General features: G+C 43.9%; 2 protein-coding genes and 1 pseudogene across 12 annotated transcripts; 1 reads left to right on the forward strand and 2 right to left on the reverse strand.

Annotated features, from left to right (window-relative positions):
• Positions 1–2,589: 2,589 nt before the first annotated feature.
• LOC138847557 (nucleoporin p54-like) lies at positions 2,590–23,309 on the reverse strand (annotated as a pseudogene). Its single transcript, XR_016227790.1, has 2 exons — positions 23,179–23,309; positions 2,590–3,926 (listed from the first exon to the last, which is right to left on the reverse strand). The product of XR_016227790.1 is annotated as a nucleoporin p54-like (transcript).
• Positions 23,310–23,980: 671 nt separating this feature from the next.
• On the reverse strand, positions 23,981–28,708 carry ARMCX3 (armadillo repeat containing X-linked 3). 3 transcript variants are annotated; one of them, XM_051827453.3, is made up of 5 exons: positions 28,537–28,708; positions 27,913–28,020; positions 27,580–27,640; positions 27,248–27,313; positions 23,981–26,977 (listed from the first exon to the last, which is right to left on the reverse strand). In XM_051827453.3, the coding sequence occupies exon 5, from the start codon at positions 26,829–26,831 to the stop codon at positions 25,692–25,694; it is 1,140 nt and encodes a 379-aa protein (XP_051683413.1). In that variant the 5' UTR covers positions 26,832–26,977; positions 27,248–27,313; positions 27,580–27,640; positions 27,913–28,020; positions 28,537–28,708; the 3' UTR covers positions 23,981–25,691. The 3 variants fall into 3 exon arrangements, with proteins under 3 accessions (XP_051683413.1, XP_051683415.1, XP_069922997.1); XM_051827455.3 differs by having other exon boundaries at positions 27,913–28,142; positions 28,537–28,704; XM_070066896.2 differs by having other exon boundaries at positions 27,913–28,142; positions 28,383–28,652.
• A 5,090-nt stretch (positions 28,709–33,798) lies between these two features.
• On the forward strand, positions 33,799–36,816 carry ARMCX6 (armadillo repeat containing X-linked 6). Of its 8 annotated transcripts, none has more exons than XR_016228500.1 (4): positions 33,799–34,044; positions 34,371–34,440; positions 34,579–34,876; positions 35,171–36,816. XR_016228500.1 is itself a non-coding variant. In XM_089324926.1 (2 exons), exon 2 carries the CDS (start codon positions 35,316–35,318, stop codon positions 36,210–36,212), a length of 897 nt encoding a protein of 298 aa, XP_089181052.1. In that variant the 5' UTR covers positions 34,680–34,876; positions 35,171–35,315; the 3' UTR covers positions 36,213–36,816. The 8 variants fall into 8 exon arrangements, 1 of the variants encoding a protein (XP_089181052.1); XR_016228501.1 differs by having other exon boundaries at positions 33,836–34,044; positions 34,371–34,452; XR_016228503.1 differs by having other exon boundaries at positions 33,836–34,044; positions 34,371–34,452; positions 34,680–34,876.
• Positions 36,817–59,524: the final 22,708 nt, after the last annotated feature.

Here is a 59,524-nt window from a genome sequence, read left to right on the forward strand (position 1 = left end):
ACATGAGGAGTAAGTGCACAGTGACTCCTGTTGTTGACTTAACAAATAACACTGGCATGTTATTTGCTATGTTCACTGGGTTAACATTTACACTGAAGGTACAAAAGCAGAGGATGGGTTAAAGCAATATGCCAAAACTGTACGTGAGGTGACTGTATTTTTTACAGCCACATGCTGCTCAATTGTTTAAAATAAAAATCCAGTTTAATTTAAAAATGTCTGTAATTAAATCTTTATTCATATAAAGTTATAAATTTTATTAAATCTTGTTGCATAAGTGCATGCCATTTTAATCTGTGTGATGAAATAAGAAGTAGCACAAAGCATTTTTCCTGTATAGGCCGGGCGCAATGTCTGACTTGAAGGAAAATGTTTGCACAGTTGTTGAAGTTGTGCACTGAATTAGCTGCTGTTTTCATGGAATACCATTTTTACTTGAGGAGTCATTAGCAAACCATGGTTTTTTAGACCTGGGTATTTGACAGACATATTCTTGAAAATGATAAAGTGAGCCTTTGGGGAAAACAACTAACAGTAATTATCACCAACAATAAATTTGAACACTCCAACACAGTCAGAATTTTGGAAAACTTGCGTCCATAACCATAAGCTTGAAGGCTTGCAATACTTGGAGCTGTTTTTGAAGAAATTAGCAGTGTGAATAATGAAGGCGATGGCCTTTCGTTTTCTCCTTCTAGGTGAGAATTGACAGAGGACCCTAGGACCTAATGTTGATCTTAGTCAGCTTTACTCTGATCATTGTAACTCGCCTAACATTAAATCCATGGTCATTTAATAAAAAATACTATTGCTATGGTAACAGTAGATGAGGTAGACCTAATATTTTCATAGCTTTAATAAGGAGAACGTGAACAGATGTTAGTCCTGGAACAGTAATGTCCAGGCAACATTTGAGCGTGTGTATTGAAGATGACTACATCAGCATCTCTTGGCTTGATCCCAGCTATTAAGGTAATCCAACCAGCTTCATTGCTCTGATTAACAGTGCAAACATCCATCTGCCGCAGATTTCTACAGCCTGACCTTACAAATAGGCTAAGAATCACACGACAGGCAAATATTGCATTTACTCAAGTCTTGGTTTTTGTGTCTTTCACATCACATGTGAAAGATCAACTGCAGAGCTCAGATGGAGCTGAGTGGTTCTTTGAAAGATTTAACTTAGTAAACTAATAATAACAGGTCCCAGGAATTGAGCATCAGCTCCTGGGTATTCTATTATTCCTGAAACATTCTTTAGATTTTCTGTACTGAAGCTCTTACCTTGGGTAAAAGCTTTATATTGGGTATCCAGGGAACAGATGCAGTAGAATAGTTCTCACAACTCTGTTTGCACTGAATAATCCTGTTTCCTTGGCTTAAATGTACAAGTCTGGGCAAACAATTGGATCAGGGAACATTCAAGTCTTTTTTTTTTTTTAAGAAAATTATCTGATTCATGCAAGGACTGAGAATACAGAGATGTCATTTTAGTGGCATAACACAAGGATGAAGTGATACAAACTGTTGCTCTTGAGATCCCTGGAGCTACATTTGTTTCCATCCTTTATCAGACCAAGTTAGTCAACTTCCCCATTCCTTGTAAGACACATCACAATTTCTTTCCTGAAATTCCCTTTGTGTGCCTAAGCAAAAGGCTAGAGACTAAAAGTAAGACCAGAAATGGGGTAATAAAGTAATGGAGTCTCAAGAAAGCATAGAATATTTGGATTGAGGTGGGTAAAGTACAAATTAGACTTCCTTCCACAATCTGGGCTTGAAAAGCAACAGCCTGTAACTAACTGACAACGGCTTTCCCTCTGACAGTAAGTTCTAAATAACAAGGTAGTTGCTGTAATAGAGCATTTCATTGGGAAGAGTGAGATCAGAAACTTGTTTCTAGGGACACTGAGAAACTTCCAATGGAAACAGTGAGTAGTCCTGAAAATGAAATTCAGTGTGAAAAATAAAATAAGGAATCCTACTGCAAGAGTGCCTTTCCACTTAAAGCTGTCAGATAGAAATGTCTCAAAGAATGAGTTTAGAAATTGGCCTTGTCAATTACTTAATTGTAATATCAGTTGAATTTGCTGCCTTATCAGGTTTCCTTTGTGAAACTGAAAACACTGGTAAGTGAAATAGGTGATTTGTGAAATCCTGAGCCTCTTCAGGATTTTTGAAAATAGCTCCCACTATGTCCTGCAGATGAGAAAAATAGCCATTTCCCTCATATGTCCTCACCGAGAATCATATTTGGAAATCCTTAGTTCTAAGGTGATATTACAATATCAGAAGAAAGAGAGCAATACAGATTTTGAGTGCCCCCAAGCACATAAGTTTAGATCAGTCCAAATTAATCATAGTTGAGGCACTCACCTATTCATTACATATTTAAGAAGTAATTGCAAATTACAAATTTATTGAAAGTTTTCATCTTTTGGAATAAAAAAGTTTTAAAAAAACCAAAGAAATGATACTTTTGTTATATCCTAATTGCTTAAGTGTGTTCTTTTGAAGTTTCAAACAAGTAAAATAATATTAAAAACTTTCAAATCTTTACAGAGAAAAAGAAAACCACATTAATCATTAAGCTTCTGCATTTTCTTTATTCTTTCCATAGATGAATTCACAAGTATAGAAACTGATGTACATTTATACTCTGAAGTACAAATCTCTGACAGCCAAGCAATTATTCAGTTTATTTCATTATGTGCAATGAGGTTTCATTTTTACCTGCTGTGGAAAGCAAAGTAGAGGTTCAATGGAGAATAACATTAAATATTGATTATGTTTAAGAAAATTTTGTAAAATATACTTTTGACAACTATGTATTTCTTTTTTAAAGTAAATACAGCTTTAGATATAAACCTTTCAAAAGTCATCTTTGAACAAACAGCTTTGAGATGACTTATGTTTGCAAGGTGTCCTGCGCGTAACAAATCTTCCCAGGCAGACGAATCAATTAATTCACAGGCTTTTATTGGGGTTCTGCTCCCGGGCGAGGTTCCCGGGGAAGTCGCACATCAGAGATTGGGAGGGCTCCTTTTATAGATTCAGGGCATGGGGGTTAAAGGTTGAGGCAGGTCTGATCCTCATTGGTTGACCTTTAGGCACCCGTGGGGACCTTGACAAGGACTTTTCTTCCCCGGAAGTATAGGCCTTCCCTCCTTGCGGTTCCCAAAGCTACCAATGTTATTTCTGATTTGATTAACCTCAAATTGTCAGTAGTCCTCTCAAAAAAAAAAAAAAATGAAGCCAGGAGAAGACTGTTTTCTTCTTTTCCCCCCATATGATCAGCTAAGGAAGACCTGAAGCTGTAGGAGAATGCATTTCACAGATCTCTAACACAAGTTTGTGAACTGTCAACTAAGAACACCACCTCTAAGATGGATGGTTTCATTCAATCCCTGTTCGACCAATTTGAGGTTTTCTAGATCATCTCTTATGATGCTAAACAAGTGGCTAAGGACTTCCTGTTGTTGTTTCAAAAGCTGCTTGATGCCTCATAGCATATCTGCATCTATGTAACATCTTTCTTCAGAGCTGACTACTCCAAAATGATTCTGCATCCTAATGTAGGACATTATTAGTTCATTTAGTTGGCCCTTGAACTGAGTAGCTACATTTAATTCACACTGGGTTGTATCCAGCTAAAGTGGCAATTGTTCTTCATCAGCCTGGATTGCATAACCACTCTTCCTTTGAATCTCCTGTTTGATTAAGACATGTAAGTTTCAATGACAAAGATTAGTGGTTTCATCTTGTATTGGGAAATTTTTGCCAGTTATATTTGATTCATTTATAGTTCACCAGTATCTTCAGATATATCTAATCTGGTCTGATGTTGCTTGATCATCTGATCTTGAAGCTTCAGTCGTCAGAGAAGTTCTTTGAAACCCACCATTGGTACAGAAAGTTGACTTGCTCTACAATTAAGTTACATAGGAATGAAAAATATCAAGAGTGGCTTCTAAAGTAATAAAAATAGAATGTACAATGTCTAAGGCAGTAAAGGAAAATATATACTTAGAAAAATATTTTTAATCCAAAAGAATGTGAGAAACAAGAAAAATGAAGCTTTTCTAAACTACCAAAACAAATCAAAGCACACAGTTCAAACATATTAGTAATCATTACAAGTGAAAATGGATTAAATAATAAGCATGCAGAAATTTTGAAAGCAAAATAAGATAGAAGCTATACTATGCAAACATATGACCAAAAGGAAACTAGTATCGCCAAATGAACGTGAAACAGAAGAAATAAAGAATAGATGAATGGTCAAACTGCATTGCATCCATACCATAGAATACTATTTGGCAATAAAAAGGAATGAACAATTGATACAAGCAATGATGTACATGGATCTCCAGAGCATTATCCTGTATGTGTCCATTTTTGTAACATTCTTAAAGTGGAGCAAATATAGAAATGGAGCACATGATACAGGTTGGCAAGCGTTAGGAATGGTCGGGTAGGGAGCATGCGTGTTTACAAAGGTGTAGCAGAAAAGAGATTTCTGCAGTGATGGGATAGACAAAACAAATGTAGATAGAGCAGACAATTTCAATCCTATGCAAACTCTTCCATGGAATGAAAAGAATTAATACCCTCTAATGAATCTTATAAGACAAGTGCAACCTTTGTATCACAATTGACAAGATCAGAGGCGGGTGTTCAGTGGGACAGTTAAGGCACTGCGTGGGACTCCTGCCTTGCTATTAAAGCACCTGGGTCTGCCAGCTTCCTGCTAATGCACGCCCTGGAAGGCAGTGAGTGATGGCTCAGGTTCTTAAGTCCCAGCCACCTAGATGAAAGGCCTAGAACAAGTGCTCAGCTCCCAGCTTCAGCCTGGTCCAGTCCTAGTTCTTGTGGGTGTATGAGAAGTAAATCAGTGGATGGAACATTTCTCTCTCTTTCTCTGTCCCTCTGCCTTTCAAATACATAAAAATATATAAAACATTTTAAAGAAAAACTTAAGATCAATATGAAAAAGAAAAATTACTAACAAGTCTCTTATAAATATAGATGTGAAAATGTTTTTTAAAAGTGGCAAATAAAATTCAGTAGTGTTTATTTTTAAAAGTTATAGTCAGCCAGCGCCGCGGCTCACTAGGTTAATCCTCTGCCTTGCGGCGCTGACACACCGGGTTCTAGTCCTGGTCGGGGCACCGGATTCTGTCCCGGTTGCCCCTCTTCCACGCCAGCTCTCTGCTGTGGCCCGGGAGCGCAGTGGAGGATGGCCCGAGTACTTGGGCCCTGCACCCCATGGGAGACCAGGATAAGTACCTGTCTCCTGGCTTCGGATCAGCACAGTGCGCCGGCTGCAGCGCGCCAGCCTTGGCGGCCATTGGAGGGTGAACCAACGGCAAAGGAAGACCTTTCTCTCTGTCTCTCTCTCTCACTGTCCACTCTGCCTGTCAAAAAAAAAAAAGTTATGGTCAAAGTTGTAATAGAGTTGGATTAACATTTTAAAAAAATTTACCAAAGCTTGATTGAGGCATTCCAACATGATATTAAAATAAGAAGATCCTAAAAAAATTTTAAAATTAAATTAAAATAAAATAAAATAAGAAGATCTGGGGCCAGCACTGTGGCATAGCTGGTAAAGCCACTGCCTGGCCCAGCCGGCATCCCATAAGGGTGCCGGTTCCAGTCCAGCTGCTCCTCTCCAGATCCAGTTCTCTAATATGGCCTGGGAAAGCAGTAGAGGATGGACCAAGTCCTTGGGCCCCTGCACCCACGTGGGAGACCCAGAAGAAGCTCCTGGTTCCTGGCTTCTGATTGGCGCAGCTCCCTCCAGTCGTTGTGACCATCTGGGGATTGAACCAGTGGATGGAAGATCTCTCTCTCTCTCTGCCTCTCCCTCCCTCCCTCTGCCTCTGCCTGTCTGTAACTCTGCCTTTCAAATAAATAAATAAATCTTAAAAGAAAAGACTACCCCAAACCAGCTATATAAATCTTGAAAAAGAAGGATAAACAGAGGAAATTTACTCTGCTAAATAGTAAGATACATTGTAACACGAGATGTATTGGTCAGGGCAACAGTAGGCTGTACAGAAGTAACAAACCCCCAGACTGCAGTGAAATAAAGGTTTCTCTCTTGTTCACACACATTTTAGTGATTAGGCAGCTCTACCATCTTCTGTACAGGTACTAGGGATCAAGGCTTTTCCTATCCTGTAGCTCTTCCATATCAACACTTGGTCTTTTATTCAGGTTTTTAACTACCTTTGCCCAGAAGTCATTAACATTACTTTTGCTTATACTACCTGGTCCAAATCAAGTAATATGGCCCCAATCTAACTATATGAGGGTGATGGAAGTAGGTAAGCACAAAGATCATTTGGCGAGTATTAGCTCTCCCTGTCATATCACAGTAATCAAAGTACCTTGGAAGAGATAAATAAATGGAAATGTTGAGAATGGCATGTAAATACAGAATTTAGCATAAAATAAAACTGACATCACAAAGCAATGAAAAAGAATGGGTTGTTTGGTTTACAATATTGGGAAGATTGGCACACTATTTGAAGGAAAATAAAATTGTGCCACCTATTAGCAGTGAGTATAAATTTCAACTCTAGAAAACGAAAGATGTAAAATATGAAAACTTTATGAAGTTAATAACAAAAATAGGAAAATACTTTTGGAGCCTGGAATTAGATGACAATTTCTAAACAAAACTTCAAACTAGGTATCACAAGACACAAAAGATTAATAGATTTTATTACATAAAAATAATAATTTCTATTCAATAAAGGACATTATGACAGTTAAAGAAAATTTGCAATATCTTTATGAAAAAATTAATATATAGCATTTAAAAAGTGCTCCTATAAACCCTAAATAAAAAGAGAACGACACTGCCCTAAATTGACAAAAATATATGAAAAGTTGAAAATTAACTGAAATGTGATCCCTGTTAAACATAAGAGTGGGAATAAGAGAGGGAAGAGATGTATAATTTGGGGCATGCTCGGGCTGACTTGCCCCAATTGGTAGAGTTGGAAACATACCAGGGGATTCCAATTCAATCCCATCAAGGTGGCATGTGCCAATGCCATCTCACTATTCCAAGTGATCAATTTCTGTTCACAATTGATCATAATGAAAGGACTAAGAGTCAAAGGGAGCACATAAACAAGTCTAGTATCTGCTAACACTAACCGATAGAATAAATAAAGGGGAGAGTGATCCAACATGGGAAGTGAGATACTCAGCAGACTCATAGAATGGCGGATGTCCTAAATAGCACTCTGGCCTCAGAATCAGCCCTAAAGGCACTCGGATCTGGCTGAAAAGCCCATGAGAGTATTTCAGGCATGGAAAGCCAAGACACTCTGGCAAAAAGATCTCTGTGAGTGAGATCCCAGTGGAAAGAACAGGTCTTCAAAGAGGGAGGTGCCTTTCTCTGAAGGGAGGAGAGAACCTCCACTTTGACTATGACCGTGTCTAAACAAGATAAGAGTCGGAGAACTCAAGGGGCTTCCATAGCCTTGGAAACTCATGACTGGTGCATAGGGAGATTACTGATGCCATAAACAGGAGTGTCAATTTGTAAAGTCAACAACAGGAGTCACTGTGCACTTACTCCTCATGTAGGATCTCTGTCCTTAATGTGCTGTACACTGAGGCTTAATGCTATAACGAGTACTCAAACAGTATATTTCACTTTGTGTTTCTATGGGGGTGCAAACGATTGAAATCTTTACTTAATGTACACTAAACTGATCTTCTGTAAAAAAAAAAAAAAAGAAATTATCAATTCCCAACTTGACTCTCACTGGGATTAAACATGACAATAGGTCTGATCTGATTTCATCATCATTTAAAAAAAATCATCTATTATTTTTCACTTTATGTTTCTGTGTGGGAGCAAACTGTTGAAATCCTTACTTAAGGTATACTAAGCTGATCTTCTGTATATTAAGATAATCGAAAATGAATCTTGATGTGAATGGAAGGGGAGAGGGAGTGGGAAAGGGGAGGGTTGTGGGTGGGAGGGACGGTATGGGGGGGAAGCCATTGTAACCCATGAGTCGTACTTTGGAAATTTATATTCATTAAATAAAAGATAAAAAAAATATATATATGAAAAGTATACTCAGAGAAAAGGAGAACTAAAATGCTTAGAAACATGTAAGGAGGTATTCAAACTCACTACTAATCACATAGTTTTTAATGAAAAATCAATTAATTATATTTATTTGGTTGGGAAATAAAAAGCATAAGGATGCCAATTGTAAGTGGGGGTGCAGGGATAGAGGAACTCTGATGCACATAACTGATTAGAGGTTAGATTGGAGCAGCTATTCCAAAGAGCAATCTGGGAGTACTTAATCAAATTAATTATACATGCACTCTATGGCCCAACAATTCCCTTTGTGTTATATATAATCCAGAACACTTCTTGCACAAGTCCTTAAGGAGACATGCATGAAGACACTCAGCACAGCGTCTGAGGTAATAGGGAATTGGAAGCAGGCCAGTTTCCATTTTTTTGGAAGATGAAGGAAATCAGATTGGATGAACATTGTGGCACATAATGCGGTAGTTAGGAACTGCAGACTAGATGTACACAGAATAACAGGGGTGGCGCTTTACTAAACAACTAAGAAGGCAGTACCTTTCTCTGAAGGGAGGAGAGAACTTCCACTTTGACTATGGCCTTGTCTATAATGTCGGAGTTTGTGAACTCAAGAGGCTTTCATAGCCTTGGCAGCTCATGACAAGAGCCTCGGGTGATTACTGACGTCATAAATAAGAGTGTCAATTGTTAAATCAACAATGGGAGTCACTGTGCACCTGTTCCCCATGTAAGACCTCTGCCCTTAAGGTGTTGTACTATGTGAATTAACAGTAAAACTACTACCCAAATAGTACTCTATACTTTGTGTGTCTTTGTGGGTACGGTCTGTTGAAATCTTTACTTAGTATATACTAAGTTGATCTTCTGTATATAAAGATAATTGAAAATGAATCATGATGAAGAATGGGATGAAAGAGGGAGTGGGAGATGGGATGGTTGCAGGTGGGAGGGAGATTATGGGGTGGGGGGAAGCCGCTATAATTCAAAAGTTGTACTTTGGAAATTTATATTTATTAAATAAAAGTAAAAAAAAACCTAAGGAGTGGAAAAAAGAACAATGAGATCCACCGCATCATACTAGCCTCTAAATACATGCATACAGGCCGGCGCCGCGGCTCACTAGGCTAATCCTCCGCCTAGCGGCGCCGGCACACCGGGCTCTAGTCCCGGTCGGGGCGCCGGATTCTGTCCCGGTTGCCCCTCTTCCAGGCCAGCCCTCTGCTGTGGCCAGGGAGTGCAGTGGAGGATGGCCCAGGTGCTTGGGCCCTGCACCCCATGGGAGACCAGGAAAAGCACCTGGCTCCTGGCTCCTGCCATCGGATCAGCGCGGTGCGCCGGCTGCAGCGCGCCGGCCGCGGCGGCCATTGGAGGGTGAACCAACGGCAAAGGAAGACCTTTCTCTCTGTCTCTCTCTCTCACTGTCCACTCTGCCTGTCAAAAAAAAAAAAAAATTAAAATTAAATACATGCATACAAAATAATGTTTTATTTAAAACCCAAACAAAAATATACACATCAAATATATTGGAACAGATGCCTCTGAAGAGGAGGACAGAAGCAAAAAAAATTGAGATGATGGGTTGGTGCCGTGGCTCACTTGGTTAATCCTCCGCCTGCAGCACCGGCATCCCATATGGGCGCCGGGTTCTCTCCCAGTTGCTCCTCTTCCAGTCCAGCTCTCTGCTGTGGCCCGGGAGGGAAGTGGAGGATGGCCCAAGTCCTTGGGTCCCTGCACCCATGTGGGAGACCAGGAGGAAGCACCTGGCTCCTGCTTCAGATCGGTGCACCGCTGGCCGAAGCGGCCATTTGAGGAGTGAACCAACAGAAGGAAGACCTTTCTCTCTCTCTCTCACTGTCTATAACTCTACCTGTCAAATAAAAAAAATAGAAAAGGAGTGCTCTCCATGCAGCTGGCAGATGATAAAAAAGAGTGCATAGATCAGGCTTGGGGAGGTTTTATGAGGGAAAATCTGAAATACATCACTTCTACCATAATCCATTGGCCATAACACAGTCTCATGGCTGCACACAGTCAGAAGGGACATTGACCACTATAATGTAGCAGACTTCCCAGGAGGAAGCAGAAAACATGGATATTGGGAGTACCAGCAACCTCTTACATAATGTGTAAGAGCTTTATGGAGGGAATTAGAAAAATGTTATTACGAAGCATTGATCATCCAGAATGCTGGTCTAGGTGCCTGCTTTCCTGACTTTGGGCAATGGTATTCAAAGTCATTGGTATCTTTTTCGGGACTAGCCTGGTTTCCAGGTCCCTCCCTGCACCCTCAATGTACATGGTCAATAACATCTTCTGTTTTCCCTGCATCCATATTCATTTACTAAAATATAAGAGGAGAGAGAAAGAGGCAGGTAGGGATTGGGATTAGAGAACGGGCACGGTGTCAGTAATAGAGGCTGGGAATGAATATCCTACTTTTACTTCTTCATATTTTCAAGTAATATTGCAGCCTTAAAAATAAGCATCAGTGTGCAATCATTTGTACAATCAAAAAGAAAATCATTGAAGTGATTGTCACTTAAATTAGCAAGGAATCAATTTTGGGGAAAATCTCATAAAAATATTTCCAACTTAAAAGGGAGGTCTCACTCGACTCAAGTGCTTTAGCCCAATTAAGTTTTACAAATGTTTTGTTTCTCTCCACACAAGAAGTGGCTATAAACATGATGAGGCATTTGATAAGATTTTAGGCTAAATCGTTCTAAACAATGAGATTCAACCCTGAGCAAAAGGAAGAACTTTGAGACTGAGACAGCCAAGGGTGTGAAGGATGAAGAAATGGTACCATCCTCCCTGTACTATCAAGACAGAGGGGAAAGATGCTGTTGCCCTGCTCCCTACCAGTATTCCAGAGCCTCTCATGCCCTGTATTCAGGCACCTCACTCTGTTGATCACTCTAAAACCTACATGCACAGGTGACCACGGGCGTGACCTGAGTAAAATGCCTTAGGTTCCTTTCCTGCTCCTTCCCCCACATTCCCAAAGGGGTAAGTCCCCCAACAGAGAGGGGAACAGTATTCCTGCCACTGGAAGTCAGAACAATCCCTCTAGAGCTCTGAGCTGAGGGTTTCCCAGAAGCCTGGAGGTGGTTACGGGGTGGGGGGCAGAGGTAGGGGGAGCCCCGTGGATCTCCCTGCTGTCTTCCCTTATTCACAGTGTCTGAGCAGAAGTCTCCTTGGCCTCTGTCTTCTGTCTACCCTGTAACTGAGGTCTTTCCCAGGAGGCTGGCCATGCTTACACAGTTTCTGCCTGCCACACCGCATGCCCTTTGGTCCCCTCTCTCCACCAGATTTGCCCCCCTGTCTAAGGAATGCTGACATACTAACTATGATTGACCTAGACCAGGTGTTCTCAGCTGGACAAGTCAAATTGGGAATTGTACACGAGGTTGTGTGTTGGGAGTGAGGGAAGGGTATTCATGAGTTTTCCAGGAGAGGGAGGCTATAATTATCAACATGCTCTTAATGGGAAGTGTGACTCCCAAAATAGTAAGAACCACTGACCCAGAAGGTCTTTGCTTATATTTTTTCTAAATAGATGATTTTACTTTTTTAATAATGAAATTAATAGCCATTGTACAAGTTCTAATGCAAAAATGTTTTCATTCATTTAATACTTCTTTGTTAATCACCAATACAAAATATTGACAATACAACGGGAAGAAAAGCAGACTAACTATTAGCATTCATGAAATTCAAAGACCAGTGGTGCATATACATTAATCAAATAATCACACAAGTGTATTTTTTTTAAGATTTATTTATTTATTTGAAAGGCAGAGTTACAGAGAAGCTGAGGCAGAGAGAGAGAGAGAGAGAGAGAGAGAAAGTCTTTCATCTGCTGTTTCACTCTCCAATTGCCCACAATGGCCGCAGCTGTGCCAATCGAAAGCCAGGAGCCAGGAGCTTCTTCCAGGTGTCCCACACCGGTGCAGGGGCCCAAGGCTTTGGGCCATCTTCTACTGCTTTCCCAGGCCACAGCAGAGAGCTGGATCGGAAGTGGAGCAGCTGGGTCTTGAACTGGCGTCCATATGGGATGCCAGCACTGCAGGTGGCAGCTTTACCTGCTATACCACAGCGCTAGCCCCACAGAAGTGTATTAATAATTATAATAATATATATAATGTTGCCATAGTAGGATACAGGAAACTTGGTAAAACCATACAATATCTATCTGGAAGCAGTCACTTTCCAGGTACCTCTTAAAAAGCATGACACATAACCTATACAATCCAATCCCCTGCCCCCAATGCCAAAAAAAATTCTAAGAACCTTCCAGTCAATAGAACACTAAACTGACTTGGAAAGCTTCCCCCTTCCCTCTTGAAGCATACATAAATGATAGAACACACATTTTTTCTAAAAACAGAAATGTATTCATACTCACAGTCACAGAATGGAAATCCCCAAGACACAAAGAAGGAGCTAGCAACAATGAGCTCAATATAAAGACAAAGAGATGATATTGGCTTTAAAGGTTGAGGGCAAGGGTTTAATCTCATATGGTGACAAGAGGCAATGCTTCCGGGCAGTGAAAGGTGGGAAGCTAGTACAGAGCTTCTGTCTAAATCCAGGCTGCACAGAAGCACAATCAAGTATGTGAAATGACTGCGAAGCTTTTTCCCACACACAGCAAAGACACATGACAAGAAAGCTTGCTTTTTATGTAAGGTGATGAGTGAATAAGGAGCCCCTTGGGAGTAATCAGAACCCAGGCCAGCTCCACCCCTAGGTGTGGAGTGAATTTCTAATTCCTGCAGGTTAAAGAACCCAAAAGACAGGAACAACATTAAAATTAATCTGGGGGCCCGTGTTGTGGTATAACAGGTTAAGCTGTCAACTTACAACACCAGCATCCCATATCAGAGTGCCAGTTCAAGTTCCAGCTATTCCCGCCTCCAATCCAGCTCCTGGCTAATGGGACTGGAAAGGTCCAAGTATTTGGGTCTCTGTCACCCATGTGGGAGACTAGGAAGGAGTTCTTGGCTCCTGGCTTTGGCCTGGCCCAGTCCTGACTGTTGCAGTCACTCGGGGAGTGAACCAGAAATGAACCCAGAGGATGGAGGATCTTTCTCTTCCCCCCTCCCCTCTCTGTGTGTCACTCTGTCTTTAAAGTAACTATATAATTTTTTAAAAAACGTAATCTTAAATGATGAACTTTGTATAGCCCTAGCAGAGGCAAGCTCAATAAAAGAAGAGAATTACATCACTCAAATATAGATCTCAGGAATTCACCTGAATGGCAGGCATTTGTTACAAAAGTTAAGAAACTACTTGAAAGTGTCTGGTTTGAGTTTCAGCTCTGCTTCTGATGCACCTTGCACTAAAACACACTCTGGGATGCAGCAGATTATGGCTCAAGTACTCGGGTCCTTGCCACCATGTGAGACCCTGGCTTTGGCCTGAGCTAGCTCTGGCTGTTACAGACATTTGGGCAGTGAACCGGAAAAGGAAAGATTCTCTCTCTCTCTCTCTCTCTCATAAGTAAAATGAAATGAAAATAAATATTAAAAAGAACAATCAATCATCCATAATGTAGTACACAATGATAAAGCAGTATAAAATATGAGTGAGAAGTTTAAAGTCACGTCAGAAAAAGGAAAGTTTTAAAATATGCCTGTAAGGAATGCTTAAAGAGAAGAGCATGAGCAAGAGACAATATTTGAAGAGATCATGGCATGGAATTTTCAACGACTGAAGCAAGATAGAAATCTTCACGTTGAACACGTGAGTCTTGAGCAGTATAAATAAAAATAGAGCCATAAGTAGACATGGCACAGAGCAGCATCTGTACTCAGCATCACATTTTCTGTGTTTAGGCTTTCCATAAATCTTTCCTGAAGCAAGGAATGGGGAAAAAGAAAAAGTAAGAAATACGGTGTGAGGGAAAAGCAGGAATGCAAGTTTATATCTAACACAGAGTATTCTGGAACGAGCATTTGGCTCAGTGGTTAGGACACTGCTTGGGATGGCCACATCCCATATCGAAATGCCTGGTTTCAGCCTCAGATCAACCTCTGATCCAGCTGCCTGCTAATGTGCATCCTGGGAGGCAGGAGATGATGGCTCAATTACTTGGGTCCCTGTCACTTGTATGGGAGACCTGGATTGAGTTTGGGGCTCCCGGCTTTGGCCTGGCCCAGCACTGGCAGATGGAGGTATCTGGGGAGTCAAACAGCAGATGGAAGATCTCTATCTGTTTCTCTCTGCCTTTCAAGTAAAATGAAAATAAAGAAATAAACATTTTAAAATTTAAAAGCACATAGTATTGTGTAATCTGTGTACACTTGTACATATGTATATATGCACATTCTGTGGTGCACTATCAAACTTCTATTTTAAGAATAAATAAGAAAACATCTTCACAGGGAGGAGGAGAAAACTCTCTCCAGGATTTCAGTCACAGAATAAATGACAATGTTTACTAGTTTCCTGTGTCTGTAATCCCACCCCTCAGTAAACCATTGTGTATTCGTTTCTTTCTAGCTATTCAGAGGTTTCCCTTGGGGAAATAAACTAAATGAGCCCATTGGGAATGGCACTAGTTGTTGGTCAAGCCCCACTCTCTACTCAGTTTATTTGCTTATATTCTGCTTTCTCCTAGACGTTAAACTCTGAGCATTGGTCCTTCAAGCTATAAATACCAAGGTGACCAACGTATAACAGTGGTAGCTTGTGTGTGCTAACTGAAACATGAAAGATTTGGAAGGGGTGGGGAAGATAGACTGAGAGAACAGGTAAATTATGGCTAACAGTCTAAAGATACTTTTTGAAAATCTTGAATCTAATTAGGCTGGCCTCTCTGATATGCCTAATACAACAGTGATACAGGGAAGAATAAACACAGAATTAAGAATTTGATATTAATCAAATCCCAGTTCCACGTTTCTCCCAGAATAACTCCCTTGGGGTTTTCTATTCTCCAAATTTTCCTGGTCCCTTGTATTATTTTGATAGGTGACTATTTATATCCATTGTCTGTGGATTTCAAAATTTATCTTATGTTATACTTAAATAGAACTATTGGAGGGTCAGATAAGATCTTTGGCAACAACAAAACATAAATAACAGCACTAAAAGGAATACGTTTACAGCAAGAGAAATAATGGCTGGGATTGGAAAACGTGATTTTCAAATTTAAAAATGTAGTTAAATTAAATGAAAGAGGAAGTGTCACTATTGAGAATTAAGGAAGCGCTCAGGAAGACCAAGTGAAAATTAAAACAATGAATGAAACTGATGAGGGAAAAGAACACCAAAAAACATACAGCTTTTAAAAAAATCGCTTTTAACTCAGCCACTACCATTCTGATAGCACAGATTTAAGAACTGTGTAGGAAATGCTACTTAGACTTTCTGTAAACGTTCCTAAAGGTTTCCTCTTGCTGCAGTCAGGGAGCAGTGAGGAAACAAGATGCCTTGATGGAGGTCTGATGCTCATATTCGGATTCAACAGTAAAGAAATACTGTTTGATTTTGAGTGTCAGCACCCATGGAAGGAAATGTGCAAAAAAGTGTAGTAGGTTTTCCACATGAAAAACATAACAATTGTGGAAGAATAAAAATTAGGAAAAAAACTGACTGGCGCTGTGGCCAGCAGAGCCTGCATCCTATGTGGGTGCCAGTTTGAGTCCTGGCTGCTCCACTTTTGATCCGGCTCCCTGCTAATGTGCATGGGAAAGCAGCAGAGGGTGGTCCAAGTGCTTGGGCCCCTGCCACCTATGAAGGAGACCTGGATGAAGGAGACCTGACTTTGGCCTGGCCCAGCTCTGGCTAATCTGGCCATTTGGGGAGTGAACCAGCAGCTGATGGAAGATCTTTCTCTCTCTCTCTCTCTCTCTCTCTGATTCTCTTTCTCTGTAACTCTTCCTTTCAAATAAATACATCTTTAAAAGAATTTCTAACAGAAAAGTGTAGCTGGGTAGATTTGAAGACTGGGCAAAAAAATTTTTAAAAGAAAGAATTTTCAAAACTATGGGGCTGGCATGATTCAGTGGGTTAAGCCACAGCTTGGAACACAGGCATTCCATATTGGAGCAAAGGTTAGAGTCCCAGCTGCTCTGCTTCCAATCCAGCTCCCTGCTAATGAGCCTGAGAAGGCAGTAGAAAAGGCCTCAAGTACGTGGGTGATCCAGATGAAGCTCCTGGCTCCTAACTTGGCCTGGCCCAGACCTGGCTATTGAGGCCATTTGGGGAGTGAATCAGCTGATGGAAGATCTCTTTGTCACTCTACCTTTGAATAAATAAATCTTTAAAAAAAATTAAATCCAATCATATGTTGTTTGCTAGAAACTCATCTATAATAAAACAGTAAAGAAAGATTGTAAAAAATGAGGGACAAAGGACTATTAGGTATTTGCAAAGAAAAAGAAGAGAAGATTGCAAATGTTAATGTAAGTCAAAGTGGAATTTAAACTTAAGCAGGACAAAAGAGGCTTTAAAAACACAATTTAAATCATTATATGTATGAATGATAAAAGACTTAAAAACAACTTATTGTGATTATTATGCACCAAACAAAATTGCAACTAGACAGATAAAGCAAAAATTATTGAAATTAAAAGGAGAACTTTAATTCACCTCTATCAAAAGTGTATTTTTAAATATTTATTTATTTATTTGAAAGGCAGATATATATATATATATAGAGAGAGAGAGATCCAGTCAGAGAGACAGAGTAAGATCCATCCCCTGGTTCACTCTCTAAATGGCCCCAAGGGCCAGGGCTGGGGCAGGCAGAAACCAGGAGCCAGCAAATTCCTCCAGGGCTTCCACGTGGGTGGCAGGGGCCCAAACACTTGGGCCATACTCTGTTGCTTTCCCAGGTATGTTAACAGGGAGCTGCATTGGGAGTGAAGCAGTCAGGAATCAAACTGGCTTAACCTGCTGCACCACAGCACTGGCCAATCCAGTCCATGAAACAACAGACATGGAGTATCTAAATAATTAATCAAAATTTTTATTTCAATATGCAGAAATTTGCATCATATAAGGAAAAAATGTACATATATTTTCTTACATCTATGGAAATTTAAGAAAAATGGTCTTAACAGGTTCAGAGTTTCTTGTGGCAAAGAAAATTTTTCGCAGTTACATTTTGGTAGTGCTTATAAAATCTGTATAAATATTTTTTTAAATGAACTGTACATTTTGAAGATAAGAATTGCATGTTGTGTGAATTACATCTCAATTAAGCTGTTAAAAACAAAAAAAAAGAAAAATGGTTGTAACCTGGCAACATAAAAATGCATTAATATATTCTAAAAGGGCAAGTATGTATAAGCATATATTCTTATCTTATTCTTATCTTTCTGTGTTTGTCATCCCACCCTTAACAAAATAAAATTAGAAATAAATATGGGGCTGGCTCTGTGGCATAGTGGGTAAAGCTGCTGCCTGCAGTGCCAGCATCCCATATGGGCGCCAGTTCAAGTCCCAGCCTCTCCACTTCCCATCCAGCTCTCTGCTATGGCCTGGGAGCAGTGGAAGATGGCCCAAGCCCTTGGGCCCCTGTACCCGCGTAGGAGACCCGGAAGAAGCTCCTGGCTTCAGATCAGCACAGCTCCGGCCATTGCAGCCAACTGGGGAGTAAGCCAGTGGACGAAAGACCCCTCTCCCTCCCTCCCTCCCTCCCTCTCTTTCTCTCTCTCTGCCTCTGCCTCTCCTCACTCTGTGTAACTCTGACTTTCAAATAAATACTCTTTTTATTTTTTATATTTTATTTTATTTAATGAACATAAATTTCCAAAGTACAGCTTATGGATTACAATAGCTTCCTCCCCTCCATAACTTCCCTCCCACCCACAACACTCCCCTCTCCCACTCCCTCTCCCCTTCCATTCACATCAAGATTCATTTTCAATTCTCTTTATATACAGAAAATCAGTTTAGCATATATTAAGTAAAGATTTCAACAGTTTGCACCCACATAGAAACACAAAGTGTAAAATACTATTTGAGTACTAGTTATAGCATTAATTAAACACCTAAGAGTAACTGTGTATTAAATTACAGAGTTCAACCAATAGTTTTAAGTAGAACATAAAAAATACTAAAAGGGTAAAGTATTAAGTTCTTTTTTTTTCTTTTTCTTTTTCTTGTTTGTTATATAGTTTTTTTTATTTAATAAATGTGAATTTACAAAGTGCAGCTTTTGTACTGTTGTGGCTTCCCCCCCCAACCTCCCTCCCTCCCGTGGCCCTCCCCTCTCCCACTCCCTCTCCCATCCCGCCCTTCATCGAGTTTCATTTTCAATTACCTTCATATACTGAAGATCAAGTTAGTATATACTATGCAAGGATTTCAACAGGCTGCACTCACACAACCGCACAAGGTATAGGGTATTGTTCGACTAGTAGTGTTGTTTTTAAGTTTCATAGTAGAACACATTAAGGACAGAGATCCTACGTGGGGAGCATGTACCCAATGACTCCCGTTGTTGATTTAACAATTGGCACTCTTATTTATGACGTCAGCAATCACCCGAGACTCTTGCTATGAGCTGTCTAGGCTATGGAAGCCCCTTGAGTTCACCGACTCTGAACTTGTTTAGTCAAGGCCATATCACAGTGGAGGTTCCTTCCTCCCTTCAGAGAAAGGCGCCTCCCTCCTTGATGGCCTGTTCCTTCTGCTGGGGTCTTGTTCACCAGGATCTTTCATTTAGATTGTTTTTTTGCCACCGTGTCATGGCTTTCCATGCCTGTGAGACTCTCATGGACCTTTTAGCCAGATCCGAATGTCCCAAGGGTTGATTCTGAGGCAGGAGTGCTGCCATTCTATGAGTCTGCTGTGTGTCCTGTTTCCCCCGCAGGATCATTCTCTCCCTTTTAATTCTATCCTTCATTATTTGCTTACACTGGTCTTATTTGTGAAATCTCATCAACACATACCCTATCTTTTTTGATCGGTTGTTAAATACTCTTTTTAAAAAAAGAAATAAATAATAAAAGATGACCATAAAATGTTAACTGCATGATAATTTCTCAAGGTTCTCCAAAATTACCCCTGGGTCAGAAAGGAAATTAATGATAACATTGAAAGCTGTATGGAGTGCAAAGGAAAGGAGAATACATTGTATTGTAACATATAGGGCATGCTTAAAACTATACTCAGAAAAATACAATCTTAATTACCATTATATTCAATAAGACCATAAGAAAAGGAAATGAGCACTCTTAAAGAATTAGAATAGTACAACAGAAGAAATTAAAAGACAGTAGAAGGAATTAGCAAAATTAAAGTTAAAATTAATGACCAAAAAAAGTCATACAAATGACAAGTAAAAAGTTGGTTCACTGAAAAGACTTAAAATGAATAGAATTTTTGTGACTATGACTAAGTAAAAAGTGAGAAAAAGTAAAACCACACAAATCATACAACTGGCAAGAGGCTAATATCTAAACCATATAAGGAACTCAAACAACTCAACAGAAAACAAATAACTGGATTTAAAAACGAACAAAGGATCTGAACATACTAGTGGGATTATATCAAACTAAAAAGCTTCTGCACGGGAAAGTAAACAATTATCAGAATGAAGAGACAGCTCATGAACTGGGAGAAAATACTTGCAAATCATACATGTGATAGGAGGCTAATACCCCAAATACATAAGGAACTCATCCTACTCAATAGCATGAAAACAAACAACCCAATTTTAAAATGGGCAAAGGATATGAAGAGGCATTTCTCAAAAGACATACAAATGGCAGGCAAATCTATGAAAAAACACTTAACATGCCTAATTAGGAGGCAACTCCAAATTAAAGCCACAATAAAATATTACCTCACTCCAGTTAGTATAGTTATTATCAAAAAGACTGATACTAAGTATTAGTGAGGATGTGGAGAAAAGGCAACCATTGCACACTGTCAGAAGGAATGTAAATTACTACAGCCATTTTGGAAAATAGCATGAGAGGTTCCTTAAAAAACAAAAAATAGAACAACTGTCATGTGATACAGTAATGTCAGTTCTGGGTATATAGTCAAAGGAATTCAAGTCAGTATGTCGAAAGGCATCTGCAGTCCCATGCTCACTGAAGCATTATGCACAATAGCCAAGATATTAAAGTAACATAATTGTTCATCAACAGATAAAGAAAATGTGAGACACACACACACACACACACACACACACACACATAGATATAATAAAATACTATTTGGCCTTTAAAAAGAATTGTGACCACATGCATAAATCTAGAGGATATTATACTAAGTGGAATAAGCTGTGCATAGAAAGACAAATACCACATGAACTCATTCATATGGAAACCTAAAAAGTTGCATACATAGAAGTAGAGAGTTACCAGGTAGTTACCAGGGGTGGGGGGTAGAAGGATGGATGGGGAATGGGAAGATGTTAATCAAAGAATACAAAGGCTTAGTCAGAAAGGAGGAATAAGTTCTAGTGTTCCACTGCACAACATAGAAACCATAATCATAAGTAATGTATGTTTCAAAATCGCTAGAAGAGGGGCCGGTGTTGTGGCGTAGCAGGTAAAGCCGCTGCCTGTACAGCTGGCATCCCATATGGGCGCCAGTTCGAGTCCCAGCTGCTCCACTTCAAATCCAGCTCTCTGCTATGACCTGGGAAAGCAGTAGAAGATGGCCCAAGTGCTTGGGCCCCTGCACCTGTGTGGGAGACCCAGAAGAAGCTCCTGGCTCCTGGCTTCAGATCAGCGCACTCTGGTCATTGCAACCATTTGGGGAGTGAACCAGTGGATGGAAGATCTCTCTCTCTCTCTCTCTCTCTCTCTCTCTCTCTGCCTCTGCCTCTCTGTAATTCTGCCTTTCAAATAAATTAAAAAATCGCTAGAAGAATGTATTTTAAATGTTTTGATGACAAAGAAAAGCCATGTATGTTAGGTGACGTACATAGTAATTATCCTGTTTCAATCATTCCACAACGTATACATGTATCATAACACCACACTGAATCCCATAAATATACACTGCTCTCATTTTCAATTAAAAATAAAAATGTTTAAAAAGACTGAATCATATGGGGCCGGCGCTGTGGCACAGCAGGTTAACGCCCTGGCCTGAAGTGCCAGCATCCCATATGGGTGCCGGTTCAAGACCCCGCTGCTCCTCTTCCAACCCAGCTCTCTACTATGGCCTGGGAAAGCAGTAGAAGATGGCCCAAGTCCTTGGACCCCTGCATCCACGTAGGAGACCCTAAGGAAGCTCCTGGCTCCTGGCTTCGGATCGGCGCAGCTCCGGCCGTTGCGGCCAACTGGGGAATGAACCATCAGATGGAAGACCTCTCTCTCTCCCTCACTCTCTGCCTCTCCTCTCTCTGTGTAACTGACTTTCAAGTAAAATAAATAAATCCTTTTTAAAAAAGAGAGAAAAACAGAGGGAACTTCAGCATAGGATGTGATATAAAAGTACTGTAAAAAGCTAGCACTGAAAATACTTATATCAGTAGTAAAAAATTCTCACAGGAATTTTGAGAAATTAATCAAAGAGAGCCATAAGCATAGCATTTGCGTGAACCACATCAATTTTCCAAACCTATACTTGGAAACTCTTTTGAAACAAGGTCCGTAAAATGTGAATGAAAGAAAGAAAACCTGGAGTGTGCATTTGGCCCAGCAGTTAACTTATCAGTGGGGACCCTGCATCCCATATCAGAGTGCCTCGGTTCCAATCCTAGCTCCACTCAGATTTCAGTTTCCTGCTAGTGCACACCCTGGGAAGCAGCAGGCGAGGACTTAGCACTTGGGTTTCTGCACCCAAGTGGGAGGCCTGGTTTGAGTTCCCAGCTCCCGCTTGAGTCTGACCCAGCCCTGACTTCTGCGGACACTTGAGGAGCCAACCAGTCTATGGAAGCGTCCTATATGTAGCTCTCTCTGTGCTCGCACGTGTGTGTGTGTGTGTGTGTGTGTGTGTGCCTTTCAGATTTGAAAAAGCAAAACCCCTCCCCTGAACCTTAAAATACAACGCTTTGGGTGGCGCTTCTATCAGAATTGAATTCCATCATCATAAAATCACCGTTTGGACTGGGATAAACCATTTATATTTCTTAAACTGTTAGATGAGAACAAAGCCAAATCAGCAGGAAATCTGATTTCCTCAGTTTACCGGCAGCCGCCGCTCTCCCTAAAGAGAGGACACTGCTTCTTCCCTGTCGCCTCCAGTGGGCTCAGTCATGGCCACCATCCTGGAACTCTGCCCTTCGCCAGAGGACTGAGAGTGACAACCTCCTGTGTGACAGCGCCAGGACACCAGCGTGTGGCCTGGCCGTGTCTCACCTGGCACTGTCCCCAAGTCCAAGTTGATTGGTGTAAGCGATGCCCGGTGTGGAGCACCGAAGTCCAGGCCGCACACTGGGCTGCGCCGAGCTGAGCGGAGCCCCTCAGTCCTGGCTCTGTTCAACAGGGGATCTGAAACATCTGCATCCTGTCACATCCCGGGTCTCCTTCTGACCACCAGGGTGACAACCACCATTTTCTATGAAGCGCACAGCATGTGGTCACGGGAATTAAATGCTCACCGGAAAGACACAGAGGGACAGAACACCTATGCTGATCCTCTCCCAGAAGGAGGAGCTAAAGACAGAAGGGGGAGGGAGGGAGAGGAGAACGGGAGGAACAAGGGGCCGGGAAGAGGAGCTGTGCCTGCCTCACCGTGCCAGGTTAACCAGTTAACTTCATTTTTACCCCAGGTATAACAGTCACTTAGCACCTCAAGTTAACAATGCTTTGAAATCTGAATCTTTTTTTTTTTCATGTGTTCAAGCTACATATCTGAGTTAGGGAACAAGCGTGTACTCATTGTCTCTATTTTCCCAAATAGCTTCATTGAAAATTTACTGGTTTTTAAGGAGAAAAATTTTAAATTGGGCTCTGAAAATTTATCTGGGATATGATTGAATTTTATGCAAATAATATATAAATATAAGGATAGTGAAAGTGTCCGGAGGGGTAGACATAGGATTTCCATTTGTGTGCCTCTCCTTGGCTGCTACAGTCTGCAGGTTTTTGTTGCTTGCTTTTTGCAGCTCTCCGCTCTGATTCTGTACCTTCCGTCACATCCACTCCCATGTCCTCAGTTACCTGTCCTGGCTCTCAAACCCTTCTTTAAGGCCTGGTCTTCTCCGGAGGGCCAGAGCAATACATTCAAATGACAATAGGGTCGTCAGCATTTTGGCATAGTGGATTAAGCCACTGGAACATCTGGGTCCCATCCCGTATGGAGGGCCAGTTGAGTCCCAGCTGTTCCATCTACAATCCAGCTCTCTGCTACTGTGCCTGGGACAATACTGGAAAATGGCTCGAGTGCTTGGGCCCCTACCACCCACGTGGAAGTCCTGGATGGATTTCTCTAGGTTCTAGGCCATTTAGGGAAAGAACCAGAAGATGGAAGATTTTCTCTTCTCTCACAGTCTCTCTCTCTCTTCTCCCTCCCTCCCTCTGATTCTGCATTCCAAAAAAAGACATCTCTTTAAAAATAACAATAGGGTACCTCAAACTCAATTTATTTTAAATGGATACATCTCCCCCCTTTTCTCTCACTTCACAATAGAAGCAAACAAAATGTTCATTCTTTTTTCCTTCACCAAACCCAACAACTTTAAACCAACCAATCCCTGTTCCTCCCAAGACAACACTGGAATAGGGGAACAATATGGAAACGTGGGGCTAAAACCAGGTCATAACTGCACAGAGAGTTTTACCCTTTCCTGGCCTCATACACAATCAAGATAACATCCCAAACCAACAAGGAATATACTATGGAGGTGGGTGAGATCATTTCTGAGGAAACAGTGTAAGTCCTCCAAAAAGAAAAAAAACTCCATTCCTTTGAGAAATTATTTTAACAGCTGCCTTGTATAAATGAAAAAACTCTACAAAGCAGTCACTTAATAAATGTTAACCTTTATTGTTATTATTATTTATTAAATGACACCAAAACATGGCAGAATGCCCCCAGCAAAACAAAGTTCAGCCAACAAACTATCAATCCTGCATTCTAGGTACTTAAAACTGCTCACTTTCTTGATTGACTGCTATGTGTCAGCACATGGTCAGTACCTTGTGTATATTATCTCATGTAGTCCTCACAATAACCCTTATAAGAAGCCTCCACCACTCATCTATCATTTCAAGGAGGAAAACTTCAACTCACCTCTTTTTTAATCTAAATATTTTTCCACTCAGTTTATGCTCCAATCAATCTGCTTCATTCTCAATATTTTCATTTTACAAAAATTTCCTTTTAGATAATATATTCATTTCAGATAGTAAGAACACATAGATGAATAAAAAGTAAAAAAAAGTTAAGATCAGTCATTATCTTTTCACCCAGATACCTACTGCTACTATTTTGGTGTTTTTAATTCCAGAGTTTTTGGTGTCTTTTAAACCTGTTTTATTATTTTCAAAACCTGGACTCCTCTATGAACAGTATTAACTAGCCTATCTTTCTCACTTAACATTGCATGATGGATATCTTTCCTGGCAATATAGATTTTCACCGCCATATTTACCATAGCCTACTGTGTGAACATTCCTTAAACTGATTCAACCAATCCAGTGTGCTAGACACTGAAGTAGTTTCCAATTTTTACTACGTGAGACAGGGCCAGGATGAACAGCCTCAGACATGCCATCTTTGGTCAATTATTCAATTACTGCTCAGGACAATGTGTTCACATATTTTAAGGCTTATGATATGTAGTGCCAAATAGCCACCACCAGGGTTTAAGAGGGCACATTTTGCCACACTCTCATTGACACTGTGGAGTATTGAGGGGAAAGTGGGAACTTTTATATGGCTCCCAATTATTTTCTGGCCAAAAACACTTAGCGGCTTTTGGTGTTCAATGGGATGATAGTCAAACAGCCCTCCACAACTAGTTTTCTCCCAGTTTTCCCAATGCATTTACTCTTACACAATCTCCATTCAAAGCTGACTGTCATAGGAAGAAGGTTCCTACCTCAATGCCTTTCTCATACCATTCCTCCCTCACTCCTGTCTTGCGGAATGCCCAGCCACCCTACCCCCTCAGGACTCATCTGCAATGGCTGCCTCCTCCAGGCAGTGTATTACACAACAGCCTGTGCCTGCTCTGTGCTCTGAGGACGCACCTCCGACAGTGAAGATTATGGATCTAGATAGCCTAGGCTATCTTTCGTTTTGCTATGTTTCTTACCTCTCCAACTAGATTATCAACCGAAGGACAAGGCGAGTTTCTTTCTTCTTTCATTCTTTTTGTCATTCCAACATTAACACACAACTTTATTAATGATACACCAATGCAAATGACAGAAGGGAGCTTACTTAATGACGAATTGGTTCACTGTCACTTATGCAGAGGAAATAGTAAAAATATTGCAATCTAGGCTGCGAAGTAAAAAGCAACAAACATGTTTTCAGAACAAGTAGTGATATTCATTCATCCAGCTAAAACCTGAAGTCCAACTAGGTTAGATGTCAGCATTGACAATACAGTATGATATTCGTTATTCCAAATTGACAGCCGAAAGGATTCCTTTACCATATAAACAAGGTGGAGAAAAGGAATAGTTTACAATGTGTGTTGCTTCCAAACTACAAAATCCAGAAGTTATTCCTGACCCTTTGGGAACATATGCTCAGTCAGTTTAGCCATGAATTTTCCAACTTTTACCTTCACCAAAAAATCATGGTGACTTTCTATCCCCAGAACCTTATCAGCACACACCTGAAATTCTTTTAAAAAGACAAAAAGTGAACCATCCCCAAACTGATTCTGAGTAAGCTCATTTTCATCCCATTTAAAATTGTCAATGATATTCTCAAATATGATCAGAAGTTTCAGAATAATCTCTTTGTTCTCCTTCTTATTAAAGAGGGAGCCCAGTGAAGATGGTACTTGGGCCCTGAAAAGGTCTCTAGCCATGGCTGGATTTTCAGCCAAATTCAGAAGGAGTTTCAAAACCTGCAGTTTGGTTTCTTCATTTCCCGCTGAGAACAAACGAACGAAGTCTGAAATGGAATTAGCAAGCATGTGCTGATATTCGTTAGTAACAGTCATATTTGTAAGCAACCTTAGGCCAGCCAGCTGCACAGAGGAGTTCAAGCGAGAAGTGACTGTGTCGTCACACACTTGATTCATGTATATCTTAAGCCTGCGCTGATTTTCAGTATTCACACTCAAGTTGTTCAGGACAATCAAAGCCTTTTCCTTAACTATGGGGTCCCGAGTATTGAGGATCTTGGCAACAATGGGGAGACCACCCAAATCACGAATAATATCTCTGTTAAATGCATAAGCCGCATTGTTACCCAGAGCAATTAAAGCCGCCTCAAGAATGTAAGGCTTTTCAGACATCTCAACCAAGCAAAGAACTTTCTGTAGCTCTTGGGGGGACAGAATGGTATCATCTGAATTAGGGGAGGCCCGTTTCTGGACAGCGCGCCGCGCTCGGGTGGCCCTGGCCCTTGCTCTGGCCCTAGCTCTGGTCCCAGCCTCAGTCCCAATCCGGGCCCAGGGTGGATACCACACTATGCTCTTGCTCTCATTGCTGTCATCATCATCGTCGGACCAGTCATTGTACCTGGCCCCCATACAGTCCCCAGCATCATCGACATCCCCGGGCCCCCCCTCAGCCATCTTCTCCTTGTTCTGTTTTCTTCCCCGGGTCAGTCTATAAATGCAATAGCAGGCACCAGCTCCAATCACTAGGCCTGCAGTCACCCAGCCTACTTTCCTGGCGTAGCCCATGCAATCGTCCCTGGCGATAGCAGGGACCAACAAATAGGGTAGTCACTCAGGGTGGGGGGAGAGGGCTGTGGGCCTGGGTGCAGGCCTGTGGAGGGTGAGGGTCTTCAGCCACTTCAAGGTCACAATGGCCTATTCTGGAGGGAGACCTGGTGGTGAAGGAAGGAAACAGAGTTTGAGTTTCTCTTCTGTTTGCGTTGCCCCATGCAGGGAGGGCTGGGAGAAGAGCAGGTGAATGCTGGGGGAGGAAATGCAGATGGTTGCCAAATCTCTATTCCTTTCATTTCAACCTCTCCCTACCCAGGCCCAGCCCATTCCCACCCTGAGCTGAGATGCAGGCAATGTGGGCCACAGCCTCTGCTGGAGCATCAGTCCCCTCGATCTAAGACATTCCCAGGAAACAGCACCCTCGCACTAACCTCCTCAAGACAGGCACTTGGCTCGCCCTTCCCTGGAGGTGTGCCACACCCAGCAATCTCTCCGATCTGCAGAGAGAACGGAGCCAGTGAGAACAGAGGGCATGATGGATTCTGACTGTAAATCTGTCGCTTGCCTGATTCAGCACCCAGGTTGTCGGATTTTTTTTTTTTTAACATCACTGCGCCATCCAAAACACTGCACATGCTTGCCCCCTCCCTAACCTGAAATGGGAGGGACGTAAGGAAAATCAGTAGGATTGGGTGAACCTGTGCAAAGGGCGGCTGATTGCCAACCCCTCCCCCACCCCAGGCAGCCCCCAGCCTACACCGACCTCTTCTGATCCACAGAAACTTCCTCCCTTGCTTCAAGCGGTGCCACCTGCTACAGCAGACCTGCAGGATGACAGATCGAAAACATAGGGACTAAGTGCTGTTGAGAGAGGAGGATTATGAACAAACTCTCTGATAGGTTTCCCTGCTGTCATCCGACCCCCCCCCACGCACACACAACACACACACACACACACACACACACCGCACGCCATTTCTCCACAGTCTGTGGAGTGCGAGAAACACACTCACACTCAGAGCTCAACCTAGATTATTCCCTTCTCTAGCTTCTCCCACCCCCCACTCCCAGCCCTCCTAGGGTCCCTAGATCTTACCCTCAAATCGACCTTCACCGATCCGGGTTAATTTCCTTCCTCTCCTCTTGCCTGGCGTTGTGCCGCAACCTAAGAAAAGCCTGGTCCCCGGGCAGAGGCTCGGACCCTCTAGACGCAGAACCAGGTCAGGAAGCCGCAGCCACGGGCAGAAAGACGGGACACAGCAGCTACTGCGTGTTTGGTGGACGGACCACTCCCCAGAACACGAAACTCCTTCCTAATCCGGAGGCCTGGTTGCCAAGGGTTTCCCACCCCTGTTACCCCTCTCCGGGTTCTGCTGACACGTCACGTTGTACCCCACCACCCCTGCCGCACCCCCATGTGCAGCCTTTCCCCGCCGGCACCGTCCTGATAGACCGGAGGCAACACCCAGGCCACACAGCTCCCTTTCCCGATTGCGGGCCTCGGCTCCCGGCAGATTCCCCTCTCCGGATTTCTCTGGGCTCCTCCCCAAACAACCCCCTGCTCACCGTTCCGCAGCATCGAAATAAGCTGCGGGCGGGACGTATGCCTTGGAAAGTGGGCAGCGAGCAGGAGAGACGACGGAGGCGCCTCCGGACTCGCGACGGTCTCCGCCCTACGCCCTCGGTCACCCGCTCTGTATGGAATCTCCCAGTCACTGACCTGCAGGGATCCGGGACAATTTCCTTCTCCTCCTCCTTCCCTCTGCCGCAGGCCCGCCCGCCCTCAAGGCAATGGGGAAGCTGGTACTCAGACGGGAACAACGACCAGGACAAGAAGGACTTCTGCACACGTCAGCTCTGGGTCACGTGACAGCTACGTCATCCACCAACTCGGGTCCCCAATTTCTCCTCCCACCAGCAGTGCGGCAGAAGAGGGCCCGCCCCCCTCCCTTCCCTCCCCCACACTAGGCCCTGTTACTCTTTCTTCTTGATAATCCCATCTGCCTGTGGTTGTGTTTCCCTTCCTTGGATTACCAGAAAGGGACAGCATCTTCCCCTGGGGCTGCCGGCCACTTGTACTTTCTTGAAAAATCGCCTCTCCCTTCCCTAAGGCTCCTGGGACAGCAGCGTCTCCCTCCACCTCCCCTCCTGGCAGCTATTAATGTCTACCATTTCCTCTGAAATCTAGTTCCACATCTGAAACGAACAAGCAATCAGAAAAGGAAACCCGGAATGAGAGTGTGTTTTTTTCACTTTCTTACTACTTTTTTGTTATTTTTGTTTGGCGTTTCTCTACCTCCAGCCAGCCTTCTTTTTATGAGAAAAAAAATCCTAAAAAGCTATTTTCATTTTAGGAAAAAAACAGGCGTGGAGGTGGGGGAGTGATGTTGGATGGCGGCCTTCAAAAGTCCCACATAGTCTCACTTGGCAGAGAATGCTAAACACTTCACTCAGAGCAGTCCTCGTGTCTTCTGGGGCCTAGCACATCACAGGACCCTGAAGCAGGCGCTGAGACCTCTGGAGTCGGTGACACAGAAAAGAGCGAGCAGAAATCTATGCGCTAGAAATCTATGCGATAGAAAGGCACGCATACTGACTGAGCGATCTACCAAAGATGTGAACAAATATACTTGGGTACAAATAGAGAATATTCTCTGTAAATGAAATAGGTGTTAGAGGAATAGTTAGGACCAGGATGGACTTAACTGAACTGGGCATGGTTTGACTAATGCCACAATTCACCTGCCATCTAGTATGTAAATTTTCTAAAGTAAGAAAAGGAATAAAATAATTGTATCCCTCACTGTTTAAATTAAGCACATTTGGCTTCAGTTGCTTACAAACGAACAACTTATAACTAATACGCAATGCAAAAACAACACGATAAATAAAAGAGTAAAATAGTTTTTCTGAACCTGAGCTCTTCAGTGAGATATTCCCTAACAGTTCTGAGTATGACTTAAAATCCACGGGCACTATGGGAGTCACCCAAGAGATGGGGGAGTTTGGGAACAGGCAAGCATCCAGGAAAATTCACATTGGTGTCACTTCTGGGAGGCAGTACGAGAACATGATTGAAATTTAGTGAACAGAAACCAAACACACACTACAATTCTGTGTTTGAACAAAAGGCATGTGCAATGAAGGGGCCTATTCAAGCAGAGGAATATACGAAAAGGAGAGTGAGAGGAAAGTGTTCAGACTGCCCACCCAGACACTGTGCAGAGGAGATGGGGCACACGGGCTGAGCTGAGCGAACCTTCTGCCTTCCCTGGTAGAGGCATGCCCGTGATGCATAAGAGCACTTCAGGCTTCCTGCACTGAAAGCCACTTCTCCGGGGGAACAAATGGCTCTGCTCTTGTCCCAAGTTCACCAAGCAACGTCCCGAAGTTGCGGCTCCCTTGTCTGTGGGGGAGAGAATGGACAGGGAAGACTGACAGGAAACCCCAGCCCCGCTGACAGTTGTATTTCTCGGGGTAAATGATTCAGTTGTTGCTCCTGTGGAGACTTAGCTTCCCCCAGTGCCCTACTTAAAGAGAGAGAATGCAGAGACCCACGGGTTTGAGCGTTCAGACCCATGACCAGATTTACGTCTAAGTCTCTATGAACAGGACTCTCTCCTTCAGAGAGCCATCTGCTTTCAGTGTACAAACAAAATCAAGGTTAGATCACGCGAGACTGAGGATGAGACCCCCAATACGGATGCAGCCTTATGGAATCTTGTCAGGGAAGCCAGGTGGCCTTGGCTCCAAGGACTACCTTGAGTATCCCCATTTCATCAGGGTGCCTTTGTAACGCTCAGCGCCTGTGGAAACTACACTGGCATGCTGTGGCGCATAGGCCCCCAGAACCTCGGTTACAGCTGCGTACGGGCTCAGTATCCAAAGTAAAACATCTGAAACAGTTTCCATTACTTCCTGAGAAAAGAAAGAAAGTGCATTTACATTTTCCATAACCTGCGATTTTCCCAGCAATAGGCTGGGCATTGTGCATCCAAGCAGACCAATCAAAAGCTCTCTCAAGAAAATTTGAATTTTGATCAGAAATAAATCCCTGAAAATCAGTGGACTGACAGCCTCCTGAAAAGACCGTCAAGTCTCCCTACCTAGACCCCTTTGAGCTGCTCCTAGTCTTCAACATTCCCTGCCTGCACTAAGCAGGTTTCCTTTCTGCTGTTTGCAACCCAACAGCCTTAACAAGACAATTACACACACACACACACACACACAAAATACAAAAATAATATATCTTTTCATGATAACAATTTTCTATATTTTATTTTTTCACCTGCCACAATCCCATTAGTGTTACCATCTGTCGATGCTTTCTGTTTCTGAATGCTATATAAGTCGCATATCACATGTGACTTAAGCTGGTTTTTTTTTTTTAAAGATTTATTTATTTATTTGAAAGGCAGAGTTACAGAGAGGCAGACACAGAGGTCTTCCATCCGCTGGTTCACTCCCCAAATGGCGGATCTGAAGCCAGGAGCCAGGAGCCAGGAGCCAGGAGCCAGGAGCTTCTTCCAGGTCTCCCACGTGGGTGCAGGGGCCCAAGGACTTGGGCCATCTTCCACTGTTTTCCCAGGCCACAGCAGAGATCTGAATCGGAAGTAGAGCAGCCCAGACTTGAACTGGCGCCTGTATGGGATGCCGGCACTGCAGGCAGTGGCTTTACCCACTACACCACAGAGCTGGCCCCAACTTAAACTGTTTTAAACCAAGAGGTTCCTTTCAGCAGCGGCTTCACATAGTCTTTAGCAGACTCAGGAACTTTTAACAGGCTGCCTGAGACTTGCTTAAACATTTTCCTTTTTCACTTTTGAGAATGGATGTCAGGCATGTAACATGTCCTTAAATAAGTGCCAGACTTCTTCTTCGCTGGTGGATGTATGATGAAGAACTAAGCAGCTTTTAAATTCTCCTCAGGTTCCATGGTAGGAATGGTGGGTCAGAGTGACAAAAAGGCGAAATAACTGAATTGTAACGCCCAGGAGACTTAAAAACCTTTGGAGAGGGAGGATTGGAATCCAGAAAGCCCTGACAAACTGAGAGAATGGTGGTCAGGGGGTATACATGGAAAGAATTGGAGGGTAGATCGAAGGGGGAAGTATTTTACAGCAGTGAAGAGAGATGGGAGCATCCTTGAAGTCTGGCTAAGTGTGCTGCAAACAAATCTGTGTTTTCGAAGCACCCATGTCTAGGACACCAAAGCATCTGTCTCTGGCAAGCTTTCCATACTCCTTAGTTTTTCCTAATGTGTGTCTTCACATAGGAACCAAAGTGTAAGTACCTAACAGCCCAAACTGAACGAGAGACAGTTGAATCTGAGCGGTCTGGGAGTCAGGCTTCATGAACAGAATTCATTTGTCTAAAATCAGGAAATAAAGGGCCACGAAAAGAACAGCATACAGGGCTGATGGTAAGAAAAATGAGGTAGATCTGTAGCAGGCTGGGATGTATGATGTGTTTGGGGATGTGGACCATACACATGTGGGCAAGCCCAGAAAGCTGTGCCAGGTTCTCGGGTTCTGAATATTCACCAGCCAGGCACGGAAGGGGCCACCTCCACACAGCGGGGGGCTCCTCTCAGGGGCCCTCCAGCTGGGGTGTCACATTTCAGTGTTCTGAGAAGGAGGCTGCCTGGAGGGGCTATATTTAGAGTCTGACTTCCCCGCGGGGACAGGTGGATGTCTGGGGACTGACTTCTGCATACTTTGGCGCTGAGTTCTGGGCATTCTTCGGAGGGGCTTGTACAGCCGGCCGGTGCCGTGCAGCTGTAACCAAAGGCATGAGATGAAAAGGTCCCTTTCTCCTGGCCACTGCTTGGGGTCCGGGCCCTCGTCCTCCCACTGGTGAAGAGAAAGTGGCGCGGACGTCAGGGATGTTGTAGGACGCCCGGTCACCCCCAGACCCTCAGCACCGTCTGCAAGGAAGTGCTGAGCACTCCCCACCGCCTGGCTGACACAGGGCAGGGAGGGCAGACACTGGGGTGAGTGCCTCCCCCTCCCCCATCCCGTGTCATCATGGAATGAACAACCCCTCTAGGAAGTGTCACTTTCCTCCATGAGATAACAGGAAATCCTCTAATTTCTGGGTGACTTATAGGTCGCATCATGAAGCTGCAGACAAGATTTTAAATAATGTCCTTCGACTGGAAAGCAGAGTGATCTGTGAGGTCAGTAATTTGTGAAATTCTGTGAATATGCAAGTTTCATCTGTAGTTGGGATCTGCACGATGTCTGTCCTTTGAAGCAAGAGTGGAAGCCATCCAGCAGTCTTCTAAGAAGGGCTCTGTCCTCTAATACCTAATTCTATGAGTTGAGCCAGGAGGAGGAAAGGGACTGGGGTTATCTAAAATGGTCACAATTAGAACATCCACTTTCCCACTACACATTCATTTATCTAGCCATCAGTTTATAAATCATGTTGAAAGCATACCGGTTTTGTTTGTAAGAACATGTTTTAAAATTTTAATTTTAATATGCTATTTAAAGCTGCTATTTCCTGTTCAGGCACAAGAAAATATTTTCAATGTGGTACCAATTCACTTCAACAAATCAATGAGGCTTCCTTAGTAGATGGAAAATCTTTGTAACATTACACATTTCTTAGAAGAAATTTTATTTTTTTCGCAGTGCAAATAGTTTTATTGTATATTCTGATTACAAAATAATGCAGCTAGAATCAACAAAAAGAAAGAACAAAAGAGACCATACATATAACAAAGGTATGAACAAAAATCTCACTGCTACCTAGACTTTCTTTTCTGCTCTCCGACCCTCGAATTTTGGTGCAGAGATTGAATGTGAAAGCTGCAGAAATTAACGAAGGGGGTGCAGGAGTTTCGGAACCCAGAAAAGGATGAGAATTCCCCAAGAAGTGTAAGCGAGGAGTAGACGTAGGAAAAGATGCTGCGATTTGCTGTAATGAGAAAAAGTCGAGTTCAATCACCAGCGAAACACGGCCCCTCCTACTTTCTGGTATTGTCATGGGGGAAAGGGTGGCAGGGCCCAGCGTGCTGGGGGGAGGTACAGGGCTGGCGGGCGCCTGCCGCACTGCTTGTGGGAGTGGAGATTGGGGGCCAGAGCTCACTGGTGACGTGTCCGTCACGTGACCAAGAGCCGCCTCGAGCAGAAGTCCAGCTAGTCGCCTCTGTCTGGGTACCAGCCCCCTATTACTCTGCAGGCGGGTAAAGGGAGAAGGAAAGGAGCCCCGGACCGCGCGGGTAGGTGCGAGGGTGAGCGCTGATGGGAAGTGGGGGTGGGGTGGGGTGGGGTGGGAGAGGGCCCTGAGCGCTGCGGATCCAAGTTCGGGCGGATCGGAGCTGTGTTCCTTTCTCGTGTACTTTCTAAATAGCGTCCCCCACCCCCACCCCACCCCGCGCTCCTTTTTAGTAGAGAGAAGTGGCGGGCTTCAGGTGGGGGTAAGGGCAGTGAATGGCGGTTCCCGAGACTCCTAGGAAAGAAAGGTTCTACAATCGGGGCGTCACGTCCCAGGTACTGATCCGTCCACCAAGCACCGTGTGCCCCTCGGGCCCCTTTGCGTTTGCAGGTGTATAGGTCTGTTGGCCTGTAGATCGCGGCGAGAGAAGGAGCAAACTGCTTCGGTGGGAACCGTGCAGGTCGGTGTGAAGGTGGGCTTAGCTCGGGACTTTGACTGAAGGTGGTGGGGGAAGGGGGACTGGGATCTATGCGGGCCGGGTCCGAGTCGCCCTCTCCTGGCCCCTTCTTTCTCCACACCCCCTCCCGTTTCGGTGCAGGGAAAGGGGTGTGGCGGCCTTTGCTGGGGAAATGGCGGACGACCAGCGCGGCGGGGGAAGCTCGCATTGGGAAAGTCAGTGAGAAATATTTTCAACTCAAGGACCTCAGATTCACAAGAGCGGATATTGGGACTTAAACGGCCTCAGTGCTCATCCATCCACTACACTTTCAGTTCTCCGTTGCTGCCTACCTGTCTTTGCATTTGTCCTTCTGCCAGACTCTGTCCCCATATCGCTGTGGAGGAAACACTGACAACAGAAGGCGAGGACAGAAGGCATTGGCCTGACTTCGGTAGAGGTTGGTGGGAGAAACTGCTCAGGGATCTTTGAGGGTGGAGGTTTGTGAGGTGAAGGGAAAGTCTACCTGAGGGTTCCAATCTCGCTGTCACCCTTAAGGCAGTCCCATCGCTGGGAACCTGAAAAAGAAATTGTGGATCCTGAGGATAGATTGGGGAACGCAGAACCAAAAATAATAATAATAATAATTTCCTAATAATCCACCTTTCCCCCAAAGTAACACTCCACCCAGTCTCTCTGGTGAACCATATAACCAGGCACAGTCCAAAACCCTAATCCTCTTTTTTGCCCATAGATTCTTCTCAAGAGAGCTACAGGAGCCTGGCAGAGGCTGAAGACTGCTACCCTCGTACGTTACACATTCTGGTCTTAAGTCCTCTTCAATCAGGTGGAGCCAAAGCACTCTCCTGTCCTGCCCTGAGGCTGGCACGGACCTGAGCATGGGACGGGCCCGGGAAGTGGGTTGGATGGCCGCAGGATTGATGATTGGGGCTGGTGCCTGCTACTGTGTTTACAAATTGACCATAGGAAGAAATGAGAGTGACAACTCAGAGGAGGAGGAGGAAGAGGAATGGGATGATGATCAGGACCCGGATGAGGAAGAGCCCGAGATTTGGTTTGATTTCACGACTATGGCTCGGCCTTGGAGTGAGGATGGGGAATGGACTGAACCCGGGGCCCCAGGTGGCACTGAGGACAGACCCTCAGGTGGGGGCAAGGCCAGCAGAGCACACCCAACAAAACAACGGCCTTTCCCCTATGAACATAAAAATACCTGGAGTGCTCAGAGCTGTAAACATGTCAGTTGTAGTCTTCGCCACTACACGTGTCCGTTCATTCAGGGACTGACGGAGCGCCAGGATGCTGGCTTTGCCCTTAGCCACGGTATCAATAGTCATTTGGCCAGCCTCTCAAGGGCTGGAAACCTGATACCCACTCCCCAGCGCACCTTCAGGGAGCAGGCTTTGTGTGCCCTGGGAAGCTCCCATGCCAGCATTCAAAGTCAGGGCCAGATTAAGACGTCCATCGCCGAAGTGTATCGGGAGACTGTGTCACGTTGCTGTGGTGCATTTCTGCAGCAGGCTGGATTCAGTTTGTTAATAAGTGTGGCGGTTATTAATGACATGCTTGCCAAGTCCATTACAGACTTGCAGTTTCCTTTGATACCAGAGGGAAGTGGACGGGCTGAGGTTCAGGCTTCGAAACTGCGGATGGGTTTGTCTGAAAAGCCAGCGCTGGCGGGAGAATGGCTGGGCTTCCACATGCTGTTCCCATTCATGGCCTTCTTAGCCCGCAGTGCAAACCCAGGGCTGCTCCTGCACACCCCTGCCTATTAAATGTCCGTCTCAGGCACGATGAGACTGGATCTCACTCCCCTCCACCCACTCAGAGCCCACAAGGTTTGCAGCTGTCAGAGAATCTGCAGTGGGTGCTCCAGAGGCGGCAGCCTTAGCTGGTCACCACATCACTTGGGTGAACGCTGCAGTGGCTTCATCGAGGACCACACTCTCATTGGCCAGGTGGGGGCTCCACAGAGCCTGCAGTCACTTCCTGGTTTTGCAGTCTGCAGGCAATGTGCACAGTCGCTTCCTCACTAGCAGCTCTCTGGTGTGCTAAAGGGATCACTTTGGTTGCCAGCTGTGGATAAAGGACATCTGCTTCCAGCATCAGGAGTGCTGCCGCCGCCTAAGCAGAGCCGCTCTGCAGAGACCAGACGCAGTCGTGAGCTTGAGCTGAAAATGCGTTTGTTGCCGCTTGGGTGAATGGGTTTGCCTTGACTCTCTCTTCTACAGGAGCTCGGGGATGGTGAACCTGCCCATCCCAAGAGTACACTGCCCTTCTAGCTACCTTATTGCCCCCAGTCTCCCCCACCCAAGTCTGCATCTGTGTATCATCAATAAAGTTGTGTGCTTTCACTGGCAAAAACCAAACAAACAAAAAGCCATGGCCCTGGTCTTTGAGCTTGCAGTGTGCATGAGGAGAAACAGAAAGATGCAGGACGCCTTGCACCTGCTCCTCTCCACACAGAGCCTTGCCTCGCCTCACTTTCACTCACCTCTCCTCTCTGGGCTTCTCACGTCTTCTCCCTTTCCCGAGCTTGGGTTCCAGGTGGGTTCCAGCTTTCCTGCTTGTACCATCCACCACCCAAAGCTGCCCATGCACCTGCCAGGTCCCTTGCCTGACCAACACTGGGAAACCCTCCAGCCAGGAATGGGGACCCTGCCTCTCCCCAGGCCCTTGCACCTCGCATGGCTTGCAAGTGGCTAGCGGTGACTGCGGATACCAAGAACCGCCTTCCCCAAGGTTAAACCTGCTGGGCCTTCCTTGGCTGGACCCAGAAATTCCTCCTGGTCCTAACAGCTGTTGATGGGACCACCCGTGTCTTGGGAGCTAGCGCCAGTGTGGCGGGGCCATCATTGTTCCAGGAGGCCTTCCTTGCATGCCACCACTTTCCCCGGGGGGGCCTCTTTGGCCAGTGCCATCTAAGGGACACCTCCTGGCTCTAGGATCCAGGTATCAAGGCTGAGGCTGTTCTGCTTCCCAGCTCGTGGTCCCCAGGGAGTTCACATGCTCTCCCCACGGCCCTGCACACTCCCCAGTTGCCCTTGGTCTGCCCTGCTCCACCTGTCAAGCACTTGATGTTAGAGACCCTGGCACACTCCTGCCTCTGAGAGGACATAACAGTCGTTCTGCCCCATCCCCTGAGCAGCTCTGACCCAGGCCGGCCCGCCTGCAGCCAAGCGACTCCACTGCGCCATCTGGGCTCAAGTCACAGCCCTCCTTCCCACTTGCTAGCACTGCCGTCCTGAAGCACCACTGTGTCTACCGGAGGAAGCCTTGGTCCTAGCCCTCACCCCTTGCCTGCTCGGGTTGGTGCCAGTCACCAGCCCAGGTCCCACTGGATTCTGGGAGCACTGCCACCAGGGCCCTCATCAACACACTGAGATGTTTGGGCACTGGGGAGATCACTGGGTCCCCTCCCCCGCCCCACCCAAAACACAGAGGTGATGGAGAATGAAAACAGCACAGAGGCATCGCTCCCAGAACAGTACAAGCCAGCCTTCCTGGGCTTCCTCGTGGAGGTCAGTGCGAGCCTGCCACAGTCTGAGGGGAGCTGTCCTGCCTGGGAGGCGCCACCCCAGCCTGAGCTGTGTGTGCTTCGTGCACTGCAGGCCCTGGTTTGTTCTTCCCCATCTCACTGCTGCCATGATGGGTGGTGCCACTAGGTACTGCCTGCCCCACCAACTCCCGCAGCTCTGCCCAGCCTGCTTCCTGTCCCTGTGACTCAGGGCTGATGCCCCAGCCCGCCCCCTCCAGGTCAGAGCACACACCACGGTGCAGACATGGAGCCTGCCAGCAGGCTCGCCCCATCTCGAGGCTGCATCTTCAGCAGGGTCCTGCGTGTCACTCTCAAAGCCGTTTCCACCACTATGGCGTCACCCGCAGAGCTGCACAGCCCTTGCCAAGTCATCTCCAGCCTTAGCTCCACAGCTGGCAGGTGGGGTGGGCACTGGCTCCAGTCTCTCTCCCAGGAACCCCTGCTGGGTGTCAGAGGCAGGTGGTCACCAGCCCTGGCTCCAGCACAGCCCGGTGGAGGGCAGCCCCTGCCCGTCCCTGTCCAGGACACATGCTCTGTGCGTGTGCGTGTGCGTGTGCGTGTGCGTGTGCGTGTGCATGTGTGTGTGTGCCTGTCTTCCGTCTGTCTGCTCGCACTCTACTCTTCTCTGCACACTAAGCTCGCCGCCTCCTTTCTACCCTGCAGGCTGCTTTCTGCTCACAGCCTCTGCTCTAGTCCCGCCTTAGACACACCCTCCCCCCTCCCTGATACACAGAGTCTGCTGGACAGCTTCCCGAGCCTTCTGCGACTTCCTTAGAACTGTGACGTCAGTGACCTACCTGGGCTTTACTCTTGGCCAGCTGCCAGCCCAGGATGGGACCGGACTTCTGCTCCCGGGGGGATAAGCAAGGAGCCTGCACCGCTGGTCGAGCGCCCCATTCTCAGGCTACTGTGGGGCGCATGCTGAGATGCGCAGGCACTGTGCCCAGCATGCCACCCTCCGTGGCTTCTTGTGTTTAAGACCCTTCTGTGGCTCAGCCCTTTCCCCCAGGACCCTCTGTCTGACTTGGGGGAGCCTCAGTTCACTGGCTGGCCTAAGGCAGGTGGCGCAGGGCCCATGGGGAGGGCCACACGGGTGCCTGTGAGCAGCCTTCAGTGCTAGATAGCTTCTTGGGGCGTCTTCCAGCCCACAGGGAGCTCAGCAGCCCTCACTCGGCTGACTTCAGCACCATTAGAGATTTGTACTGTTCTCTTGTGTGTGTAGGACAAAGCCAAGTTGCGGGATAATGTGTTTTGTATATTATTAGAAGTATTTTATACACATTTTGTAGCATCATTTGTCAGCATATGTGATCATACATTTCCTAAGATAGTGCAGAATATCTCTTGAAAGATGCACAAAGAAAAGCATAGCTTTGTCCCCCCCGCGGGCAGGTTTATTGGATTTGCACAGGAAAGGTAATAAAAGCATGAATTATCTCTTTCTGTCCTTTGTGCCTCTTTCATTTTGTACTCATGTATGCATTTCCCATTCACAAATAAATTTATTAAGAAACAATTCCTATTGTTTTGTATAAAAGCTATTGATACAGCATTGTCATCCTCTTTTGGTGAACTCACTTATTAACTGCATTATTTTACCTCTTTTTTTCTCTCTGACTTAAGTAGACAGAGTTAGCAAATTATAACAGTTTACCTCTTCCTATTCAGTAATTCATAGATCACTTCTTTTACTTATCTCATTGCAGTGTCGAGGACCTCCAGCGCATCAGTACTGAGGACACACTGTGTATTTGTCTTGGTTCTGATTTGAATGGTCGATGTTTCACTGTAAGGTTGAGGTTTGCTGGAGGTTTCCAAATAAATAATGTCATATATTTGTATAATAGAATTTATAAAGCCACAAAAATGAGTTAACTATATCAACTACACAATTCTCAGAGCCCTAATGTAGAGTAAAATAATTAGTTTACAGAAAGATAAGGCATAATGCCATTTATATAATTTTGAACAGGTGAAACACTATTGCATATTATTTGGATACATATATTTGTAGCAAAATAAAAATGGCACTGAAAGTTGTGCATTAATTTTGCAGAATCAATTGCCTCAGGGGAGGGACTTGAGCAAAATATGATATGAACAAGACATGTCACTTAATTTTATCTATTAAGAAAAATATTATAAACAAATATAGCAAAGTTGCAATGTTTGTTAATTATGGGTGATGTATACATTGATTATAATTATTTGTCTGTATTATGTGTTTGTAACTAAAGACATGTTCTGTGCCCAATACATTCAACAAAAAACATCTTCACCTAGCCTCACCCTCAAGAAATTTTAGAATATTAAAATTAAAATTAAAATTAAAATTAAAAGGAGACCTTAAAAATTTTCCAGAGGAGGAAATCACTTGCAAACCATATTGGTATCTGATTTGTTATTCATAATATTTTATGCTAAATGTCACTGTATAGATGCTGAAATCCTTAGAGAACATGTTTTGCTCTTGAGTTATATCTCCAAACATACAATCAAGCAGTGGTGTGATGACAATAAAGATGTTTTCAGGACTTAAGGTACGCATATATTTTACCTTGTTCTTTTTTTCTTAAAGATTCATTTACTTATTTGAAAGTCAGAGTTACACAGAGAGAAAAGGAGAGGCAGAGAGAGAGAGAGAGAGAAAGAGAGAGAGACAGAGAGAGGTCTTCCATCCGATGGTTCACTCCCCAATTGGCCGCAATGGCCAGAGCTGCACCAATCCGAAGCCAGGAGCCAGGAGCTTCTTCCAGGTCTCCCACGTGGGTGCAGGGGCCCAAGAAATTGGGCCATCTTCCACTGCTTTCCCAGGCCACAGCAGAGAGCTGGATCAGAAGAGGAGCAGCTAGGACTTGAACCGGCGTCCATACGGGATGCTAGCAGGTGGCAGCTTTACCTTGCTCTTTGGAAGTTATTGAAGCATGTGCTCTAACACAATGAGTTAGCACGCAGTTCGAAGGTAAATCTGAAATCCAAGAAATAGTGACCCCAACTCGGGAAAGCAATCAAGATTACTTTGATGATGAAGATGGCCAAACAGCAGACTCTGAGCAGACCAAAGTGGAGCAGGATGCCAGATGATTTAGTGTAGGGAGTGAACTCAGCAATAAAAGGGGACTTGATACATTGAATTGAGAGGTCACAGAAACCGGAAAGTGTGATAAAGGCAAATAAGGAAGGAAAAATTAACCGAAGAACCTCTAAGAAAATACTATAGTAATGGCCCTCAATGAACCATGCCTCCTGGTATCCATACCATTGTGTTGTCCCATTCCAGCCTGACTCAGGCAGTTTAAACGCAGCAAACAAACATGACCAGAGAAGAGACCTGAGCTGCCACTTTTTCTGCTCAGGCTGATCTATGGAGGATGAGACCAGGTAGAACGAAAATGAACTGTTCCAACTGAGGACCTCTAGACAGGGTTGCCAGGTCAAATATAGGACTCATTTATATTTGAATTTCAGCTGAATATAAAACAAAATTTTAGTGCATATAGTCCCCAATATGGCATGAGACATAACTTATACTTAAAAAACCGAATTGTTTAGTGAATTCATATTTAACTGGGCATCCTGTAATTTCCTTTTACTGTGCATGGTAACCCTAACTACAGGAAGAATCAGTCCCCAGCTGATCTGCCAGCTGATTGTAGCTACATAAGGGACCTCAGGCAAGAATAGCAGAAAAACCGACCATGTAAGCCTACTACAAATTGCTGATCCACAAAACAACAGGCAAATAAGATGGCTTTTTTTAAGCTGCTAAGTTTTGGAATGCTTTTTTGTGCAGCAATAGACAATAGACAAAACAAAAATGCATACTTGTTCCAAAAGTTCAGTAAATTAAGATACAGAAGGAGTCCATCATTTAATGGAATGCAAGGAAAAAAACCTAGTGAGTCTTTTAAAATTTTGATTTTTTAAGGATTTATTTATTTATTTGAAAGGCAGAGTGACAGAGACTAGGGGAGATGGGAGAGAGAGAGAGAGAGAGAGAGAGAGAGAGAGAGAGAGAGAGATTTTCCATCTGCTGGTTAACTCCCCAAATACCAGGCCAAAGCCAGGAGCCTAGAACTCCATCAGGGTCTCCCACATGGGTGGCAGGATCCCAAGCACTTGGGCCATCTTCCACTGCTTTCTAGGCATATTAGTAGGGAGCTGGATCAGAAGGGGAGCAACCACACTGGAATCAGCGCTCCCTCAAGGGATGCCAATATTGTAAGCAGTGGTGCAATGTCAGCCCCCTTATTGAGTCTTGAATGTAATAAGTGACAGAAGAACCTTGACCTTGGGTCCTAGACCATTTTAAAGCAACTATAGCGGTCTAATCTCAAGTGTCCCTGGAACCAGACCATGCCAGATAGGAAGGAGCAGGCTAGAACTCGCTTCCAAGTTAGTAAGAGGAATTCAGGTAAATACAAACTGATGTAGTTGATTTATATCTTGTACCTAGGTCTACCACACTAGAAAAAAAATATGTATATATAAGAAAACCATGGCTACTTGGCTTCCAGAACAGTCTGAAGTAACCAAATGAATATAAATGTAACACTACCAAGACAGGCCTAGGCTGTGAAAGTATCAGGGATTCAAACACTAGTGAGGGGATATCATTATCAAGAGGTACCTTCATGGAGTTTAAAAAAAATTAACTTTTTTCATGGACTTTTGAAATCAAAGAAAGTTTGCCCTTCTAATAGAAGAAATGTACTGAGGTCTCCACTTCACGCCTCCAAGTTCCACTTACTTTTACATTCTGTTCTTTAACGACCGAGCCTCCCATTAGAACTTCCTGTATTCAGCGCTAGACACAGAAAAATCCCGAACAGCATTTAGATGATTATGGTGATTTAAATGCCACTCATTGCCGAGCCATGCAGTGTCCTAGCACTTGAACCCATCTGGTATAGTTTTAGAAAATGATTCACCTAGTACTTGTGGGAATGAGATTTCAAGTAGGCACGAGTCTTAATAAAAGTGTAGCTGGCAGCATGCAGGACATAGAAGAAGATGATAAAAGGTAGAAGAAAGAACAGCAGAGCTGGCTACCCTCATTGTACAAGAGGCAAAGTAAACTGGTAGAAGTTTCTGAAATAAAATAAAATTTTCTGTATATCGATTTAAAGTTAAATTCAGCTGCTTTATTTAATTGATTTTATGGTCTACTTCCTCCACAAGAAAGCAGACTTAATAAGGGCTGCTGTGGTTGGGACATGGTTAAGTGCCTCTCCCAGGAGTTCATTCACTGGAAAGTTGATCCCCAGGGTGAAGATGTGAGAGGTTGTGGGCCTAGGGAGAGGTCGTCGTTAGGTCTTACTAAGGACGCTGTGCTCGGAAGAAATTAAGATAGTTCTCATGGGAACCTAGCTGTCCTCCAGAGAGTGACTTCTTAGAAAAGAGCAAGTTTGGCTCCTTCCCACATTCTGGTTACTTCTCTCTCTCTCTCTCTCTCTCTCTCTCTCTCTCTCTCCTCTCTCTCTCTCTCAAGTCTGGTTATTTGTCTCTCTCTCTCTCTCTCTCTCCTCTCTCTCTCTCTCAAGTCTGGTTATTTCTCTCTCTCTCTCTCTCTCTCTCTCTCTCTCTCTCTCTCATCTGCTATGATGTGATACAGTCAGAGGGTGCCCTCTTCAGACCAACCACAATGCTGACTGGGCTTTCAGCTTCCAAAACTGTGAGCTAAATAGACCTCTTTTGTTTTTAAGCTACCCAGCCTTGGGTATTTTGCTAGAGTTATAGGAAAGGGACTAATACAAAGGATTGTCTTTCTCACTCCCTCCTGAATTCCAAATGCTTTGGATCATCCTGACATACGACACAGTGCTCATAAAAATTTGTGGACTGTATGATTAAACTAAAATATCAATCTTGGAATAAGAGAGGGGCAGGAAGGATGGTTATATAAATGAGCAATAGTGTCCTATTTTCATATCAGAAAGTCATTAGTGGTACAAATGTATTTTCGGAGTTTTGAAGATAACCAAAATGCTATGGATTCTCAACTTTAGAATTATTAAAACTTTGGGCCAGGGATGATCTTGTGCACTGTAGAATCTCTGGTCTCTACACACAAGTTATTTCACTTATGCCAACCAAAACTGTCTGCAAACTATGACAAATATCACTTGTGGGGCAAAAGTGCCCCCTGCTGAGACCGACTGTATCAGAAGGCATCAAAATCAGAAAAGTTAAGAAAAGTTGCCACTCTAGAGAATCAGATTGAGTCTAGGGAAGTGCACAGAGGGAGAAATTCTTTATTTTCATCATGAATTCTACACTAATTGCTTTGTTATAAAATATATGTATTGCACTGATAAATACTAAAATTTTTTAAAAGATTTTACTTATTTGAGAAGCAGAGTTACAGACAGAGAGAGGGAGAGACAGAGAATGAGGTCTTCCATCTGTTGGTTCACTCCCCAAATGGCTGCAATGGCCAGAGCTGGGCTGATCTGAAGCCAGGAGCCAGGGACTTCTTCCGGGTCTCCCACATGGGTGCAGGAGCCCAGGGACTTGGACCATCTTCTACTGCTTTCCCAGGCCATAGCAGAGAACTGGATCAAAAGTGGAGCAGCCGGGATTTGAACCGGAGCCCACATGGGATGCCGGCACTGCAGGCTGCAGCTTTACCTGCTACGCCACAGCATCAGCCCCTACTGCAGTCTTCTTAAGGCATCTGCATTTTTAAGCTAATTAAGAGCTGTAAATACTGTTTAACACATTTTAAAAACAAATGTTGTCTTTACAAAATAATTCACATCTATTTGGTTTTATTTAAAAGTCAGAGTTACAGAGAGAGAGGTAGAGACACAAGTTCTTTCATTCATTCCCCCAAATGATCACAATGGCCAGGGCTGGGCCAGGCTGAAGCCAAGAGCCAGGAGCTTCAACCAGGTCTCCAGTGTGGGTACAGGGGCCCAAACACTTGGACCATCTTCTGCTGCTTTCCCAGGCTATTATCAGGGAGCTGGACTGGAAGTGGAGTAGACGGGTCTCAAACTGGCATCCATGTGGAATGCCAGCATTGCAGGTGGCAGCTTAACCCACTGTGCCACAACACCAACCCCCATAATTCACATCTGTTGAAACTATTTACAAAATCTGTAGTGCAGCATGAACTACTGTTCAGAAACAGAATTTTAGCTTGAACACTGGACAATCAAATTGAATAGATACTGAGTACTATTTATGTGCCAAGTAGCTGGAGATCAAACAGTAAACAAAACAGGCACTATTCCTGTGTTCATAGTGCTTATCATCTAATGGGGAATACAGTCAAAGGAAACAGGAAATACAATTAGTGTGATGAATGCTATGAAAATTAATCATGGAAAGCCACCTCAACTAAAAATGCACTGGGTAGAGGGTTATTTAAGCTTATTTGATGTTACCAGTTTTTCTCTTAGTAGGCCTGAGCTTGGTTGTAAGGACTGGAAAGAACTATGTTTGCTGTGAATTCCTTTGCTCCACTCTGCAGTATAGGGAGAGAAATTTAAAGACTTTGGGGTTACTGGTTTTTGACACCCACATGCACACGCTGTAAAAGTATTAGGTCCAATATGGGACAGCTTAAGTGGTAGACTAGAAAATGAGGAGAGAAAAGACTGGTGACAACATTCTCACCACTTCCTTTACTCCCACACTCACTCCCAGTTGAGAGAGTCACCAACTTCATCTAATATCCAATTTAAAGATCTGAATAGGGAAAAAAAAAACCACAGAATTCTGGATGTAGGTTTCCACGTTGACAATTGGTCTTTGCGAGATGCAAATATTTCTTCAAAGAGGGATTGCTTGACATGGTTATTTCAGAGTGCTTATTTGTGGTAATAACTTGAGCCATCAAATTGCCTTTCCTTTCTTCAAGATCATCCCATAGCCAGACATCCAAGAACAAAGAACAATAGAACGCTGATGGCTACACTTAATGGGGACCTTGCCAGGGATGAAAGGAACATGATTGAATAAACCAGAAGAACTAGTTTGGACTACTTCATTGCCAGGTGACTTGGGGAAAAGGGGAGGAAAGTACAATGAAATAAGGGAACAGTTCTTTAGGTAGAGATCTGGGGAAAGAGCATTGGTGGAACAATAGGTCCAAATGCCTCGTCTTTTTCCTTTGCCATCAGTTTGAAACTCACGGTGGGAAGGCGCTTGAGTGTCCACTTTTTTCACTGCTGTTGTCAAAACAGAAAAATACAAATATGTCCAGGGTGATGGTACAGGGAATAAGGTCAGTGGATTCAAAGTACTGTAGCATTGCAGGAAAAAGTAAAGACTATCAATGCACAAAAACAGATAAATATTTAGGTATAAGCCCCAAAAGAAATATGAAAGGTCTTTGTGAAGTAGAAATCATAAATGACAAAAAAAGTCTAAGTGATTGTGCCTACTTGGGAAAATTCCAAGGATGCCTATTCAAACTTTAAACCACAAAGTTAATGCAGTTTCAATTAAAGTACAAAGGGTGGGTCTGTAATAAATGACATTAATGTTATTAATTGGGTATTTAGAGAAAACTAAAATAGAAAATCTACTTGAAACCACATGTTGGCTGGCACCGTGGCTCACTTGGCTAATCCTCCGCCTGTGGCGCCGGCACCCCAAGTTCTAGTCCCGGGTGCTCCTCTTCCAGTCCAGCTCTCTGCTGTGGCCCCGGGAGGGCAGCGGAGGATGGCCCAAGTGCTTGCGTCCCTGCACCCGCATGGGAGACCAGGAGGAAGCACCTGGCTCCTGGCTTCGGATCAGCACAGCACCGGCCGTAGCGGCCATTAGGGGAGTGAACAAATGGAAGGAAGACCTTTCTCTCTGTCTCTCTCTCACTGTCTATAAATCTACCTGTAAAATAAAAAATAATAATAAAAAAAGAAACCACATGTACAGAGTCAGAAACACACACACACACACACACACACCACACACATGGGGCTGATGCTGCGGCTCAGCAAGTTAAACCACAGCTTGCAGCACCTGCATCCTATATGTTTAAGAAAAGAAGAAACACACACACAATACTAATAAATTAATAAAGAACTCTGGGGGACCGGCACTGTGACACAGCAGGTTAAAGCCCCAGCCTGCAGAGGCGGCATCCCATATGGGCACTGATTCGAGTCCCAGCTGCTCCGCTTCTGATCCAGCTCTCTGCTATGGCCTGGGAAAGCAGTAGAAGATGGCCCAAGTCCTTGGGCCCCTGCACTCATGTGGGAGATGCAGAAGAAGCTCCTGGCTCCTGGCTTCAGATCAGCTCAGCTTTTGCCGTTGCAATCATTTGGAGAGTGAACCAGCGGAATGGAAGACCACTCTCTCTGGCTCTACCTCTCTCTGTAACTCTATCTTTCAAATAAGTAAAATAAATCTTTACAAAAGTTAACTCTGAAAAAGATATTTTATTTGTATTACTTCTGAGGAAATAAGTTTAAAAAAACTTTAATTGTACTTTTAAATTTTTAAAAATTGTATTAAGTAACACAAATTTTATGTATTTCATATACACAGACTCAGGAACATAGTAATACTTTCCCCCCTATTTTCCATCCCGCCCACAATCCCACCCCTCTTCCTCCTCCCTCTCCTATTCCCATTCTTAATTTTTACAAAGATCTATTTTCAGTTAACCTTATACTCATAAAATTAACCCTACACTAAGTAAAGAGTTCAACAAATATTATGAAGGAAAAAACAAAAACACTGTTCCTCAACAACTGAGACAAGGGCCATTCAAAATCATCACATCTCAAAGTGTCAATTTCACTCCAATAGATTACCTTTTTGGGTACTCTATTTAGTTACCACAGATCAGGAAAAACATGGTATTTGTCTTTTTGGCACTGGATTATTTCACTGAGTATAATGGTTTCCAGTTGCATCCATTTTGTTGCAAATGACAGAATTTCATTTTTTAACTACTGTGTAGTATTCTATAGTGTACATATACCATAATTTCTTATCCAGTCTTCAGCTGATGGACATCTGGGTTGATTGCATATCTTAGCTATTGTGAACTGAGCTGCAATAAACATGGGGGTACAGATAACTCTTTCATATGCTGATTTCTGTTCTTTTGGGTAAATCCCCTGAAGTGGGATGATTGGGTCATAAGGTAGGTCTATGTTCAGATTTAACTGTACTTTTTTTTTAAATTATTTATTTGAAAGTCAGAGAAAGAGAGATCTTCCATTCACTGGTTCACTCCCCAAATGACACCAATGGTTGGAACTGAGCTGATCTGAAGCCAGGAGCCAGGAGCTTCTTAGGCTCTCCCACATGAGGGCAGGGCTCAAGCACCTGGGTTATCTTCCGCTGATTTCCCAGGCACATTAGCAGGGAGCAGGATCAGAAGTGGAGCAGCTGGGACTTGAACTGGCACCCATGTGGGATGCTGACTTCCCAGGAAACAGCTTAACCCACTGTGCTACAATTCTAAAGTCATTAAATGGACATTTTTGAGTGGTAGAGTGTGATAAATCAAGATACATATAAATTGTATAATGATCAAATTTGGATCAAATTGGAGCTGTTAGCATTTCCATCTCCTTAAATATTTTTAAACATTTTTGATGAACATGCAATAATTGAGCATATTTCTGCCGTACAGTGTGAAACTTCAATACATGTAAACCATGTGTTACTGATCAGACCCCTAAGAACTCTTCTGATAACCTTGGGATAAGGAAAGCTTTGAGTGTTCCTGAGCTCCCTGTAGGCTGGAAGACGCCCCAAGAAGCTATCTAGCACTGAAGGCTGCTCACAGGCACCCGTGTGGCCCTCCCCACGGGCCCTGCGCCACCTGCCTTAGGCCAGCCAGTGAACTGAGGCTCCCCCAAGTCAGACAGAGGGTCCTGGGGGAAAGGGCTGAGCCACAGAAGGGTCTTAAACACAAGAAGCCACGGAGGGTGGCATGCTGGGCACAGTGCCTGCGCATCTCAGCATGCGCCCCACAGTAGCCTGAGAATGGGGCGCTCGACCAGCGGTGCAGGCTCCTTGCTTATCCCCCCGGGAGCAGAAGTCCGGTCCCATCCTGGGCTGGCAGCTGGCCAAGAGTAAAGCCCAGGTAGGTCACTGACGTCACAGTTCTAAGGAAGTCGCAGAAGGCTCGGGAAGCTGTCCAGCAGACTCTGTGTATCAGGGAGGGGGGAGGGTGTGTCTAAGGCGGGACTAGAGCAGAGGCTGTGAGCAGAAAGCAGCCTGCAGGGTAGAAAGGAGGCGGCGAGCTTAGTGTGCAGAGAAGAGTAGAGTGCGAGCAGACAGACAGAAGACAGGCACACACACACATGCACACGCACACGCACACGCACACGCACACGCACACGCACAGAGCATGTGTCCTGGACAGGGACGGGCAGGGGCTGCCCTCCACCGGGCTGTGCTGGAGCCAGGGCTGGTGACCACCTGCCTCTGACACCCAGCAGGGGTTCCTGGGAGAGAGACTGGAGCCAGTGCCCACCCCACCTGCCAGCTGTGGAGCTAAGGCTGGAGATGACTTGGCAAGGGCTGTGCAGCTCTGCAGGTGACGCCGTAGTGGTGGAAACGGCTTTGAGAGTGACACGCAGGACCCTGCTGAAGATGCAGCCTCGAGATGGGGCGAGCCTGCTGGCAGGCTCCATGTCTGCACCGTGGTGTGTGCTCTGACCTGGAGGGGGCGGGCTGGGGCATCAGCCCTGAGTCACAGGGACAGGAAGCAGGCTGGGCAGAGCTGCGGGAGTTGGTGGGGCAAGAGGTACCTACTGGCCCTTCCTGGCCAATGAGAGTGTGGTCCTCGATGAAGCCACTGCAGCGTTCACCCAAGTGATGTGGTGACCAGCTAAGGCTGCCGCCTCTGGAGCACCCACTGCAGATTCTCTGACAGCTGCAAACCTCGTGGGCTCTGAGTGGGTGGAGGGGGGCGGGATCCAGTCTCATCGCACCTGAGACAGACATTTAATAGGCAGGGGTGTGCAGGAGCAGCCCTGGGTTTGCACTGCGGGCTAAGAAGGCCATGAATGGGAACAGCATGTGGAAGCCCAGCCATTCTCCCGCCAGCGCTGGCTTTTCAGACAAACCCATCCGCAGTTTTGAAGCCTGAACCTCAGCCCGTCCACTTCCCTCTGGTATCAAAGGAAACTGCAAGTCTGTAATGGACTTGGTAAGCATGTCATTAGTAACCATCATGCGAATCAGAGAAAGGCACCAAGATGTCGGAATAGGAAGGGAGCTTATTGCTCTAGTCTAGGGCAAGTTAGTTTAAAAAAAAATGTGGAGAGTGTAATCTCAGGGAAGAGTTAGGGAGAAAACTCCAGAGGAAACTCCATGCAAATTAGAGGGACACTGTGGATCCATGTGGAGGGTGTGGATGCGCACAACTCAGGACCCCAGCAGCCGAGAGCCTCAGCAGCAGCTCTGGAGAGTGAGACCAGACTGCAGCAGCCCAAGCCACTGGTGATACAGCTGCAGGAAGAGCCTGGTGAGCGTTTGGCTCGGAGCCCTGTGGTGGACAGTGTACCTGCCAGCCTATCAGAAAGAAAGGGGGCACGTTTCTAACTCCCCAACCACCAGACACCAGCGCTCTGTAACTAGCCAGGAGCGGACAGGCACCGCCATAGAAACACAAAGTGAAATATACTGTTTGAGTACTCAGTATATTTCACTTTGTGTTTCTATGGGGGTGCAAACTGTTGAAATCTTTACTTAATGTATACTAAACTGATCTTCTGTTAAAAAAAAAAAGAAGAAGAAATTAGCAATTCCCAACTTGACTCTCACTGGGATTAAACATGACAATAGGTCTGATCTGATTTCATCATCATTTAAAAAATCATCTATTATTTTTCACTTTATGTTTCTGTGTGGGAGCAAGCTGTTGAAATCTTTGCTTGGTGTGTGCTGGGCTGATCTTCTGTATATAAGGAGAGTTGAGAGTGGGTCCTCATGTGAATGGAGGGGGAGAGGGGGTGGGAAGGGGGAGGGTTGCGGGTGGGGGGGACGTTGTGGGGGGGGCCATTGTGATCCATGAACCGTACTTTGGAGATTTATATTCATTGAATAAAAGTTAAAAAAAAAAAAAAGCGGACAGGCACCATTTTGGACATATGTAACACTGTTCCAGCTTGTGTCCCTGCCCTACACAACCAGCTGAGAAGAGACGCCCGAGTCTGGCCAGTGTCCTAATGCCTGCCCCATGAATATCATTATTTTCATAGAGGTCAAGGTGATTCTTATTCTTGGGTTGATGTCTTCTTTGTGAGTCCCTGGGCCCTTTCTGGCCGTGATTCACGTTAGTTTCCTCCCTAGGGCTTTGCTTCTTCCTGCCCCTTGAGCACAGATTAAAACCCTTCCCTGTCTCACTGCTGTCTGCCACTCCTACTCGTGTATTCTGTGCTTATTTAGTTGTTCCTTCTACTGATGAGCGGGTGAGCACGGTAGCCAGTTTTAGATCCGACCTCTAGATCTTCACGAATTCGTCAAGTTGAGCTTATCCTACAACTAGGACAACTCACAGATGGGTCTCACTCTTGAAGAAGTCAACTAGTTGTGGTGTTCTAGGAAGGGCATTATTAATTTTGTTCTTTTCCGGATCACAAGCTATCTGCCACAGCCCTAGGGGAAATACAAATACATAGATATTTGTTATGAGTCTCCCCACAGAGGCACATCAAGACTCAGGGTACAGAAGTATTCTAGCCTTCTTTCATCTCTCTTTCCCTGGTTTAGAGTCTTAATTTTCAAGTGTTCCTCTGGTATTTGCATAACTCCAGCTCATTTGCACTATTTCCCTAAATGTACAGCACTGTGTGTTTTATTTTTAAAGGCAACGGAGAACAAAGACTGGGAGAAAGCAGAGGAGGAAGGTGAGATGCCTGTGGACTGCATATTTCTACTCTGACGGCCCCATCCCCACACCTTCTCTCCAGAAGATCACACTCTGTGGGACAATCTCCTTCCTCTTGTATGTAGATTTTCGTCAACAGGTAGACAGACAAGATGCAATGGAGACTGGAGATGCACAGGTACACGTCAGGTGCATCCTTGCCACAGTGAGCAATCTACCTTCCAAGCGACTTCCATTTAGGTCTGGGACACCCCCAATCCCACCCTTCAGCCACTTTGTCACCCAGCCCATCCTCCAGAAATGCCCACCTTTCTGCTCTACCTCACTCCACCCTGCTTTTGGCCCTATAGATACTGGCACTGCTTTCCCAGAGAACACTTGGGATTAAGGATTGTTCTTAAAACGGGACAAGAAGGGAGGACGAATTTCTGATTTAGTGCTTGCCTCTACCACCCCTATGTGACTGGTTCCAGCTTGACATTTCCTTGAAAGTATGCAGGCCTGCTTCAGACTTTCCCGAATAGCCTGTCTCGGGCCTCCTTTTCCTTTCCCTTGGATTGTGCTGCCCCCTGGAGGTAGAGAGACAGAACAACACCTATCTTAGGGTGGACGAACGTTTAGTTCCTGCAGGTGGGCTGCACTCCCTGCCTTTTACTCACTGAGGACTCCGTCAGGTGTTTCTCACCGTTCACTCCCAGATCACAAATGCCGGCTCTCCCCCTGACCCCATGCACCAAATAGACAACTAAAGGGGGTGGTGAATGGGACAGAAATGTAGGGGAAGCTGACTCAGCTCCGACCTTGATCCAGACACTTTCCAGGCAACCTTTATTTCCACACCGATCTACATAGAACCAGAGCAGTTTCTTCCTTCTTGTTCACTCAGCTACAAACCCATCTCTCTGAAGTCAACAGGAAGCCAATAACTGGGTCAAAAAGATACCATTTTCTCCACAGCTCTTGGTCACCTGAGATCTACGTCACCAGTGAGCCATGTTCCTCAACTTCCCCTCCCACCAGAAGTGATGCAAGAGTGTACCTGCCTCTCTCTCTTCCCTCCAGCATTACCACATCTGTCACTCATTTATTTCTTTGCCAATCTTAGAAACTGAAAGAAAATGAATTTCCATTTGGTTGGAATTTACCTTTCTGATTTCCAAAAGAGACAATATCCCCTTCTGGAGATACATTTCAATTTCTACTTTTTTCTCTTGTCCTGGAACACAAAGAAACACATCTCTTTACTACCTCTCCCCTTGGCTACTAATATCCATCATCTTTCTTGGACCCATGAAATAGCACATTTCATGAAAGAAGGCATGTGGCAAAATAGAGCTTTTAATTATTCACTTCTTGTCTTTGTTCACTTTTCTTAGAAATACTTTTTAAAAATTTGTAATATATATATACATATATATATACATATATGCATACTTGTTTCCTGGAGTGGTGTTTGATAAAATGCACAGATTATTTCTGAGAATACAATTTAAGGAAAAACTCCTTCTAGCTGCAATGTCAAATATTGGGATCAGCAGGACATGGAGATGAATACAGATGTCTCTTGGACAAGACTACCTGACTTCCCAGATAGGCCATCATTAATTAACATTTAACCTTGCTGAGTTCACTGTACTTCAGTTTCTAAACTCTGATTTTGTTTTCAGACTAAAAATATGCACAACTTATGGCCTTACATTCAAGATAAATGCAAGCATATGTTCCCCAAAAGTCTCATATAAGAATGTTCATAGCATGGCCGGCACCGCGGCTCACTAGGCTAATCCTCCGCCTTGCGGCGCTGACACACCGGGTTCTAGTCCCGGTCGGGGCGCTGGATTCTGTCCCGGTTGCCCCTCTTCCAGGCCAGATCTCTGCTGTGGCCAGGGAGTGCAGTGGAGGATGGCCCAAGTACTTGGACACTGCACCCTACAGGAGACCAGGAGAAGTACCTGGCTCCTGCCATCGGATCAGCACGGTGCGCTGGCCGTGCTGCAGCCATTGGAGGATGAACCAACGGCAAAGGAAGACCTTTCTCTCTGTCTCTCTCTCTCACTGTCCACTCTGCCTGTAAAAAAAAAAAAAAAAAAAAAAAAAAAAAAAGAATGTTCATAGCAGCACTATTCATTATAGCCTCAAACTAGGGAAGAAAAAAAAAACACCTAACCCCCACCTCCATCAACAGTAGAATGGCTAAATAAAACAGTATATTCATAAATGAGATTTACATTTATAAAAGAGAACAAATACTATCTATACAACAGTATGGACAAATCTCACAGTGTTAACAAAAACAGACCCAAAACAACATATACTGTGTGATTCTGTTTACTTGAAGTTTAAGAAGCATACAAAATTGATCTATGTTGTTAGAAGTCAAAATAGTGGTTACCCTGGAGATGTGTTAGTGACTAGACAGCGGTGTGGATTCCGGTGTGTTGTTAACGCACTGTGTCCTGCTCACTTCGTGAAAACTTATTGCGCTGACCATTTAGGATTCGCACACTTTTCTATAAATATGGCACACTTCAACAACAGTTTCCAAAACTCCCTCAATAGTGAGTGAGGGAAACGGAGGATGGAACCAATCCTCCTGTGATCTAGGCAAGCTGGGCAAGATATAGTTTTGAAATTTTCCTGAAGGTATTGGAGGACTAACATGCTAGTAAATAATAACGAGTTCACAATAGGAGTGGGTGGGGGAAACAAGCCTAATACTAGGACTACTCATCCCAGTGGAGCATGGGCAGTTACTGAGGGCACTAGTGAGAGGTTATGTCGAATTTTGAACAGCCTCTGGAGGCTGGGAAGGCAGACACCGGAAACCAAATCTTGCTGAGCGATGTGCCTAGTGAACCTTGGTGTCTTGGGGTTATGACATTGAAAGAGCTGCAGGTATCCCTTTGGTTTAACGTTGAATGATCTCAATCAATGAAAATTGCGTTAAGGTAACTGCAGAGTACTAGTGCTCCTAGGTGCCTAAGTAGACACAAATACAAATCCTCTTCAGACAAAGATCACGTCAGCCTCAGATTATTTCTGAACTTTTGCAAGATACAATATGTGATACACAACCAAGTAGACAAGGGAACAAAGTAGAATTAGCAAAAAGCCATCAAAATGATACACAATAGAAAAACACTCATTGGAACTGCAGAGTTATCACAGAGTAGAAATGAATATGCTTACTCTGCTCAAGGCAATAAAGAGAACATTAAGAATTTCTGCCGGTAAATGGAAGTCACAAAAGCATAAAATAGAATTGTAGAACTGAATATAGAACCAATTGAGAAATGAATGGATTGATTTAACATCAAAGTATAGACAGGGGATGAGAAAATTATTCAATGGGAAGGCAGGTCAGAAGAAAGTATCCAGAATGAATCTCAAAATCCTGAAAACAAGAATTTGAAGAGTGAGATAAGAGACAAAATACAGAGGGAAGTTGTAACACATGTGTACTTGGAATTCAGGAAGAGAGGAGAGAATGAGTGAGACAGAAGTGATATCTAAAGAAATAACTGGGGCGACAGAGCCAGCGCTGTGGCGTGGGGGGTAAAGCCACCGCCTGCAGTGCTGGCATCCCATACGGGCACCGGTTTGAGTCCAGGTTGCTCCACTTCCCATCCAGCTCTCTTCTATGGCCTGGGAAAGCAGTAGAAGATGGCCCAAGTCCTTGGACCCCTGCACCCACGTGGGAGACTCGGAAGAAGCTCCTGGCTCCTGGCTTCTGATTGGCGCAGTTCCGGCCACTGCAGTCCTCTGGGGAGTGAGCCAGTGGATGAAAGACCTCTCTCTCTCTCTCTCTCTCTCTCTCTCTCTCTCTCCCCCTTTCAAATAAATAAATCTTTAAAAAAAGAAAAGAAGAAATAACTGGGGCTGGCATTGTAGCACAGAAGGTTTAAGTTGCTGCCTGGGATGCTGGCATCCCATATGGGCGTGCTTGGTTCTAGTCTCAGCTACTCAGAGCTTCCTGGGAGGAAGCAGGTGATGGGCCAAGTACTTGGGTTCCTGTCACCTCCACAGGAGACCCAGATGGAGTTGCTGGATCCTGGGTTCCGCCTGGCCTAGCGCAGGCTGTTACAGGTATTTGGAGAGTGAACCCAAGGACGGAAGATTCTCTCTCCCCGCCCTTCTCTCTTTGTCCTTCAAACAAATACATCTTTTTTTAAAAAAATAAAGTCAAGATTTTTCTGAACTTTTTAAAAACATCAAGCCGTAGATTCAAGAAGCCCTACAAACCTTAAGAAAGATGAATTGTAAATATGACTTATGTACCTTATAGTAAAACTGCTAAACACCAAAAGCAAAAAAAAAAGCTTTTTAAAATCTTTTCATTTTTTTTTTTCATTTGAGAGCCAGAGGGAGAGCAGGAGGGAGGGAGGAAGGGAGATAGAGAGAGAGCTATCCCATCCACAGGTTCACTCTCCAAATGCCTGCAATGCCTGGGGCTGGGTCTGCACTGAGGCTGGAGACAGGAACAAGGAATGTAATCCGAGTCTCCCACGAGAATGAAAGGAATCTAATTACCTGTGCCTCCTATGGGCAGCATTGACAGGAAGCTGGAGTCAGGAGTCACAGCTGGAAACCCAGGCATTCTAATGTGAGATGTGTGTGTCTTAACTACTAGGCTGAATGCCCACTCTGAGAATATCTTCAATTTAGCAATAAAGCAAAAGCTTCAGATTACTTTCAAAGGAATAGTTATTGGACCGATAGCTGATTTCTTAAATAGCACGGGGAAAAAAGGAAGCCAAGCAATGTAAGGATATCTTTAAGGAGCTGAAAGCAAATTGCCATGAACTTAGATTTATATGTCCATAGACAATGTCTCTCTTAACAAAGAAGTTGAAGTAAAGATATTCTCAGGCAAAACAAAAAGAAAGAAAAAACAAAAGAGGAAAGGGAAAAAGAAAAACTAGCAAACTCCTACTATAAGAACTACTAAAAGCAGGAATAAAAATAATCTTCCTACAAAACAGAAAGAAAAGAAGTACAAAAGGAAGAGCAATTACTGACTATACAAGACAGTGAAAAAGATCGTCTTAAAACATGGAAATACAAACAGAATTAGACTGAAAAAAGAGTTGCAGTACATGAAAGCAGTGGCATACAATTGAGATGAGAGTAAATGGAATCAGTATTTTAAGTCCTATGAATTTTCAGAGATGAGGGTAAAGGAGCCAAAAAAAAAAAAGTCGACTTTTAAAAATCAGGAATATATGTTGTAACTTCCAGGATAACCGCTAAACAATAGTAAATTAGCATAAGAGAAGAAAGAGGAATGATATACAAATTCAATAAATCCAAAAGAAGACAAGAGAGGAAAGAAAACAGAACAGAGTAGGAAGGTTAACTACTTAAGGTTAACTAAGGAGTAAGACATTTAATCCTAAGTAAATCAGAAATTGCATGAAATAAAAAATGGACTAAATGCTTCAATTCAAAGATAAAGTTTGCCTACTCTGCAATTCCCAAAAGTGGCCTCTAACAAAATGGAGCCTATTATTTGTATATACAGGTCTTCTACACAAAATGAAGACTCAGAAACTCACACCCCCTATTAGAGATTACACCTGGATTTAGTCCTTGTTCTGTAATATCTCTCTGAGTAATTTTATCTACAGCCAGGGCTTGTTTTATCTCCTTTCTGGATGTCGTCTTGGAGCTTTGCCTTTGGATCTGACCACTCTCTTGAGCTCCAGGTCTAAATATCCAGCTATCCCCTCATCCACACTCATAAAATGATATTTTCTTTGTAAACTCTTGCACAGGCACGACCAGTGGAAATTACTAATCCCAACTCTAGGCTTCCAAAGCATTTTATCTCTGCTTCTATCTCATCACTTGTCAATATACAATTTCTGTTTTTACCTACCTCGCACGTATTTGTTTTCCCCAAATAGTCTTTGAACTCCTTGTTTCCAGGTTTCATTTCTTATTTATCTTTATATACTACCTATTTCATTTGTTTTGCTCAAAATATTTGCTCAATTTTCTGGTTATTAATAAAAAGTATTGTTCCAAGAAAGTCCTTTGCTTCTTTCAAAAGGACTTTGGATATAAAAAGTGGGGGGAGGTGGAGCCATCGCTGTTGGCATAGTGGGTAAAGCCACCACCTGTAGCACTGGCATCCCCATATAGGTGCCAGTTCAAGTCTCAGTTGCTCCACTTCCTATCCAGCTCTCTGCTATGGCCTTGGAAAGCAGTAGAGGATAGCACAAGTCCTTGAGCCCCTAAACCCGCATGGGAGACCTGGAAGAAGCTCCTGGCTCCTGGCTTCGGATGGGTGCAGCTCCGGCCATTGCGGCCAACTGGGGAGTGAACCAGTGGATGGAAGACCTCTCTCTTTGTCTCTGCCTCTCCTTCTATCTCCATGTAATTATTTCAGATAAATAAAAATAAATCTTTGAAAAAAAAAGGGGGGAGGGAGTCTGGGTGTGGTTCATTAATTGCAACAAAGTTACTAATATGAGATATTAATGGAGAGTGGGGTGAAGGTTATTTGAGAACTCCTTGTATTACTATCTCATAATTTTTGTTCTATAAAACTAAACTTAATCTAAAATAAAATGTCAATAAAACAAAGATAAAGTTTGCAAGATTGGATAAAAATAACAAAACCCAGCTATATACTCTCCATAAAATATGTATCTAAAACTTGAATACTGAAAGTATAAAGATGAAATATAAATATAGCATAAAAACACCAGTTAAAAGAAAGTTGGTAAAATATAGTAACATCAAATAAAATGGACTTTAAGTCAAAAAGCATTACCAGAGATAAATATAATTTACCAGAAAGATACAATTTGTATGTATCTAACAATATAACTCCAAAATATATAAAATGAAAATGTACAAAACTACAAAAAGCCTAGGAGGGCCTCCCAATTATAGTGGGAGATTTTAATATACTTCATTTTGTAGTTGAAAGATAATAAGCAGATAAAATAACAGGGTGTAGAAGATATGAATATAATTAACAAACCTACCCTAATTAGTTCAACCTCTGATTGCTACAATGCCATAATCAACAAATACAAAAGATGTGTTATTATATTTTTGTTACTTTTTAAATTATTTACTTATTTATTTATTAGAAAGCCAGAGGGAGAAAGAAAAAAACAGACAATTCCATATGATGGTTCACTCCCCAAATGGTCACAATAGCCAGGTCTTGGCCGGGCCAAAGCTAGAAGCCAAAAACTCCAACTTGGCCTCCCATATGCAGGGTGGGCCATCTTCTGCTGCCTTCCCAGATGCATTAGCAGGAAGATAAATTGCAAGTAGAGTGGCAGGACTTGAGCTGGCTTTCTGATTATGGGTTCCAGGACCAAAAGCAGAGGCTTAACCTGCTGCACCGCACGTTGGCTCCAAGACGTGTTATTTTTAAAAACATAAGGAATAGGTATAAAGTTGATCATATATTGGGCCATAAAACAAACTTTAACAAATTTCAGGTTAAAATCTTTTGGTGTATGTTCCTCAAATTTTCCCTAGAGGCATGGTTCAATTAACTAGAAATGAACAAGAAAAGTATAACTAAAAATCCTCATGTTTTTGAAAACTAATAAATATGTTTTTAAATAACCAATGAGTCAAAAAAGAATTCATAATTTAAAATTAAAAAACAGGGGCCAGTGCTGTGGCGTAGTAGGTAAAGCCGCCGCTTACAGTGCCAGCATCCCATATGGATGCCAGTTCAAGTCCCAGCTGCTCCAATTCAGATCCAGCTCTCT

Source organism: Oryctolagus cuniculus, chromosome X, assembly GCF_051225735.1.
Source record: "Oryctolagus cuniculus isolate XC-2025 breed Fujian yellow rabbit chromosome X, ASM5122573v1, whole genome shotgun sequence".
NCBI lineage: Eukaryota > Metazoa > Chordata > Mammalia > Lagomorpha > Leporidae > Oryctolagus > Oryctolagus cuniculus.

Excerpts from the sequence above, each read along its gene's own strand:
- ARMCX3 (XM_051827453.3), bottom strand. The coding sequence starts at position 26,831 with ATGGGCTACGCCAGGAAAGTAGGCTGGGTGACTGCAGGCCTAGTGATT.
- ARMCX6 (XM_089324926.1), top strand. The coding sequence starts at position 35,316 with ATGGGACGGGCCCGGGAAGTGGGTTGGATGGCCGCAGGATTGATGATT.